Source organism: Amblyomma maculatum, chromosome 2 (genome assembly GCF_055883805.1).
Source record: "Amblyomma maculatum isolate TAMU_Amacu chromosome 2, ASM5588380v1, whole genome shotgun sequence".
Lineage (NCBI taxonomy): Eukaryota > Metazoa > Arthropoda > Arachnida > Ixodida > Ixodidae > Amblyomma > Amblyomma maculatum.
In genome coordinates, this window is record NC_139345.1 from 188,392,384 (window position 1) to 188,459,043 (window position 66,660).

General features: G+C 49.7%; 2 pseudogenes; both read left to right on the forward strand.

The window, feature by feature from the left end:
- The first annotated feature begins 18,722 nt into the window (after positions 1 to 18,722).
- On the forward strand, positions 18,723 to 19,401 carry LOC146200641 (uncharacterized; annotated as a pseudogene).
- A 16,999-nt stretch (positions 19,402 to 36,400) lies between these two features.
- LOC146200642 (uncharacterized) lies at positions 36,401 to 37,153 on the forward strand (annotated as a pseudogene).
- Positions 37,154 to 66,660: the final 29,507 nt, after the last annotated feature.

A 66,660-nucleotide genomic window follows, 5' to 3' on the forward strand; every position in this document is an offset into this window, starting at 1 on the left:
ACTTTTTTTCTTGTCTTTTATATTGCGCCTTGCCTCCATGGCATGATTAAGTACGACAAAGATGGTTTATATCGGTTATCAGGTTTGCAATTAGAGTACCATAAAGAATGACGAATGGACGTGAAAACGGAAGTGTGAACTCATGGCAATTTTTGTCAAAAAGTTTGAATGTATTTCATTAGTTTTGGCGGTTTGAAGCACTGAATATTTAGGATATACGTTGAATTACGTGTTCCCTTTCCCAACGTTCATTTCCGTTTCATACAAACGTCACTTTGAATACTGCGCCTTCTGAGGAGCAGGATAAAGAAGAAAATACAGACAGCAGTGAAGCGCGTGCTAGAGCGTGGTACTAATCTTTGTTGCAGGTTACTTGTCCTCCTAGGTGGATTTCTTGGAGCCATATTCCCAAAGTGGACAGAACGAAGGCCTTTGCCAAGGACATTTGAGGTGGCCCTTGTTGAACCAGGTGCGTTATCGACACTCCTCCCAAGATAACTACTACAATCATCTGCCAAAAGGTGAGACCAACATTTCTGTCGCTGGCATCTCTTTTCAGTCGTTACCCATGAGAGCAAGACTGAAACTTCAGACACGTATGTAGAAAATAGCGCGTAATGTGCAGCAAGAATAACCAGTTAAGCTCGAAATATGTGCCCATCATCTGAAAGCCAGGACTACATTTTTTAAGTGTCAAGCCTGTTCAGGCCGAACCACAAGGCAGCGCTTCTTCGGCGTCGCGTCACCGTCGCGTCTTCGGGCTTCGTCGCTCGGAGCGTGCCGCAGAGGGCACTAAATACACGGCGGCATTCGCAGTGGCGTCTGCCAGCCACCGCATGGACAGATCCTGGAAGGTCGAACAATTATCTCCCGTCCATTGCTGAGCTCATCCTATTCAGTGGTGATGGCAGCCTACTGGAGACGAAGAGGGCAGACAAGGAGAACAAAGGAAAGAGAAGTCACAAGGAAAACAAACGCCCGGGCATAAACGGGGACAGAAGATGAGCTCTTGCCTTCGCGGAAACGTGTAGAGCCTGTGACGTTGGGTACAACGCTGCCCATGCGTGGCTTGCCATTGGGCCCTGCTTGCTAAACATTTCCGGCATCGACCCTGAGATTTAGCATCGCAAGCGTTTTTCAGCGTCCCCTTGCCTAAAGCGCCCGAATTTCACCTCCGGCGTCGCCGGCAGCCGCAACGCTGGCATGGCGCCGAAGAAACACTTGCATGTGGTTCGGCATTAGCATTTTCAAGCTTCTCATCTGGGGTATAAGAGCCCTCACGTGGGTATCCCAAGTGCCCTCCGAACGTAGCGGAATTATCGAGGCCTAAGTTCTGCTGCTGTATGTACTGATTTAGCTCACCTTCCTCTGAAGAGATATTTTCGCTTCATTCTATTTTCAGGGCTCTTAGGTTCTCATTAAAATTATGGATTCCATTGACTCGGATACTGAGTCATCGGCGGAAGCCGCTCTCTCTACATGCGAGGACCGCTCTGGATTTCATGAACTCTCGACGTCGCTCGACAATGCGGCCTCCTTTGCCAGCGGTGACTGTGAACCGGTCAGCGCGCCCACCTGCAACGTCGTGGGCATGGCGGAGTCACTTCACACTTTGGCGACGCCAGATTTTGGCAAAATCACTACCTGTTGTACACCGCCCGGCCGAAGCGACACAAGCCTTAAAGTAGCCGTGGACGCAATGGAGGGCAGCCTGGGCACCATAGTGGGCTTTGATTCAAGCACGCTGGCAGCCGCACAGGAATGCTCGCGCAGTAATTCAAAAGTATCTGAAGAAATAAAGCATGACAAGGTCTCCACCGAAAACATGAAGCGCGCAGTGGAGAATATGCAGCTTCGTCATGAGCGACATAGAGCTTCTAGGCGGACGAAGCGCCTAGACAAGGACATCGTTTTCATGCAGGAATGCTATGTAGGAGAGCTGAAGTTTCTCGAGGAAGAGGCAGAAACTTTGAAAGAACAAAACCGATTGCTGTCAAATGCGGAAGAAGAAAATATTGAACTCGTGGTGAGCGAGCTGTCAAGACGCGGTGGCCCCGCTCTGTTGAAGGCCGTTCGAGAAAACCTGAATTTGAAACTTGAGATCGGCCGACTGAGTGATGAACTGGAATTGAAGAAAGAGGAGGCTGAAGCTCTCCAATCGAGGTTCATCGTCTTCCTCTATACTTCGGAACGGGAATACGGGAGTGCCTTGGATGAACTCATGGCTTTGGAACATATTCGAAAGTCTGCCATAAAGGCCCTGGAAGCAGAGATGGCCACTGTGTCTGAGTGCCCCGAACTCCTGGTGCTGTTGCACAGGCTCAACGCAATTAATCCATTTCCGGACGAGTCTTGATGGTTCAGAGCCACAAAATAAAGAGCCGCAGGTGGACATGGCTGCTGCAGAAACCTTCATTTGGAAATGTTCTTTTTAAGCTACTGTTGCTTTATCTTCTGCAGAACCCACAATTTTTCTTGCATATCTCCCTGTTTTCAATAACTGACGCACAAATGCTTCTAGCCTTCGCAGTAGGTAGTTCAAGCTTTAGGTGAGTAAATGCTTTTTCAGGAACAACCTTTATCCTCAGCCATGCAGCATAAAAAATGAGATGGCTTAGCTCTGCTATGCTTGGACATAAGTAACGGAAAGCAGTGACTACTTCGGGATCAGAAGAATTTAATTTCTCGTCTTCTGCGGTGTTCGCCAGCAGCTAAACTTCCTTGGCTTCCATATCGGGCGCGTCTACGTTCACCGGCGTTCTATAATTCGTTGACGCGAAAGGACAGGCGCAGCATCTGTCACTCGAAATAGGCAACAGGTGCCGCCTGGCGGCGTTGGAACGCACTCGTTCCCGCGTGGTCATCATAGCACATCCTTGATGTCATCCTAATTGAGTGACTTATCTGTTTTAGTCTTCGGTACTTTCAAATTGTATACCAATCGTAGCATCTGTCACTCGTGAAATCCCGCTATCATCGTCACAGTAGACAAGCATAATTATGAAGAGCGTTTCTCGAGAAAAAATATAGGGAAAAGCGCGCGTCGGCAACACCCGTCGTCCACCAGATAATCGGTGGTGGGTGTAATGACAACCTACAACAGGTAAAAATTTGGTGGCAGGCTAGCCCCCTCCGCAAGCGGCGTTGATTTACCATTTCCAGCCCCGTAGGGTCAGGAACAACCACCCTTCACCACCTACCCCGAGCTAAGCCATCTTTCATTTTTTGCATGGAAACGACTGAAGTGTGTACATAGGATGTACGCAGACACACCTGCGTTTCGCATTCCAGCAATACGTTGCAAATCAAAAAGGAGGCAATTCAAATGGATGCATTTTTATGCGGCTTAGTTCTGTATTCGTTCTTGATGCAGCAAATATAACCATCGCTAAATTTGTAGTGATCACTCGTTGCAACAATGCCACAAGTGATCCCAAATAGGTGGTGTGGGTGCAGTGACCTGCCACAGGATGACGTTGCATTCATGCGTTCGTAAAAACTAACGCTGTTGAGACGATGTTGCAGACATAAAACAAAAATATTTATGCTGTTGGGTTGTCTCGCGCCCTCAATAGAGTGGCAGTTCCTGGCCCTACGGGGCTGGGACGGTAAGTCAACGCCGCTTGCGGTTGGAGCTTGCCAGCCACCTAATTTTATCTATTGTAGGCCGTCGTTGTACCCGCCACTGCTTCGGTGGTGGACGACAGCTGTTTTTGCGGCGCGCGTCTTTCTCTTCCTCTTCTTTTTCCTTTCTTCTCTATTTTCTCTTCTGTGCGCACGACGCAGAGGAGGCGGCTCAGCTACAGAGCCAATAGCAGGCCCGTGTATTTTATTTTTCTTCTTCCTGCAGCCCCAAGAACAATAACAGCAGCCGTATTTATCGGTTGTTGTTGTGGCTGTAAGAAGTAGGAAAAGAAAAAAATTAGCAATGGCTTAGCTTGGTTAAGCCTGGTAATTGCGAAAGCAATAGCTATGGTTACGCCTAGGTTCAGCTGGTGGTGTAGCTGGTTGTGGTACTTGTGGTTATGCTTATGGTTATGCAGTGATTCACTCTGGCCACAGCATATGGTTCAACTATTGTTTAGTGCCGGTGGTTATTCTATGTATAACTAGTAGCGAGGCAAGGAGTGCCGTGGCTGCAACGATATACTTGGTTGTGGGTGAGGTTAAGGCAGAATCTACAACTGCCGCTCCGGCACCGGCTGAAACGGCATTCTTTACGCCAGCAGAAATAAAAGCATCCCTGGAGACTGCGTTGGTTCCACCTGCCGCTAGGCCACCTCCTATAGTATTCAACGTTGCACCCCCGGCCATAGAGTTTCTTACTCTTACCTAGAGGGAAAGCTGTGCTGTCGTCTATGAGAGTTTACATGGAGTTTTCAGACTGGCTGACGGCCAGTTCAGCCGCCATGGGCGCTCAAAGCATCATGGGCCGGAGAGCTACCGAGTGCAGAACTACAACTTTTGGCCAAAACTAATGCAAAGATAAACGTTGTTCTACCGTAAATAATGTCCCAAGATTGAATATTCTGACTATAAATTACAAAAAGAGAGAGAAACCGAATGCCAGTGTGATATTTATCCAATATAAGCAATGGCTCTTTCTCCTATTGGCTTAGTTTTGAGCAGCACAAATACCAATCATCATCATCATCATCATCAGCCTGATTATACTCACTGCAGGGCGAAGGCCTCTCCCATATTTCTCCACTTAACCCGGTTCTGTGCAAGCTGCATCCACTTGACCCCCGCGAACTTCTTAATCTCATCCGCCCACCTAACTTTCTGCCAAATACCACTATTTCGCACTTAATAGGCACACCTTGAAATAAAAAAAATGTTATGAAAATATTTATCGTTGTGCAATCACTTAAGGAAGTTTTTAGTGGAATTTAGGCAAACAGAAACCATTTATTGGCGACGTCTGCTTTTGCGCCTTCGCTACTAGGGCTTTCGCAGTCTATGTACGCACCTTCAGATGATGATGACGAAAAAGAAACGTCGCAGTAACGCCACTCCACGTACCCGAGAAAAACCGACTGTCCCGCAATAAGTAGCACACCGGCCCATGATTCTTAGCGCGCCCATGGTGACTGAAGTGGAGCGCCCTCAGCTTTCCCTCTAGGTAGTGTAAGGAACTCTGTGCCCCCGGCGGTAGCTGCGGCTCAGCCCGACCGTAGATCAACGTTGGACTTAACTCTCGGTGTGTAAGGGCGTACCCGAACCGGCGCCCCAAACGTCGTTCTAAACGGTCTCACAACAATCTCTGGGATGACGTCACTCTATCTGCAGCGCTCCCTCACGGAGGGAGCGGGAGTTAGGCCGTCGCTGGTAGCTACCGCCGACCGCGCGAGTTGGGGCCCCTGTATTTGCACATCTGAGCTTGGCGGCGCGCCAAAGGTCACGCTAAAGGTCAATGGTAACTACCGCCTCGCTAAGCGAAGTTCTGAAAAGTGAAAGTAGTATTGCTTTCGCAATAAAATGACAAGGGACTTTAGCGACTAAAGTAGTAAAAGGTGAAAGCCTGAGAAGTGTCATCTTATCTAGAATTCATGTCATCGGAAATCCCACACTCGCACGTGCGCCGAGGTACGCCACGCAACAGGAGCGATGGCGAACCATCCAAACGCATTTGTCGGAGAAAGTGAGACTTACTTTTTCACTAACGACATGGCTAAAACTCGAGTGCAGAAAACAATCATGGTAGTTTTATTGCACCTGCACTATAACGTACCACCCCACAAAATTAAGCAATTATCAATTTAGTATCCATTAGAGGAATATAACGGAAAATCAATTTTGATGAATTGTACTATATTAACTGTCCAAATTTACCACTTAAGTGGTCCAGTAATATATACTAGGTGACCAGAACTGCAGCTAGGAACAAGCCATATTATGCGCAGAAAGTTTGCAATTTATATACCATTAGCTCGACAGCTTACTCTCATGAATGCGTGCACAACGGCAGAAGAGATTTTGGAATAACTAAGACATGGAGCTATTGTAAGAAAGCTGAGAACACATCAGCTGCTGATGTAGCGATGATTTTTTTGCACCGGGCTCGCGTGCGATGAACGTGCACGTGCGTTCGTTAGCCTAGCGCTGCATATGCTGGTGCAAAAATTTACGTTGCGCAGATTTTGAGATGTGTGCCTGAAGACACCACTTGCATAATAAACGCCATTCTTGGCTAGCATAACAGTAAGGGCAGGTGCCGATCGTCTACCGCACAACGCCATGACATCCGCCACGCCGCTCGGCATTTTCGCGTTATATATGTACCGCCTCGGCAGCGCAGAAGTGCGATCTGAGCCAGCAAGTTTTCACAATCACTGGAGGTATTCTCCTACCATGCATGCTTGATGCTTGAAATGAAATAAATTCTCCGCGATCGAGAACACTCCAGCGTAAGCGAGCTAGCTGCTTCAACGCCAGCGCACAAATCGAGGCACACGAACTGCTCTTGCTCGTAGGACTAGCTGCATGAACAGCTCCACATATTTATCATGCGGCCGCGCCTTTGGAGACAAGGAAAACTGCTCATACGGTGACGAACAATTTCTTCACGGCTCTCGCGCAACTAAGGTGGGCTGGGGTTGTTTTGGCTATCTGCTTGCGACAACACACACGTTTTGTTGCGAAAACGGTACCTGTTGCGAAGATATCTTGTAGTCGCGACAAGACCGCCTGCCGCTGGAAAAATTTCTTTTGGACCACTACAAGAGCGTTGACGACAAGATACAACAACGAAAGCATACGACACGCTTTTCGTCACGACAAAGAAAAAACTTGTTGTAACAACAAAAACGTTTGTAGTATGGAAAGAAAAGTTTGTTGCGACAACAAAACACTTTGTAGTATCGAAAGACATGTTTGTTGTGAGGTCGAAAAGTTTGTCGTTACAACAAACCTTTCTTTTGTGTTTTGTCGCTACTACAAAAACTCCTGTTGGGTTTTTCGATCGGGTTTCCTCCAGAAATCTCATCTTGTCTACCGTTCCTGCCATCTGCAATCCCACACTTCAACGAGCACCAACGAACGCCACTCGACAGCCACCGAAAAAGCGGAACACACTTTGTCCACGACAATATGAGCCATTAAAGGTTTTCGTTAAATTATAATTGTTTTACAGGAAAGGGAAGGCGCAGTATCACACTTTTTTCGGCGTGTTTAGACGGTACACCATCGGTCCTGTCGCGTGGTGTTCCTTGGCGCGCGTTCATGTGTGGCATTGCAGATGGCAGGGACGCATCCTGCTGCGGCCAATCAGAACGCCCTAAAAGCGGAACACACTGTCCACGACAGCATGAGCCAATAAATGCTATCGCCTTAAAATGCACGACCCTGCTATTGGCTCTGTAGCTGAGCCATCTGATTGATTTATAGGAAGGGAAAGGAGCGGTAACTGTCTCGCTAGTGTTCTGTGGACACCTCAACCGCACCGTAAAGGAAAGGAGGAAGGTGGGAGTGATAGTGGAAAGGGAGAAAGAGGAGCCGTAGTGGAGGGCTACGGAGTAATTCCGACCATCTGGGGTTCTTTACCGTGCACTGACATCGCACAGCACACGGACGCCTCTTCGTTTCGCCTCCACCGAAACGCAGCCGCCGAGGTCGGATTCGAACCCGGGTACTCCGGCACAGTAGTCGGGCGTCTTACCAGTGCACCGCCCCGGCGGGGCACGAGTCTAGTCCGCTGCCTTGTGTGGACCGAAGAGAAAGTAGAGAAGGAAGAAAAAGAAGATGGAGAGAAAGACGCGCGTCGTACCAGCTGTCGTCCACCACCGAAGCGGTGGCGGGCGCAATGACAGCCTACAACTGATAACATTTGGTGGCGGGCTAGCCCCGCCGCAAACCGCGGTAACCTACCTATCCCAACCTCATCAGGGCCAGGACGACTCACCCACTATTAAAGCGCAGCTTTTTGGCGCCCGTTCCTGGGTTTCGCGTTATCGTCGGCCGCGTCGGCCTCGTAACCAGCTCCGCTTCCCTTTCATCCCTCCAGTTCGAGACAGCTTTTCGGCAACTGGAGCCTCGCAGGAAGAGGGGGGTACACTCAGCGGCCAATGATGGGGGCGCGAGCGCGCGCAGCAACCGGAGAACACGAGATAATTAAGGGGGGGGGGGGGCGAGGAGGGGTCGCCGAAGGCAGCGCTAGCAGCGACTGACTGGACGAGTGCGCTTCAATGCCGCCGGCCGGCGCTTCTTGCCTTCCGCTACACATGCTGCGCCTTTCCTTTCCTGTAAACGAATTATAGAACGCCGGTGAACTTAGAGGCGCTCGTCCTGGAAGCCAAGGAAAGTTTAGCTGCTGGAGAGCACCGCAGAAGCCTGGAGAAAAAATTTGGAGGATGCTAAGCTTCGGCTTCAAGAGTAGAACGCGATAGCGTTATTGCACCTCGTCGAGAAAACTTACTAAACGCAAGGGTATTGGGGCATCCTCGCACCGGTACCCGCGCGGCCCGAAGGGGAGAAGCGGGTGCGCGAAGATAGTGATCTAACGAAAGGATAGACGCTTGATTCTACAACCTGTGAGGGTGCACGGTAAAACGTCAGGGGCGAGTGGCGCGCCACATGTCGGGGCAGCGCCGCACATTGCGAGGAGGGGTTCTTCTGTGTTTGCCGCAAGATGGCTCTGCATGTGCGCAGAGCGCAGAAGAAATGTAGCGGAAACGTACTTCGCTACTCGTGTAACTGCGACTTCTGTAAGTAACATGCTCATAATTACCGATATACAATGCAGTATAACGGTCTACGGCATGTTTCTAAGGCAGCACCGCATTCACTAGAAGCGTTTTTGTACCGCTTTCAAGCATCGAACTTGTGGCTGAGTGGTAGCGTCTCTCTCTCTCACTCCGGAGACCCTAGTCCGATTCCCACCCAGCCCATCTTGGAACTTGCTTTTTATTTACGAAGTGCATGTTTATTTATGAAGTGCATGCCGGGATTTATCGCTCACTGGACGCCGACGACACCGGCTTTTTTGAGACACGAGCTCCTTAACGCTACCGCGTTAAAAGAACTTCTAATTCCGAGGTCTTCAGTGCTTTTCGCTACGTATGAGGTGTCATTTTTCTTTTTATTGCGAAAGCAATGCTACGTCATGTTTCGCCTTTTCGCTTACTGACTGATGCGGCTGCCGCCGCTAGCGAGTCAAGACAACATGACTGCGTAGATTGATTGATTTATAGGAAGGGAAAGGCACGGTAACTGTCTCGTGTGTTTTCTGTGGACACCTCAACCGCGCCGTAAGAGAAGAGAGAGATGTTGGAGTGAAAGTGGAAAGAAAGAAAGGGGAGCTGTAGTGGAAGGCTGCGGAGTAATTTCGACCACCTGGGGATCTTAACTGTGCGCAGACATCGCTCACCACACGGACGCCTCTTCGTTTTGCCTCCACCGAAACGCAGCCGCCGAGGTCGGGTACATGACTGCGTAGAACACCGTCGCCGCCATGCAGAAGAAGGAGGAGGGGGTCCTCCCCTCTTTCTGCGTGGTGCCGAGGGCGCTCTCCGGTTGCCGAGCCCCGCCGGGGTGGTGCAGTGGTAAGACGCCCGACTACTGTGCCGGAGTACCCGGGTTCGAACCCGACCTCGGCGGCTGCGTTTCGATGAAGGCGAAATGAAGAGGCGTCTGTGTGCTGTGCGTTGTCAGCGCACGTTAAAGATCCCCAGGTGGTCGATATTACTCCCTAGCCCTCCACTATGGCTCCTCTTTCTCTCTTTGCACTTTCACTAACACCTTCCTCCCTTCCTTTACGGCGCGGTTCAGGTGTCTACAGAAACCAAAAGAGACAGTTCCCGCGCCTTACCCTTCCTATATATTAATCTTCCTCTTCCTCCGGTTGCCGAGACGCAGGCTCGCTTTCAGCGAATCATGGTGTGCGCATCCCTACTCGCTAGCGGCGTCAGTGGCATGAGTCATTCGCTGCTATTTGTTGTCAACGTGCTTATGGACCCACGCGCTGTTTTCCGCATTTCTCCGACCACAAAGCTTCTTTCATGAGAGCCAAAAACTGTTAAGTGTTTCTTGAAGGAATACGCGTTAAAACTAAAAACGTCTGTAATTGTACATATGTGTCTTGCTCGAAATCCTTGCTTCAATCTATTGAAAAGATGAAACAGCTGATGGGCTGCGCTCAAATTTCGCATTAGGAAGTAACGTAACCGTGCCCAGCGACTCTAAGAACGCTTTGCGCAACTTTGCCAAGAGGCGAGTGTGCGCGCAGGCGGCCGCCATCATCAGTAAGCTTCAAGACCGCGGCAACACTATCCGCATCAAGTGGTTCCCGGCGCACACGGGAGATTGTGCATCCTCACCGAATTACAACGAGACGGCCCATTCGACGGCGCGAGCGCTTACCTTCCGCGCCCCCGAGAGGGACCGTTCCGAATGGTGGTTCGAAACAAAAGACCGAATGACCAGTTACGAGGAAGTGACTAAATTTTGTCGCCTAGCTCGACGGATAATGCCGCCGCCTCACCCGGCAATTAGTCGGGAGGAGGCGGTCACCCTAAGGCAAATGCAAACCGCGTCACTCCTAGCCCCGGTAGTGCTACACGTCCTCCACCCGGACATCTACACGAGTGATATGTGCAGTATATGTCAAGTGGGTCCGGCGGACCAATGGCACATCATGTGGGACTGTGCCAGGTTCCCGACCGAAGCTGCATCCAGGACATACCCGCCGCAACTTCAAAGTGCTGTGCAGAATACAGACAAGGACAATCAACTATGGGCCATCCAGCAGGCCCGGGGGTGCGCTCGAAAGGCACAAGCCTCACAACCCACCACAAGCGGGCCAAATGAGGTAGCGCAGAGTAGGGATTAACCTCGGGTAGACGCCTGGCCAGCGTCACGACGCTTTAACCCGTCGTTTGCCGGCTCCCTAATAAAGTTATACATACATAATCGGGTAATTTCTTTGTGGTTGTCGAACAAGAAATTCTCTTTGCACTCGTCAGCCCCAGTAGGTCCGATGTAGGCAAGTGGGGCTGGGACAACCACCATGAAACCTGCATCGGTCCCCGATGGGGCAACTGTGGGCAAGCCCCATTTGGGCTTGCCCCTGTTTCTCCTGCATGGGTACCATAGCGGCGTTGCTCGGGCTAATGCACAGCACATTCCTGCATCCAGACCACAAGGGTCCTCTGTCGGATATTTAAGGGCAAACCAACCTAAATGTGGGCTCTTTATGGGAACGCCCTCATAGATCCAAAATGAGGCTACCCCCATAAAATGTTTGTGGGACTTAATCGGCCGTAGTGGGGCAAAACAAATGGACATGCCCATATGCTGCCCCAATCGGCCCCTTGTAGGTTACTTGATGGCAGGTGAAATATGAATAAGAGCTCAATTTGGGCAAGCCCTCGTGAAGCCTAAATGAGGCAGCCTTAGCTAAACCGCTTTAGGACTCACATAGGTTGTAATGGGGCAGGAAGGCGGGCGTGCCCGCATGGTACCAAAATTGGTTCTTTGTGGGAAATTTGAAGGCACGTGACCCGCAGGTGGGCTCTAGGTTGGAAAACAACACCCAGCCCAATTGGAGCTGCCCGCACAAAACTGATTTATATCCCACATGGGCAGTAAGGGGGCTGGAAGGCGGGCAGGCCTGCATGATACCAAAATCGGTCCCTTGTGGAGAATTGGAAGGCACATGCAACAGCAAGTGGGCTTTAGGTTCAAAAACAACACCCAGCCTTACCGGGGCTGCCCACACAAAACCGATGTAGGTCCCACATCGGCCGCAATGGGGCTAGAAGGCATGCGTGCAATTGTGTAATGATTCCAACCTTTATTTGTATTAGATGCTGTCCTATATTACTATTATAGATGATTTGTATAGCAGTTGTTTCTGTGTTTAGTCGGGTCCAGTGTTTAGAACGGGTCCAGACGGGTCTTTAAGGCTTTCCAGCCAGCACAAGGAATGATGGTCACTGACAATACGGAAGGGTCGTCCATACAAATATGGTCGAAACTTGCTGATGGCCCAGATTACCGCAAGGCACTCCTTCTTCGTTGTCGAATAGTTCGCCTCCTATCGTGAGAGAGCTCGGCTCGCTTAGGCGATAACCCGTTCTACTCCGCCTTGCCACTGAATGAGTACAGCGCCGAGGCCAACGTTGCTGGCATCAGTATGTACGTCGGTTGCGGCGTCTTCATCGAAATGTTCGAGTATTGGGAGTCTGTGTAGGCGGCTTCTAAGCTCCTGAAAGGCTTGTTCTTGATCGTCTCCCCACAGCAAGGGTATGTCTTCTCTAGTTAGTGCTGTCAGTGGCTCAGCTATCTTAGAAAAACCTTGGACGAAGCGCCGGTAGTATGAACAAAGACCTAGAAATCGTCGAAGTGCCTTTTTATCGGTGGGCCGTGGAAACTTTGACACTGCGGTAGTCTTCTCGGGATCAGGGAGAACGCCCTGTGCACTGACAGCATGGCCGAGAAAGCATAGTTCCTTGAAATCAAAGTGGCATTTCTCAGGCTTGATCGTTAGTTGCGCGCATTTGAGTGCTTGAAGCACGACGCGCAACCGGTCCAAGTGTTGCTCCAAAGTAGGCGATAAAATAACATCATGATGTACACCAAGCACAACTGCCACTTCAGACCTGATAAAACCGTATCCATCATACGTTGGCACGTGGCCGGTGCAGAGCAAAGACCAAACGGAAGCACCTTAAACTCGTATAGGCCGTCAGGCGTCACAAATGCAGTCTTTTCTCGGTCTCTCTGATCCACCTCGATTTGCCAGTATCCGCTTTTGAGGTCTAATGAGGAGAAGTACCTGGCGTCGTGTGGTCGGTCGAGGGCATCATTAATCCTGGGCAGCGGATAGACGTCCTTTTTAGTCACATTATTTACATTCGGTAATCGACACAGTATCTCAAGGTGCCATCTTTCTTTTTGACAAGGATCACTGGCGACGACCATGGGCTCGTCGAAGGCTGGATCACGTCATCCGCAAGCATTTCATTCACTTGCGTTTTAATGGCGTCACGTTCCTTAGGAGAAACCCGGTACGGGCGCTGGCATACCGGTAACGTGGTCTCATCGGTGATGATGCGGTGCTTGGCGACAGGAGTACGACCGACCTTAGAGCCTGTGGCGAAGCAGTCTGCGAAATCGCTCAGAAGAGCCGAGAGAACATTTCTCTGATCGGGCCTCAAGTCGGGGTTAATTTTAACGGTTTGCAGAGCATGACAAGGAGCGGCCTCTTCTTTAGGATTCGCTCCGGCGGTGCATAAATGAGGCAAGGCAATAAATAACATCGTGAAGGACGGCAACAGCCGTGTCCTTGGCGAGATGCCGCATCTCCTTAGCAAAATTTGTCAGGAGGACGGTAGCACAACTGTTCTGGAGTTGTACGAGTGCTCGAGCAACGGCTAATTCCTTCTCGAGTAGTAGCGGAAGGTGCCCATCCGCGATGCCCTCGTAATTGTGGAATAAGTCATGCTTTACAAGAACCAATGTGCCGTGGAACGTCGAACGTGCCGGTACTCTCACGTCATCGTCGACTATACGCAAAACGTTCAGACACGGATCTTCGTTTTCAATGCGCGCCACGGCTCGTTTCTCGTCGAAAAGGAAACGCGTGTTTCTTGCAGGTCAATGACAGCGGCCCATGCGGGACTTATTCGGCTTTTTAGTGGGCAGCCCCAATTAGATTAGCCCAGGCTTTTCCTACACAGAGCACAACTGTTATTTGCATCGGCCCTAAAAGCGGGACCCTTAAGGGCCAGATGTGGGAATATGTAATCAGTTAGCCCTTTCCGCGCCTATATGATGCCCAGATGGAAAAGGCACCGCTTGATACCTAAAGGGGGCCCTCATTGGTGTTATTGTGGTTACCCAAGCCCAACTTGCCCATACGGGCCCCAGGTGGGCCACGTAATGTGTGCTACTTGGGATGTTTAGTGGGTTACAAATTTACATGGCTTTAGTGCTCACGCTCATGCAAATTGCGCTAAAAATACTTAAACAAACTGATTGTTAACTGTTGCACCTTTTGTGGTTGCTGTGGACAGCCTGCAACTCTCGGCACAATATTAATGTTCTGATCACACATCTCCGTAGCCTGAATAAGATGTACATTAAGTCATTTAGGCTAGATGAATGTTATGAACTATTGTAAAATTTATTATTGTGGCTGTTTAGAAAGTGCAGATATTTATAAAATAATTACCTAATTATGTGCACAAAAATTGATTGGCAAATATTGGGCTAGGGCTTTCCATCAATTTCCTGCGTCGGACCCCTATGAGAATAATGTGGGCAAGCCCAAGTGCGGCTTGCGCTATAGAACCCGCACCGGTCCTATGTCATTATCTGAGTGGCTAACCGAAATAAAAAAAAATGTTCATCCAGAGCGGCTGCCCAAATCTGTCCAAAGTAAGACCATCGGGGGGAGTTGGTCGGATGTGCCCTTTTGTCAATGCCGGAAAAATGTGGGCAGCCCCGCAAGGGTTGCCTCATCGGTTACTAGTGGGGCCCATCGGGGCTTTGTCGACAGCCCCCTTCAGGCCTACGTCGGCCCCTCTTGCAGCACCCACATTGAGCCCACCGGGGCTGTCCTGCATTGCCTACATTGGACCCACCGGGGCCCACCCTTCATAGCCCACTTTGTGCTACCTGTTAAGGCATCCGGAGCGCTTGCAGTTCCTCCCGCACGACAGAACGGATGAGATATCGTAGTGCGTCCATGTCGCTGCCGACATTCACAGGGGGTGCGTCGGACCCAATGATGTTCACGTCACGGTTGTACTGACGGGCTCGGTGTTGCAGCGTTGTCTCCATGGTTGCGGCCTCGCTGAGAAACTCCGCCACAGTGCGCGGTGGACTACACACCAGTCCCGCGGAACGTTCTTGTTTAACGCCCCGCATCAGGTGACGTAGCTTCTTGTGGCATTTGTGGATCTGCAGGCTTGAAAAGGCGTGTCATGTCCTCAAAGAACATACGCACGCTCTCGTTCTGGCGCTGACTGCGCGAGTGTAGCGCAGCTTCTGCTCGCTCCCGGCGGTCGGCGCTAGGAAAAGTGGCTTTCAAATCGTGACAGAAGGCTGCCCAGGATGGAAAGGCAGCCTGTGATTTTCAAACCATGTCCGTGCAGACTCTTCAAGAGCGAAGTACACGTTGTGGAGCTTACCCTCATCAGTCCACCAGTTTTAACGAGCGACTCGCTCGTAGTTCTCAAGCCAGTCCTCGGCGTCCTCGAACACGTCTACATGAAAAAAGGGGGTTGTTCGCGGCTGATGACACAGGATGTGGGTGGGAAGCCTGCTCTCAGACGTCAATGCAGCAGGTTCTACGGCCGTCTGAGGGTGCGTCGTCCTGGTAGCGGCCGGAAGCGGTCCGAAATCAGGGGGCTCTCCACCTAGGCGGTGGCCGAGGCGTTGATGCACGGGGGTAAGCTCCGTAGTGACAGGTTCATTATGCAGGACTGGATCGATACCCGAGAATTCCTCCACCAGATTTGTAACGTAACGTTACATAGAAGGCGCTCTGGCACTCTGGCACCGGACAACACCAACAGCCAGTCAGGGCAGCACGAAAACGGAGCACCGTTTCGCTTTGTCTTCTTCTCCGAATCACCCGTTCAAATCTTCGTCGTCTATGAATGGCATGTGTCAATATTACGTGGCTTTAGTTCTCGCGCTCATGCAAATTGCGCTAAAAATACTAAAACATACTGATTGCTAACTGTTGCTCCTAATGTGGTTGCTGTGGATATCCTGAAGCACTCAGCACAAAATTACTGCTCAGAACACACATCTCCATAGCCTGAATAAGATGTACACGAAGTCATTTAGGGTAGAATAAGGTTAAAAATTATTGTAATATTTATTATTGTGGCTGTCTAGAAAGGGCAGAGATGCATAAAATAATTACTTAATTGTGTGCACAAATAATGGTTTGGAAAACTTGGACAAGGGCTTCCTATCAATTTCCTACCCCTATGAGAATAATGTGGGCAAGCCCAAGTGCGGCTTGCGTAATAGAGCCCGCATCGGTCCATTATCTGAGGGGCTAACCTAAATAAAAAAAAATAATGTTCATCCAGTTGCCCGAATCTGTCCAAAGTAGGACCATCGTGGGAAGTTGGGGGAATGTGCCCTTTTGGCAATGCGGAAAAAATGTGAGCAGCCCCGCAAGGGCTGCATGCATCGGTCCCTAGTGGGGCCTATCGGGGCTTTGTCGACAGCCCCCTCCAGGCCTACGTTGGATATTCTTGCAGCACCCACATTGAGCCCACCGGGGCTGTCCTGCATTGTCTACATCGGACCCACCAGGGGCCCCCCTTCATAGCCCACTTTGTGCTACCTGGGGCGTTCAATGTATGCCTACGAAAAACCGCCTTGACAAAGCCACAAACGGTGAATAGAGCAACCTGGAATCATTCGAGGTCCATCTCGGTGCATATTTCTGGAGAGCGAAAATGATAAAGCCGCGTCTCGGCTACATTGATCATAAACACGTAACGCGCACGCCATCTTTTTGTTCGGTACGACAAAGTGATATGGGTGGCAGGCCAAATGCTGCCAGTAACAACAAATGAAGTTTACACACAGGTGGTGAAGGGTGGCTGTTCCTGGTTTTACGGGGCTGAGACTGGTAGGTCAACGCAACGCCGCTTGCGGTGAGGGCTAGCCTGCTACCAAATTTTTATCTTTTGTAGGCCGTTATTTCACCGGCCACCACTTAGGTGGTGGACGACAGCTGTGGCGGCGGGCGTCTATATCCTCCTCCGTTTTTTTCTTTCTTCTCTACTTGACGTTAAACCCCACAAACCAAACTTTCTCTCTTCTGTTATCACGAGGAAGGGGAAGTGGCTCAGCTACAGAGCCAGTACCAGGCCCGTGCATTTTCGTTTTCTTCTTCCTACTTCGACATCAACAACACCACATGTTTATGGCTATATTACTCATTTCATGCCCTTATTAACGGATGCACGCGATACACGTGGTGTGTTGCTGGACCCCAGCATTGCCATAGTCGCGTTTAGCATCGAAGTTCGTGTAGTTATAGGGAGCCCACACTTCTTAAAGGTCACCAAGGTCCTCACATCAGATCTGTAGGACTTGCGCAGTAAATTTGATCTTTCAACGTTCACATTAAACTCACTGGCACGGATGGAAACAAAAAATAGAGAGAGTGTAACCCCGGCAACACCTAAGTAACCAAAGCAAAAGCAGCAATTTGAGCTCCACCCGCCTCTCTTCATCTCTTTGCGGCAGCCTCTCTGCTAGCTGTGTGAACCGGTTGATCAGATTCGGCTTCGTGTATTTTTCACTGCTGAAAAAAAGACAGTTCACGACGAAGTTGGTTCACGAGGCGTCGTGCTTAGATTATCCATCCGTGAGGACAGCTCAAAGTCCATCGTTTTTTCTCAATACCAAACGGCTGCGGAAACTTATTGTCAGCGGCACCAATCGATTAAAGCGACTTTTTGACAATGAAATGTGAAAATCGCCAATGAGTGAAAAACAAAAAATAAATTATTCACTTTCTTATGTCCCGGAGATCCAGGTTTCTTATTTCGTAACTATAGAACGTCCTACACATATTATGCCGTTAATCATAGTACATCTTATATTAAGCAATCTCTTTTGCTCTTCTAAACACGGTGAAACCATCCTTAACTTGGGCAATAGACCTGCTTGCAAAAAGATGGCGATGCCAATTAGGGTCAATACAATACGTCGTTTTACTACGAACAAAACTCATGCAGAAAGCTACGGCATTTTCCCGGTATTAACTCGATGATGAATATGATGGGCGAAGCAAAGGGCTTCTGCAAACCGAACGCCAAATACTGAAGCACTAAAATTAAGATTCCGTAAAGAAAGACCGCAAATATATATTTGTGCACATGAAGGCATAAATGAATAAATACATTGGTTTGCAGGAAAGAAAAGGAAAGGAAAGGCGCAGTGTCTGCCGCATACCTCCCGTAGACAACTGAACCGTGCAGTGAAACAAGGGAGGAAGGTGCGCGTGAAGGCAGAAAGTGTGAAAGAGGTGCAGTATTGGATGGATATGGAGTAATTTAGACCACCCAGAGCCACCTAGACGGTTCTGGACAGATCGGGATCACGGACCCCTCTTCGTTTTAGTTTAAGGTTTTGAAGCGAAAAGCTTCACTACGAGGGTCGGAGCCGATCTTCGCGTTTTCCGTACGCCCTATGCCGCAACCGAGTGACGTCACAGCCAAGGCCAGCTGCGCAGCCCCCCCGCCAAGCTCTGCCGGCATTGCAGATGCCCATAGGAATCTATCATTTAGAGGTCATCGTAACTATCACTAACCATCACGTACTAGTTAAGGGGTGTTTAACGAACACTAATCAGACATTAGAGAGTTTTAGCTGAGCATTTTTACGGCCAGCGGGGCGGAGCCGGCGAGCGGATACAAGAGCGGAGAGGCGCGTGAGAAAAGTTTTAGCCGGGTGGATCGCCCATATTCTCGAGCGGAGTAGAGTCGCTTGCTCTGCTGCTCCACCTCTCGGTAACATTTCGAGTTAGAATGAAAATACCAATTAGGCCTGCTAATAATGCGCTGAAACTGTTTAGTAAAGGTAGATTCTGTGTTTTTAGTTAATTATTTGGTATATTTTGTGTTTTAGATGCACGAAAGAGCAGTCTGTTAAACAGAATATGTTCGCTGGTGCTACCGAAACAAAAATCAGCTGTTTTCTCGCGCATTCGCGAATTGGTGGCTGCTACTTCTGTTTGAATCATGCCGAAGAGCATACTACAGGACCCGCTGCCGCTGTCGCAACTGACTTGGACTGAAATTGGAGATGTGCAGTGCCTGGAAGTATTTGGCGGACGCGACGTGAGCCACTTTCAGTGCTCGGACGTTTGAACGATACGATAGACGATGGTGTCTTTAGGACGTATTTTCGTTTCGAGAAGGAGCATATACGCAGACTTCAGCGGGTCATGTGCATGCCCGATAAGGTCGTAACTGCGCAAAGGGTGGCGGTTCCCGGAGATGAAGTCCTCTGCATTACCCTTCGACGGCTGGCATATCCGAACCGGCTGTGTGGTCTTGAATATCTTTTCGGGCGGCACAGTTCAATAATATAACCACTGACGAACGAAGTTCTGCGCCACATCGACCAGCGGTTTTTCACTTGCTCGACGATGTAAATAACCATTCTTTGCTCAGTCTCGACACGTGGAGAAATTCTCGCAGGTATGTTGCAATTACAGCAAAATCAATGTCAAGGTTGCAAAAAAAAAATTCCCAACCTAAAATTTTACTTACATTTTGAGGCTGTTCAGCCAAAGGTGCCCCACTGACAAACTACTGGGGTTTCATCGACGTTACAGCAAGGGTAATATGCCGACCATCAAGGAATCAGAAACTTTAGTTTAGTGGCCACAAGCGGTTTTATGCCTTGAAGTTGTAACGACAGAGCGTGCCGCGTATCTATAAAGCAAGTGCGCTTTTGGAGAACTGTCATAGTTGTTTGTATGATGCCCAGGTATCGCATTACTTCGGTCTTGATCCATGAGATCTTGAAACCTACCTTACTCCACGGTAGTTTTACCACTCACAAATCTTTCTGAAATGTGTTTTATTTAAGCACAAGAAGTACAAAATTTTTCCAGGACAGTTTTCCGGGTATTCATGTCATGCGCGGTTTGCGCTGAAGAAATAAAAAAATGCTCGAGTCTGTTCTTTAAACATCCTCTGCACGTTCTCTAGCAGCTTCTCATGGTTCTCTGTTATAACGTCTCACTTCAAACGCATGCTTTCTCTCCTCCAACTCCAACCTGCTCTCCTCTAGAGCGAGACGCCGCGCTTCATTTTCAACTTTTTATTTTTCAATTTCTCGCGCTTTTCTGCGTAGCTTATAGTCGTTTTTTTCTCGCATGGTGATCAGCTGAATCCCGATTCTCTGTAACCCCCGGGTGCCTGCAAAAAAAGGCAAACAGCTTTATATCAACCTTAAATTCAGTTGAGCTTCTCCACTGGAGCAAAATTGTCACAAATACATGTTTCTACCAGACGCAGTCAGTTGACATGTGACATTCTCCGGTAATCGGAACTTTGTATACAGAACGAGTACCACAATATGTACACGTTGAACAAAAATAAAATGGACTGTTATGAAGACAGTAAACAGCTTATGACCCTTGTGTTTTTGCTTGTGTGCCATTTTTGTTATGTCTAACAGACTTCCTCTTGATATGTAGCCTGTGTACTAATTGGCAGAATATCAATGAAGACATTCCTTTCGGTGGGTTTTAGGGTCCTATACACGCCAGATTGCAAAGTACAGGCGGAATGAGAAGTTTCTTGGCCGTGTGCGAGACAATAATGATTTTTTTTTCCACCAAGCATGTCAAGACCACAATGAGGCAGGAAAACGTCAATCGCGCGTTTTGTGATCGGTGTTATGTTAGAGTAATGTGACAGATAAACTAGAATCGGTAATATTTCCGTGAAGCCAGTGGAATAGCTTTTTTTAATGAACACGTTTAACTTATCGAGTGTGCAGCTGAACGCAGCGCCTTTCAGTAGAGACTAAAAGAAAAGAAACATCGACCTCGGCTGCATCAACAAGACGACTTCAAACATATGTGGGTATAGGCTCCCAAAGCATCGCTGGGCGGCGCTGCGGCTCCTTATGAGCAGCGCCATCTGTGTCAAAAACACACTGGGACGCCGCTGGCTCGGCTCGCTGCCTTCGCGACGTGCGCCGCGCGCTTTCTCTCGAGTAAGCACGCGCCCTGACGCGCCCCCGCAGGAGCATCGCGACATGCCGCCTGCATTCCGTCTTGATGATTGGACAACTTGCCGCGTATTTCCATATAGGAAACGTAATTATAGGCGAGAAACGTTTTATTCACGTCTGCACTATACAGCAGACGACAGACGGCGATGAGTAAATATTAATTGTGAATGCGTTTCCCACGTTAGTGAAAACGTAGGAAGTTTATCTCGAGGTAAGTCTGATATGTAACTATATTGTCGCATATTGTCACGTAGCCGTTTAGGCCCGTAACCAGAAGGTTGGTTTTTAATAGGGGGTTGATCTAGCAGGCACAGGAGAGCAGGTCCAGAGCACCGAGTGACAGCAGCCGACTCCAGCTTCTCATCGAACGCCACGGGGCCACTTCTTCGAATCCGCGCACGAGACTCTCGATGAGCAGCCGCCTAGCGGCTGCTGTTGCACACGCTACATTATAATATGTTTAAAAACTGCGGAAGTATTATCAGTACTCTGAAATAAAGCTGCTCGCTTGTTGATCATCGTTTTGGCCTGTAGGATGAGATCTATATACGGTTTTGTTTTTATTATTACGACGTTACTAAAGCAAATCTTGCAGTAGAAGAATATCCAAAAGAGATGTTTCTTCAATGGCACGAACGCTAGCAGTCTCAAAAGCACATGCGTGTCCGCGCGCTGCACGTGACATAACCGGCTCGCTGGCTCGGAAGGAAGGTGAAATCCAAGCTTGTACTAGAATCGTGCTTTATTTCGGTTCTTACTAAATGGTTGTGGTTCATTTATATTTGGTTTGCATTTACGAAACCTGTGACGCGAATATGGTGCTCCATGCGAGCAGTGTCAATTGAGTCATAACTACAGTTATGACTGGATTTATTTCTGCAATACAAACGCGATCCTATAGGATCGCTTTTGTATTGCACTTCCAACATATTTTGTTACGAATAATAATAATTTTGGTTCATTTATTGGCCAATTTGCCGAAATCTGTAAAAGCGGCTCAGCCAAGCATGTTTTCCACCCCCCCCCCCACACACACACACACAAAAGGCCTCGTTCATAGATATTGTGAGCATTCCGTGGATGTTCTTTAATTTGTTCATACCATGATCTTCCTCTTTCATTTGTACATACTATCATCATCGTCCCGTGGCGCCGGCTCCGGCACGCGCCTGGGTTTTGTCATGGGATTAAAACGTTAGACAAGGCATCGCTGGCCTTGCCGTCACGACCTTGCCGTCTCAACCTAGCCTTCTTTCACAAGTGGTGGAGGTCAAATTCGATCCCCTTGCTGCCTTGGGCCCTGCGCCTCGCTGGAGCTACGTTCCGGTCGCCGTTTGGCAACTCCACCATAATCATGTCCACCGAGAGCAATCCCGACCCAGCTGGACCCTCTACCTCGGCTGCACCGACACCTCCGACTCTGTCCCCACGTCAACGTGACCCGCCGCTGTTCGCTGGTCGTCGCGACGAAGACGTCGATGACTGGCTCGACACATGAACGCTGCAGTGCCTATAACCGCTGGGACGACGCTTTAAAAATCCTCAACGTTTCGTTCTATCTCATTGAGGTCGCCAGAAACTGGTTCATTAATCGCGAACCCCACACTACTAACTGGACCACTTTCAAACAGCAGTTCCGACAATACTTCGCCGACCCGGCAGTTCGGACTGAGATCGCGAGAAAAAAACTTGCTTCCCGCCTTCAAGGTCCAAATGAATCATATGCGTCTTACATAGAGACTGTTCTTGCACTTTGTCTGCGCATTAGTCCCACCATGATAGAACCTGAACGTGTGCACCACGTCTTAAAAGGAATCAATTCTATGGCTTATCATACCTTAGTTGCCCAGAATCCTTCAAGTGTTGATTTAATTATAACGACCTGTCAACGCCTCGACCAGGTGCAGTCCTCTCGATTACAGCCCGGCTTCGCAACTGGTCCGACCTCTGCTTACCTTGATCTGCGGGCAATAATTCGAGCAATCATCCGCGAGGAGCTCCAAGCCCTCAATCCTTTCTGTCGACATGGGTGCGATCATTCTTCCGCACCTTCTAATGACGCCATTCTCCGCAACATGATTGAAGAAGAGTTATCAACTATCAGCCACCCTATGACATCCGAACCTTCTGCAAACCGTCCAGCGCCGGCCTACGCGCACGTCGCTGCATCCACCCCTTCTTTGGTTCCCCCGCCCCGACCGGCACCAACTTACAATCACGTCAATGCAATGGCGATGGCTCAACTTACACCACCCTATTACGCACCTTGGCGTCCCTCCCCTTGTGAAAGAAGGCTAGGTTGAGACGGCAAGGTTGTGACGGCAAGGCCAGCGATGCCGTGTCTAGCGTTTTAATCCGATGACAAAACCCAGGCGCGTGCCGGAGCCGGCGCCACGGGACGATGATGATGGTATGTGCAAATGAAAGAGGAAGATCATGGCATGAACAAATTAAAGAACACTCACGAAAGGCTCACAATATTTTCCTGGTCTTAGGGCACATTCACACATCATTGTCGATCGCGGACGTCACATGCCGGATATTTGTTGATTTGGTTGCTTTCAGAGCACTCGCAAAGCAGGGAGAGAGCACAGAAAATCGGCAAAGCAAGACACGCGCGGAGCGAAGAGTAGGATAATCCTCCACCCCCTTCACTTCGTATACATGGTGTTAAAGCATTGTACTCTTCTTATGCCTCCCTAAGACGGCTTTGTCAACTGTCGAACATTTCTGAGTTTATGGAGAATGGAACCCTATTGCAAAAACCAGTGCCACTGGGTGCCAGCGCCCCGGCGCCATACCTGATTATGGTCCCAGTATGACGCTAGAAGCTGGGCGCACTGGGACGCGGCATACTGGGACACTCCGCACTGGCGGCACTGTCGCCCGGAGAAAAAAAGGAGTGGGAGAAAAATTAAAAAGTAAAAAATAACGAAACAGGTTAGGTATATAAAAAACAAAAAAAGTAAAAAAAAAGAAAAAATTAGTGCACCAAGAGCGCCTCAAACTCAGCCCCTATGCACATATCAATCACTAGCTCAGCATGCTAACCATTCGGCAACGCTTTTTTTTCTTTATTGCCTGTTACCATACGGGAACGCCGAGAACTGGGTTTCCTTGAAACATTTCAGCATTTTATGTCATGACCCGCATTTATAAGGTTAGGACTTCATGTTTCGCAGTCTACAGGCCATCGCTACCGCTCTAACAATTGCAACTTCTTGATCATTTTAGCTTGCTGTCTGCTCTCACGACTTGCAACTAATGTTCTGGGTGCCTATGCGCGCTATTTTGTGCACTGGAATCATTTTAACATGTGGAGTTTGACATCGATGGCAAATTTACCAACGCCGGCTCTTGGGGGTGCTCTGCTACCATGGGCGCAATTTTCGCTGAACACGGAGCTTTAGTAGAAGCTTTCAAGGAAAAAAGTGCGACCAAGCTTCAATACCGGCAAGCACCGCAGCGATGACCCTAATTGCGTGTAGCTAAGCCTTATTGGTATGTAAACATTGCGGGAAGCGTTGCGATGACCGAGGGCTCGGCTGCTTGATACGCAGAGTAAGAAGGAGCGCAAAAGCTTGAAAAACACGCCATATTATGTATTACAAGCGCTGTATGTTGTTGCTTTTTCTCTCATGGGCCCATCTCTTGGTAAACTACTCTCTTCCTGGTTTTAGTTTTTCTTTCTGCTGTTTATATTGGGCCGTGCTGCAGGCTACGCTCGCCTGCGATTGAGCCCGCATTGAACATTTTGGCAGTAATCATTGTGTTAGAGTGCCCTTAAGATCAGCTGTGAAGTTGGTTATGCATGGTAGCCCACATTATTCAATTCCAGCTTTAGTTGTGCGTTAATCGTCAGTGTGTCATGAGATCGAGGCGCGGCGGTTGTGGTCTCTCTCAAAACGCTCGAAACAACCTATCAAAACATAGAAACTCGACAAAAAAAATACTGCCTTTGTTTTCTTACAAATGCGCAACGACTTCGCAGCAAAAAGCGCCTGCTTGAACCATATTTTTCATATGCCTTCCGATGGTCATTGCGAGCACGCTGTTGCCCTGTTGGCCCCTGAGGGATGCTACTCCGGCTGACGCCGCAGGCCGCACCGGCTATACTGGGGCACTGGGACCAGTGCGGCCCCAGCACGACCCCAGCGCACATACAGCGCTTCTCCCAGTGCATCGCGGATGCCAGCGACACACCCAGCGTTTTTCTCCCATCGCACCAGTGAATATCGCAGACCTGCAGCGTGCCCAGCAGATCCAGTGCGAAACCAGCGCGAAAATCTTGCTGGTTTTGCACTGGAGACGCTGGTTTTTGCAATAGGAAAAATTCGCCCTTTTCGTTTCCACAAAGAACGCGAGACTTCTCAGAATGCTGTCACGCGGTTGGAAAATAGGTCTTGTGGAAACGCTTCCAATCAAATCTGCAAAGTTCCACACGTGAGCCTCGTCTTTTGGAGCTTCGCCTACTATTGTGGTTACCCATGACACAATGCTACTTAGTACCTCCGTTTCGCATTAGCGAAAGCGTTTTTGTATCGCCAAATAACCGCCAGGCGCAACTCGATCGCCGCACGTGCACAGGAAGCTAGCAGATCGTCTGCTCCGGCGACGTCCCACCGTTTCACATTTCGCCACCATGCCAGGAATGCGGCGCTGCCATCGCGCGGCGAAACTTGAGCTTGGGATGCCTATACGAGCCGTGTACACAGTCCTTGTGGTGTAGGCGCTAAAGCGTGTTGAAAAATGATCTTGGAACAGACACGGCGGCCCGACGAGCGCGCCAAGAAAGGTCTCGCCCCATTCAGTGGTTTCTGTGAGGTTTCGAATGTCTCTTCCGAGCGGTGACCGAAACCCGAACAGATGCGCAGCGCCTAATGTTAGGCGGTGGGCTTGCCGATGAAACAGCTCACACGACAGTTGCTTTGTTCTAAAGTAAGCGAAGGCACTTTCCACACCACAGTATACGGCAGCCCGCATTGGCGTTTCACGCTTTGTAACGCGTAAGTGCTGCTTTTCTTTCCTGCTGCTGTATCATCAAGAAATTTTATATATATATATATATATATATATATATATATATATATAGATATATAGATATATTTTATTGTTCATAGAGGCCGGCCGCGCAGTGTCACGCAGTGTCACTGACTGTGATCGACTAGTTTTAAAGACTGCATAATCGTTGTCTCATTTCGCGTCAACTGTATTTCAAACACTGCATTACACGTGTTAGTTGTGCAAAAGTAAAACTTACCTTTTAAGGTTCTTGACGTCTTGCTGTCGCCAGCATTCGATTCGTAAATCCACGCGGTCTTTTGCTCCGTGCAGCGTAAGTTTGCGGCCCATCACATGGTTCACGATGCGCACAACTTCCATCCATTTATCATCATCATCATCATCATCATCATCAGCCTTATTATATCCACTGCAGAGCGAAGGCCTCTCCCATATTTCTCCACTTAACCCGGTTCTGTGCTAGCTGCATCCACTTGACCCCTGCGAACTTCTTAATCTCATCCGCCCACCTAATTTTCCGCCGCCCCCTGCTACGCTTTCCTTCCCTTGGAATCCAGTTTGTTACCCTCAGCGACCATCGGTTATTCTCTCTTCGCACTACACGTCCTGCCCATGTCCATTTCTTCTTCTTAATTTCTGCTAGAATGTCGGTAACTTGAGTAATTTCTCTCACCCACTTTGCACGCTTTCTATCTCTTAATGTTACCCCTACCATTTTTCGTTCCATAGCCCTCTGGGTTGTCCTCAACTTAAGTAGAACTCTCTTGGTTAGCCTCCACGTTTCAGCTTCATAGGTGAGTACAGGCAAGATGCATCCATTTATGGTCATCTCCAACTCCAGACGGCTTCGTTGCTGACACCTCGCGCAAAAGACACAAGTCTTCCTCAGCTGTGAAACAACTCCGGGCTTCCTAACTTGTAAACGGGGCTGCGCTGGGGTCGCCGTCGACAACGCAGCAGCGCCGGTGGCTGTGTTGACGGCTGCCATCTTGATTACCCATACACGCCCGCGCGCTCTTACGCACGCTCGCGCGCTGCCGATTGCTCCGCTGGAAAGGGCTCCCCAGCGGGCGTAAGCTTCGCGTCGTAAAAACGCTGGCCAGCCCAGCGACATGCGCATGCGCAGTGGCATCTCCGCTCGTCCGCTCCTCTCCGCTGGCCGTAAAAACGCTCAGCTAAAACTCTCTATTATCTAGTGCTTAAAATTGCAAGTCATGGTTAACTATCATTAACCAATAGTTGGTTTGTGGTGTTTAACGTCCCAAAGCAACTGAGGCATGAAGACGCCGTAGTGGATGACTCCGGAAATTTCGACCACCTGGGGTTCTTTAACGTGCACTGACATCGCACAGCACACAGGCGCCTTGCTTTTGCCTCCAGCGATAAGCGGCCGCCGAGGCCAGGATGCGGTCCCGCATCCTTCGGAACAGTAGTCGTGCACCGTAACCCTGCGCCACCCCGGTGTAGTAACGTTTAGACGTTTCGAGACGTCCATAGCCGACACATGGTGACGCCATCGGCCGTGATGTCATGACCTCATCCGTTCATGTATAATAGCCGCAAGTAATAATTACTCCACGTTCAGTCGTGCCGTCATGATTTGTGGTGACATCACAAGCAATATAAATTTTAGACAAGCCTGGAAAGTCCTGCTGCGGACAGAGCTTCCTGATTCACAGCAACAAGCCATCCGCCTGGCGGAAGAAGCCGCGAGTAACAAAACCTATTTGCCTGCTTCTGATCGCGGAGGTCCCGACTCCCGTCCCTTAGGCCTGCGTGCCATCATCGGGGGCTGGGGGCCTCCTTATCTGTTGGAATAACAAGTTATCACATCACATCACGCATATACGAAGCTGACCCCGCTGGGCGTTCCATCACTGTGTCCGTGCAGTACCTTTCATTTGGTGCTTTGTCGAATGCCGTACCACAGAGCATATATAGAAATATGCTAAAAAAATAGCTCACTTAGGTTGAAGTAAAGGATGTGACGTCAGCCATCTGCCGTCAGCTATGAGGACCAAGCGGGGACGAGTGCGCTTCAACGCCGCCAGCCGGCGCTTCTTGCCTTCCGCTACAGATGCTGCGCCTTTCCTTTACTGTAAACGAATTATAGAACGCCGGTGAACTTAGAGGCGCTCGACCTGTGCCAAGGAAAGTTTAGCTGCTGGAGAGCACCGCAGAAGCCTGGAGAAAAATAACTTCTAATTCCGAGGTCGTCACTGCTTTTCGCTACGTATGAGGTGTCATTTTTCTTTTTATTGCGAAAGCAATGCTACGCCGGGTTTTGCCTTTTCGCCATACCGGAGCCTATCCTTCACGGTCAATGGTCGGTCATGTGACGACTGACGTCATACAAGAGCTAGAGACAGGGTAGCAAGTCATCTATTCAGCGCGCCGTAGCTACGCTTCACGGTCGAGCGACGGCGGCGGTCGGTGACGTGACTACTGACGTCATAACAGAGTGAAAGACTGGGTAGCCAGTCGGCTTTTAGGCGCGACTACGCTCCACGGTCGAACGGCGGCGGTGGTCGGTCACGTGACTACTGACGTCATGCCAGAGCGAGAGGGTGTGGGGGGGGGACCAAGTCGGCTCGTCAGCATGCCGCAGCTGTTCTCCACGGCCGGTCGACTACCTGCGGTGGTGGTAACAACTTTTATTGCAACAAAATGAAAGGAATTATTTCGGGCTGGGGCGAGTCTAGGGTGGCCTCCAGTCGGGAGCGACCTCTTGAGCTGGCGTGAAGAGGGCCAGTTGAGTAGTTTATCTTGGGCTGGCCGACAGCTTGTCCCATTCCTCCGCTAAGGGAGCTGGCAAGAGTGTCTTTGGAGGGGGATTGCTGGCGCATTCCCACAGTATATGGTCTTGAGTGGGCCTGCGTCCCGTCACCGCAGTGCCGGCATGCAGGGTTGAATTCTCCGTTCGTAATTAGCGATAATCGGTAGGGGATAAGAATGGCCTTTGTTTGTAGGCGTCTGAGTGTCGTGGCTTGCGCCCGGTCGAGGTCGGGGTGAGGGGCGGGGTACGTGCATCTTAGCTCACGGTAAAAGTTTGTTATCTCCCCGTATGTGCGCGGCGCCTCAACTGGCGCGTCCGTTCCCGATAGATCTCCCCTCTCCCGGTTGGTTAAGCCTCGGGTACAGTGGACTAGACGGTCGACCCCTTCTTTCTGGAGTTACCCGCGTGAGCCGGAACCCATACGAGATTGATGTGATTGAGTGATCGGTTGCGCAGAATTCGCGCCGCGAGTGCGCTTACAGAATTTTTGGCGAAATTTTTAACGGCGCTTTTTGAGTCGCTTATAATAGTTTTGGTGCGGGGATCCGCGATGGCCAGTGCGATAGCTACTTCCTCTGCCTCGCATAAGGAGCAAGCATGAAATGTTATGGCGTTAATGAAGGTTGACTTTGGAGTGGCCATACATGCCACGTATGCTCCGTTTTTGATGTGTTGAGCTGCATCCACGTATACTTCTTGTGGATCGTCCTCGTACTGTTTCTCAAGGGTCTGTGCCCTTGTCTTCCTGCGGGCATCATGTCTGCCTGGTAGCATGTTTTTGGCTATTGGTTTAACAACTAGTCTACTAGTAATGTCAGCCGATAAATGGGATGTGGCGCGCACCTCCTCAGTTTGGTGTATGTGGAGCTTGTCGAGAATTACGCGACCCGCAAGGCTGCGTGACAAGCGGGTCACTTGTGCTTTCTTATGGGCTTCAATTAGTTCAGGTAGCGTGTTCCTAACTGCAGTAGTCGATCTGAGTTCGCGTATATTGGCAAGCCAAGGGCCGCTTTGTATGCTGTTCTAATTATTCTATTAAGTGCATCTTCGTCCCTACGACGGAAATGATAGTACGGGCAAGCGTACATGATTCTGCCTATCGTGAAGGCGTGAACTATCCTGCACAGGTCGGCTTCTCTCATACCCCTGCGACATGTGGCAATTCGTCTCAGCAGCCCACCTATCTGATGGGCTGCTGTGTTCTGCGTATTATTCTGAATCAACATTCCGAGAACTCTGATCGTGGCTACCGGGGGTATCGGATGGTTCTCAATGTGTAACTGGATAGGTTCTCGAGAATCTGTTTCAGCCTGTGAAGCTTGTTTGTTCCTTAAAACTAATATTTCTTATTTAGCCGGTGAACAGGCAAGGCCGTTTTCCTACACGTAAGACTGTACCGTGCCGATAGCTCGTAATGACCCTTGTTACGTTTCTCTACTGAGAAGTGGGACAGCTGACGCGGCCACCGCATAGCGACAGGCAGAACCGCGAGCGGATCGGCCATTTCGGCGCCGTTCATCGGCCGTGCAACGCTTCCTCCCGCCGACAAGTCTCAACGTGATCCCGCCACGCACCAAATGTGTGTGCGTGCGTGTGTGTGCAAAAGCTGGCCAAGCCTAGAGCTCGAGGGAGAGTGCGTCGCCCTCTCCTGTCTGCAGGAGGTGGAGGAGATGTGGTCGCGCCACCCGCGATTGAGTCATCGCCTTGTCTCAACTTGAAGGGCTCTCTCCCTTTCCCTATAAAATAAAAAAAAAAACTGGCATGCCTATATAAAGCAGCGGCAGACTCCGCTGAGACAGAGACTACTTTGACGCGCCGTTGAGACGACGCTAGACACCAGCTGTGTGAGAGTGTCTGTATTCTCTCCGGGTCATCTTCTCTGCCCGTATCTTCACGATGTTGTAGTAAATGTTGTTTCGTTAGAAGACGCCTCATCTTTGCTGGCACCTTTGATGCCGTCCGCCGTCCACGGAGCCGCCAGGCCAACGCTACCGAGGGGCCGCGCGCCGCACTTAACAACTGGTGGCAGCGGTACGCTACTCAGGCACTCGCGACCCCAAACATAACAATTGGCGTCAGCGGTGGGATACCCCGGCACTCGCGACAACAAACCTAACAATTGGTGACAGCGGTGCGATACCCAGGCGCACGCGGCCCAATCCTAACAATTGGTGAACAGCGGTGGGACGACGACGACCAAGCCGTAACCGTGGTTGGAGGGACGAGCCAGACGATAACGTCGTCCGACAACTGGTGAACAGCGGAGAAATGAGGACGACCAAGCAGTGACCATGGTCGGTGAAACGAGCAAGGCCTGACCGAGGTGCAACATCTGGTGGGAAGAGCGGAGATGTCCGAGACGTGACTCGTGAATCAAAGCAGCTCAGCGGAAAGGCGGGAGCAGTGCAACGAGCCCTGTGTGATGACTGGTTGCCTGCAGTGGAACGACTGCGTTGGATTCTTGGCTGCGAGGTTTGGTGAGTGCGGGACTTTCTTCTGCTGAGTTTTGCCAGGCTTTTGTTAAGTAGAGAACAGAGCTGGTAATTGTGTTGTCGTTGTTGCTGGGTTAATTGCACCAGGGCAATAGTGGGCAGTAGAGAAGGCAGCACTCGGAAAAGCCATGAATTTGGATTTGAAGTCGTTGCGCAAACCGAAATTGCTGGAGCTTGCGGAGGAGTTGGGTCTGAATTTGTCAGGCAAACTCAAAAAACCAGAAGTGCTAAGGGCTATTCTTGCGTTGGAAGCTGAAGATGACGAGCTTTCGGAATGCCTCGAGATCACTGACGAACGTCACGAGGAAGAGGAACGTGAACGTAGGGAACGTCGCGAGGAGAGAAAAAAGCAGTCTGCCCGCGTAATGAAACTGATACAGCTGGAGGTGTCAGCACATGGAATGAGCGCGGAAAAGATTTGCAATGCCATTAACAATGCCATGCAATGTAACGGTTCAATACCGCGAGATTGTCTACCGCAGTTCCTGATCGCCGAGGATATGGCAGATTATTTGGCAGACTTTGAGAATGTCTGCAGAAGTAAATGCTTCGAGAGAGATAGTTGGGCGCAGAAGTTGGTAGCTCTTCTTTCCGCTGAAGCGCCGGAAGAAATCAAGCCATTGGTTGGCGACCGCTTGAAAAGTTACGATGAACTGAAAGAGTCATTGCTGATACGATATCAGATAACGCCTCAGGATCTTCGGAAGAGATATGAGACGACAAACATTGTGACGAGGCATACTTTGATTTGGGCTATCAGTTGAAAGCCGCTGTAAGCGAATGGCTAGACAGTGCAGAAGTTCCGGAGCAAATCGAACTTGCACCGGAGTGTGAGACACAGCTTGGGGAAGCGGCCGAGCAACGTGACCGCAGTAGCGAGCCGACCGAGCCTCGAACAGAGGAGTATTGTGTTACCTTGGTCGAACCACTAGCTGAGACGGTTAGCTCAGGCTTAATCGGCGAGAAGTCCGAAGTGACGCCGTTAAGCGAGGAGAACTGCATGCCGACCCAAGTAGCTGTAGGAGATACAGTTCCATCAAATGAGTGTGGGGAACTGGTAGTAGCTGAACCGTCTCTCGAGTCGAAAGCAGAAGCTTGTGTAGAGCGCGACGGAGATGAAAATGAGCTAGGAGAGGAGAAAATTTCGGGTTCCGAAATCAGCTTTGTGGTAGAGCAGGGCACGCAGAAAAACGTAATGCCGATCAAGGAAACTGCGCAGCCCGCGAGTTGTAATCAGCCAGGGCAGACCAACGAGGAGTGCACGTCCGCTGTGGAGAGCGAGACTTGCGAAGGCGACAGCGAACGACCAGAGCAGAGTCAGAATCGTTCGTGCTCCTATACCACGCTAGGCTGTATTCGCGAAAGCAACACCGGTGCGAACGCGGACGTGGCACATATGGCCCTCACGCAATCCGAAGCGCCCCAGCTGTCGAAAGAGCTTGATCGTGTGCCGGTTAGCTCTGAGCGAGGCGGCGCATTGAGTGGCGAGCCGCCAGAGCAAATGCATAGAAGGTGGACTGACGCGACTGACGTCAGCCGTTGTTTTCGTTCGGACTTGACTGAAAGTGAGCCCTGCGCTGCCGGCTGCGATGTAGACGCGGCGCCGCACTTTGACCACTTTGACGACACCGGTGTCCTACTAGCTCCGGTTACCGCTAGCTTGCCAGAGCTCGCGCCGAAAGAAAGTAGGACTGGAGTATTCAAGTGCTGCCACCGAAAAACGCGGAAGGGCAGGCACGAGAAAGATTGCTGCCGTCGTAAGGAGAGCAAGCTCAAACGGTTGCAAAAAGAAAGCAGAAAGCCTGTGTTCCAGTGCTGCCGCAGAAAAAAGCGGAAAGGCAGGCGCGAGAAAGAATGGAGCAAGTTGAGGCTATCGCGAAAAAGAAAGCGACTATCCCAAAGGCACACATGCGCCCGTGCCGAGAAAATGCGTGACTGGTGCGCAACCCGTAAGGAGAGGGATATGTTGTTCCGAAAAGTGAGCGACTCAAGCTGATGTGTTTCTTTGCACAGAAATAGGAAGGTACGGTTGTTCCGTGGAACGGACAGCCGAAGCTTTAGCGAAAAAGGTGATCTCAACGGTAACGCCGATGGCTTAAGTAGGAGCCCTTAACGTGAGAAGAAGCCTCAGTTTTCACTTCTTGGTGTTTTTCTTCCTGACATAGGATTTTGAACATATTGCCTTGTAATATCTTTGTTTGAACTGATGTTTTGAAAATGCGATTTTCAAATTTGTGGACTTGTTCCAAGTGCTGCTAAGCTGCCCTTTAATGTAGATGGGGGCATAAGAGGGAAATAGTCTGGCAAAACAGTGAAGTTTGTGCCGTGCTTGCTGGCTGAGCGGTTGAGTTTTTAGCGTGGTTGTGACGTTGTAGGTTGTCAGCAAACCCTCCTGAAGACAAGTTGCAGAGTGCCTTGGAAACCGGACTTGCCAAGGACTTCTTCAGGCTGTTTGAGCTAAAGAGAAGCTGAGTCGGACGACCCCGGCTAGCAGCAACATCCCGATCCCTCCGGACAGCGGATGCAGTCCCCTGACCTTCGGGATCTCCCTCCCCCGGCGGGGCAGTCTGTTACGTTTCTCTACTGAGAAGTGGGACAGCTGACGGGGCCACCGCATAGCAACAGGCAGAACCGCGAGCGGATCGGCCATTTCGGCGCCGTTCATCGGCCGTGCAACGCTTCCTCCCACCGACAAGTCTCAACGTGATCCTGCCACGCGCCAAATGTGTGTGCGTACGTGTGTGTGCAAAAGCTGGCCAAGCCTGGAGCTCGAGGGAGAGTGCGTCGCCCTCTCCTGTCTGCAGGAGGTGGAGATGTGGTCGCGCCACCCGCGATTGAGTAATCGCCTTGTCTGAACTTGAAGGGCTCTCTCCCTTTCACTGTGAACTGGCATGCTTATATAAAGCAGCGGCAGACTCCGCTGAGATAGAGACTACTTTGACACGCCGTTGAGACGACACTAGACACCAGCTGTGTGAGAGTGTCTGTATTCTCTCCGGGTCAGCTTCTCTGCCCGTATCTTCACGATGTTGTAGTAAAGGTTGTTTCGTTAGAAGACGCCTCGTCTTTGCTGACACCTTTGATGCCGTCCGCCGTCCACGGAGCCGCCAGGCCAACGCTACCGAGGGGCCGCGGGCCGCACTTAACAACTGGTGGCAGCGGTACGCTACTCAGGCACTCGCGACCCCAAACATAACAATTGGCGTCAGCGGTGGGATACCCCGGCACTCGCGACAACAAACCTAACACCCTGTATCTCTCCATCGGAGCCAGAATTGGTTCATATGGTGATGTCGGCGGCGTATATGGAATGATGTATGTGTGGAATATCATCTAACAGACGCGAGAGGCCGCTCATAGTGATGTTGAAAAGAAAAGGTGAAAGTACAGCGCCTTGCGGTGTTCCTCTCGTCCCTAGTGTAATTTTGTCGCTAGTTTCGTCAACGAAATGGAGCGTAGCCGTACGCGCATTCAGAAAGGCAGCGATGTAGTCGTATGTCCGTTTGCCTACGTTTAACTCTGAGAGGTGAGTGAGGATGGAAGCGTGTGACACATTGTCGAAGGCCTTACTCACATCGAGTCCCAGGATGGTTCGCGTAGCTCATATGCGATTTGTATCTAGAATGTCTTGTTGAATTTGCCACATGATGTCCTGAGTCGAAAGACCTGCTCTAAACCCAATCATGGACGGGGGAAACGTGCTTTCCGCATCGGTGTGCATAAGGAGCCTGTTTAAGACAGCGTGTTCCGTTACTTTCCCGAGACATGACGTTAGCGAGATTGCGCCGAGGTTCCCCATCTCGAGTATTTTGCCCGGTTTAGGTACGAAAATAATTTTGGCGTGCTTCCATTCCTCAGGGACGTTGCCCTCTGTCCAGTGTCTGTTGAAGAGGTACGTAAGTGCCTCTACTGACTGGTTCTCTAAATTGCGCAAAATCTTATTGGTGATGCAATCTTCCCCTGGTACCGAGGTGGTGTTAATTTGGTTAAGAGCAGCTCTGATCTCAGCTACGGTAAAGACGCTATCCATGCGACGATTATCGAATCCTGAGTATCCATCTGGCGCGGATATATCCTGGGAGGTGTTAATGTATTTATCTTTTAATGTGGTCATCAGCTCTTCGTCGGTGCCTTGGAAAGATTGCGATATCCTATGTAGGTCCTTGTGGGGTTCGGCCTTAGTTCTCGTAGGATTCAGTAAATGTTGAGTAAAAACCACGTGTTCTCGTTGCCCAGTTGCCCATTAAGGCGGTCGCAAGTCTGATGCCACTGTTCTCGGCTAAGTTCCCACGAGTAAGCCTCGATTTCCTTTTCAAGCCGGTGGTGGTGGTAGTTATTTATTGTATATACAAACGGAAAGAAAAGATGTTTCCCAGCCCCTGTATCTGCTATCTGATATCTGAAGCACCTGAACTGGGCGGCGGAAATAAAGGAATGGCGAGGAAAAGGTGGAGGAAATCAGAGGTGAGCGATAGGGAGAAAAAAAAGGGTAAGTAAAAAATAAAAGAAATATATACACTATGGTACAGTATACAGTAGATTGCTTGAGGCCGACCCGCAAATGTCTTAGGTCACTGAGCACTCGGCACATCGGGCGGGCCTGCGTAATAGCTCTGCGTCCAGGCAACTGTTCACCACGCACGCACTTGCACACTGTACAAAACACTGATGGCTGTCGTGGGTGATCGGTCGTTATTGTGCGAAATAGCACACTCGGAGCGTTCAGTCACAGCGCGCACTATCTGGCGAGGTGAAATAGGCGGGTCATCAAGCCCGCCTGTTCGATATACTCACACAGCCTCATGTGTGTTCGCTCGCGGACGCGCGCACTGCCCGGCGGCCTCAGGAACACAGCTACGCTGTCCGGGATTGCCCCCTGCGCTCTGTAAGCCGCCAGCAACTCACGTCGTGGTTCGGCTAGCGCGGCGCAGTGCAGTAGAAGATGTTCGAGTGTTTCTACTGCGCCACAGCCGTCACACACATCCCTGGTGGCAAGTCCGTGGCGCATCCGTCGTTCCCCAGGCCTCACACATCCAATGCGTGCTCGGAGGATCTGTGCTGATAGCGCCTGTGCCGCGTGTCATGTCTCTGCGTTATTGGATACCTGAAAAATTGTCTGTCCGTGATGTCACTGGCCACATGATGCTTGTTATATAAAGATGCTGTTTGCGTGAAATAAAAGGTTGTTGTTATCGTGCCGGGATCGGGGCCACTCTCAGTTCCTTCCTGCCCGCTGCCCGGCCGCGTTCGGCGTCCGGCAAGGGACCAAACGCGACATGGTGTCAGAAGTGGGATCCTCTGGCTTTTGAGGGGCGTTGTCTTAACTTCGTCAACGGGCGCCATGTCAGAGGACAACTCAGTCAAGCCCTCCCACGGCATGTTCGCGGTTCGAGCTCCGCCAAGGTTTGACTTCAACCGGACGTCCGAATGGCCTTCTCGGATCTTTGCTCTTTGATGGCTACCGCGTCGCCTCGGGCCTAAATGAGCGGAATGAAGAAGCGCAGGTCTGGACTCTACGTTATACGATGGGCAGGCAAGGAAGAGACATCTCTACTTTTTCATTACCTGAAGAAAAACAGAAGCAATACGAAGTCGTCAAGATGAAGTTCGACGAGCACTTCGTCGCCACAAGGAACCTTGTTTATGAGAGCGCGTGCTTTCACCGTCGCACTCAAGAACCTGGAGAGTCCGTCGACCAATTCGTTACCGCGTTGCACACGATGGCGTACCGGTGCGACTACAAGGAAAAAGAACGCATGATTCGAGACAGGTTCGTGGTCGGCCTCAAGGATGCTAAGCTCTCTAAGTCGCTTCAAATGGATGCGAATTTGACTCTCGCCAGCACTTTGGCAAAAACGCGTTTAAAGGAGACCGTGTAACGACAGCAGCTGCAACTGCGAGAAACCGGCGACGAACCCTTGCTAACGGCAACCGGCAATCTTGACGCGGTCAGCAAGCAAGGGCAGCCCAGAAAATATTCTTCAGGACAGCACTCGGACAGCTCGTCAAAGAACTGTTCATCTGGAATACAAGGTCCGAGGCCCAGAGTCCAGTCCTACCGACCAGGCACCCCGGGTCATGCCCCAACTGCGGTCAAGGAGCGCACTTCAGAGCCTCGTGCCAGAGATGAGCCTGCATTTGGCGATGGACATATCATCAGGTTGCTAGGCGCTGCTAGTGCGTCAACCCTAGTTGTAAGGGCGTCGAGTGTAGCTAGGACAGTTTCGAAAGTAGTTGGAAACTTTGTCATTGTGCCAGTAACTTTGTTAAGCTGTGGTATTAATTTCTGGATAGTTTCCTCCACCTTGGCGAGTCTTTGGTCTATTTTTGCAAATCTCTCTTCATAATTACTCTCTAAGTCATCTGTATCTGGCCGAGGTACCAAAGGTGCCTTTCGTTTGTTATGGCGGTTTTGCTCTACTCCCTTGTCCTCATTTCGGATGACTTCAACGCGAGCGCAAGCCACAGACGACTTTTCATTTTTTGATTGCTATTTGCAGTTTCTAGCTGTTTGATTTTTGCGTTAGACTGAGCTAACTGTAGTTTCAATTGTCGGACTAACTCTGCCAGCTCCCTTACCTGTGGGTCGTGTGCTCGGCGTTGCTTGTCATCTGCAAGTGGTCAAATGTTTGCCAAATGTTTGGCAGGTCTTCCTTCTTCTCCGGAGTTGGAGTTGGTCCGCGAGCTGCGTCTCTGTGATGACGACCTGCTCCTATCTATGCTCCTACTGCGTCCGCGTAGATGGGGGAAAAGAGTCATCTCTTGGTTCCTGCGGCTGAAGTGGTTGGCTTGTGGCTGGATACATTGGGGGACTGCTGCTTTGCAGTTGCGGGAAGGATTCATCCCTTGGGGATGGTTGTTGGTGGCCGCGTTCTCGGGACGGGACTGGCGGCCGCTTGGCGAACTGCCTGGGTCAGTGGCAGTGTCCGTGGGGGATTGTGAGGATTTGGGCCTGTGGCTAGGCACGAAGCGGTGTTTGCAGCTTCTGCTGCCTGTTGGATGTGAGCTTTTGAGTACAATGCCCATGGCTTGACAGGTAGGTGGTTGGCCGGCTGGTGGGGAGTCTTGGGCGACGCCGCAGCGGCGGCAAGTAGGTATTCGTGGTTGAGGGCACACGTCCGCTCGGTGACCCAGCTTGCGACAGTTGAAGCACGCCTCCGGGCGAGACTTCAAAGGGAAGACTTCGAAAGTAAACCCCAAGTGCCACACGTATCGGGGCAGCTCTGTGTTGGCGAACGTCACGACGAAGTGCTGCGTCTTGCCCATACGACGCGCAGCAACGATGGGGAGATCGGGATTACGAGCGCGGAGCTCAGCCAGGATCTCGGCATCGTTTTCGTAACTTAGGCTCGGTACAAAATCCCCCGTACGGAATTGTCCGGGGCTGGGGCATAGGCGGCAACCGGGACTACAAGGTCCCGGTCTGTTTGTTTTGTCGATGGTAATGGTGCCGATCTTGGCGAAAGACACGGCACGGGCATTGTCGGGCGTGCTCACTGTGATGGTGTTGTTAGTGGGGTGGATACGGACGTGGTCGGCAGTAACCGCCAGGCAGTGGTCGACGTTGGCGGCTGCGTAGACAGCAAGTGCAAGTCGTGCGGGACCTACGGGGTGGAGGTTCAGTGTGCCGTGTGGGCAGAGGACGATCTTGAGGTGTTCCGAGGGCAGGCGGGGAAGAGGACGCTTTTTGGTCATAGGTGGAGGGCGTCCGCGTGGCCCCGGATTCGGTAGAGTCGATTTGGCTGGCGTCTGGGCCTCGGCAGGTTGTTTCTGGGGCGGAGATGGTCTTTGATACCGACGTTGCATATCGAACGCCGTCCACGAGCCATCGGATAACTCCGCGGCAGTAATGTTCGTGCCTTCCACAGAGGATAGTCAAGGCGTTGTTGGGCTTGTGGGGACGCGGCGTCGCCACCGCCGCTGCGCGCGAACGCGCCGATGTCGTAATGCGGCTGATAGGCTTAGCTGTCGCAGCTGTTGCGGCCAAAAAATATTTGGTCGAAAAGTCATAAAACTTTGCTGCCTTGGTCTGGAGATCACCACACCGGGTCCGGAGCTATAGACGAACGTCCAGGGCAAAGTTGGTGAACGCAAGTGGCGAAAAATACGGAATTTTGCTGGGAAATCACAGAGCTCATGTGAGATGCGCCCGCTCGCTCCACCTCCCGCTGTCTCTCGACCACCTGCGAACGGCGGCAAGCGATTGACGTCATACAAGTTGCAAGAGCTTGCAGGCCTTGCTGCGGTGATGGATGTGTGTGTTGCATCGTGTGGTATGACGTGCGTTATCAGGATGTAGAGAGTAAAAGTAGCGCCTACTCGCCGGTTTCTTCAGTATAGCTATATGGAAGACTTCGGAAAAAATATGCCTTTCATTTCGTGAGTGCGCAAGAGCTTAGCAATGTGCACCACCACAAGCTAAACACTTTGCGTAGCCAAGCGGACATTGCTTTCGCAATATACATGCTTAATTAAAGCTAAGCCCCAGGTAATTTTTGTTTAAGGGGCCCTGTAACATAATTTTCGGGCATCGTTCTGAATCTTCGTTGTAACTGTTGAGTCATGGAGACGCTGGCCATAACTCGCCATGTCTTGCGACGCGCATATTTTGGTATTTATTATGCTATTTGCTCATTAAGCAAGATCATGATACGGATGGTGTCGGCACACTGCGGTTATTCTCTGCTATTTGTTCTCACTGGTGAATAAATAGCAAATGCACTGCAAATTGTGTGCATTAGAAAAAAATTGTTTTGTCACGTTGGCGTATTTTTATATTACGTGAATGAAACCAGTATGTCTGCTTTACACCATGGCACTCCAGAGAAAGTGACTCAAAAAGCACCCACAGCAGGGCTGGTCACTACTCTGCATCACATACCTTATTGGGGTTAACTCCTGAGATAATGCGCCACGAGGGGGGAGGGGGGGGGATGACTAGATGGTATACTTTTCTTGAAGCCCCTTGAATATGCAGTTATTTATCCAACAAATCTCACTTTATGCTGACTGAGGAGGGTCCAACATCTTCACCTTTCACTTCCCGTGGAGTCCAACAGGGCGGAGCACTAAGCCCAACCCCTTTCAATCTTACTCTCGTCGGACTTGTTGACTTAATAACACAGTCGGCGCAACTTTCAATATATGCAGACATCTGTATCTGGGCATCAAAAGTTACGCACCCACAGGTTAGAGCGAGGCTTCAAAAGGCGGCAAGTATAGTTGCGGCCTACCTCCACCTGCAAGGTGTACAGATATCAACTGAAAACTGTTCGCTAGTTGAATTTACACGCAAGAACATGGCACCTTACACCGTACGCATTAATGATAAAGCAATACCCTACGAAAGCAACCATCGCTTTCTGGGAGTGATCATCGACCGAAATCTTTCGTGGACTTTCAACATTTCATTCATGAAAAAGAGGCTGACAACAATTGCTCATGTACTTACCTTTATTGGGGGAATGTCATGGGAGCGTCCGTGCGGTCGATGCTCCAACTATACCGTGCATTATTTTGGGATGTCTTCGGCACAGCTTACCTGCACTTGGAAATATCAGGAAAACCAACTTAGGAATTCTACAGAGCGTTCAAGCTCAAGCTCTGCGAACCTGCCTGGGATTGTCAAAATGTGCCTCTACGGCTGCTACCATTTCAATTGCACAGGAGCATCCCATATCTACCTACCTGACAACTGACTCCCTGAGTGCATATTTCCGACACATCTCCAGGGTTCCCTGCCATAATTTGGCCAGTCTTCCTATTACCAGGCCGCGTACACCATTTACGGTGACCGTTGACGCGCATCGCGCTATTTTGCTGTCCCAGTTTACACCCGCATCTAGACCGTCCTCTACACTATGGAGCTTGCATGAACCACACGTGCTTCTTTCAATACCCGGCATCAGGAAGAAGGTCGAGCTATCGCCGACAGAACTAAAACAAATCACTCTTGAATACTTCCATGAGCACCATGCAAAACGTTTACCCATCTACAGAGATGGTTCAGTGCATGCCGTGAGTTCTTCAAGCTCCATGGTCATACCCTCAATTAATACAGAAATAAAAGTTTGGACAATTCACCAGACAGCTTCAACAGCTGCAGATCTAACCACTCTTCATGTCGCAATAAGGCATATCAATCAGCAGAGCCCTCAGTGGTGGCCTATTTTCACAGATTCAAAAGCAGCCCTGCAAGCCTTAAAAGCGGCTCTTCGCTGTGGAGCTCGTGAACAACTCGTTGCGGAAATACGACAAATTCATCACTGTGAAATTAATGGAGGACATGACATCATCATACAATGCCTTCCAGGACACAGTGACATAGCGAGCAATCTGCGGGTGGACGAGGTCGCACGAGTAGCCCATCAAGATGGCGATTGTGTGTTGATTCCCTTTTCCAGGGCAGACGCAGCGGGTAGGCTTCGCGCACTTGCGCGGGAATACAGGCTCTCCTTGTGGAACTGCACAAGAATGCTAAATTGGGCGAGTTGGTGCGTTCTCATTTTAGGAAACATAGCGCAAAGAAGACAAGGACAAAAAAGAAGGAAACACACACGAGCGCTTACTCACAACTGATGTTTTATTAGAAAAGCTAACAGAATATATAGGGTAGAAAAAATTATCAAATACATGTAATAAAGGAGTGAAATTGACAAAAATTAGCAAAAATGTGGAAAAAAAAGGCGTCTGCAAAGATACACAAAAAAACACGTGATAAAACTACTTGACCACTGATTCAAGGTATGTAATCTCTACTTTTGTTAAGTTAATGGAAGCTTCGCTAACACACTTATCCCCTCCTTTCATGATATGATATGCCTCTATAATTTCTCGTGTACGTTGATTGCGCGATATGCCAAAAACAATAGTTTAATAGAAAATGGGGCGGCATTTACACTTCGTGCAATGTTTAGGCAAATTGTCTTGTGATGTAGGGGTTAAAGAATTTCTATGTTCGAAGAGCCGGATATTCAAACAACGGCCAGTCTGCCCTATGTGGTATTTTTCACAAGAAAGAGGAAGTTTGTAAATTACCTGCGTTCTGCACTGTACAAACCTAGATTTATGGTTAACATAGCAGCGATGCTCACTTTTTAACGCGTCTGCCTTTCTTCTTACCTTGTGGAATACTGGCCAGTTTGCGAACTGCCGCTTGAAATCCCTGAACCCTGACCTGAAGCTCTGGCTTCCGCCTGACCTACCCCGACAAGAAGAAATTTTGCTGTGCCGCCTGTGGGTTGGTGTACACTCACAAACTCGCATTCTTTTAAGATAGGCATGGCAAAGAGCCCTGCATGTACAAACTGTGGGTGCGACGAGTCTATAGGCCACATTCTTTGTGAGGGCCCAATATACAGTAAGGAAAGACAGTGTCTGTGCCGTACGCTGGAGCGTCTTAGATTGACGCCCATTGAGTGAAATTGATTTTAGGTCCCTGGCCACGGCGATCGGCTGCGGTGAAGGCCTCCCATGCACTGCTCCGCTTTATAAAACGCACAGGCCTAATCGAAAGACTGAGTTTGCAGCTGTGTGATATGACTGTGACGTGATGTGATGTGGCATGTCTTTGATGTGACTGTACTAACTTTACCCATCCCTCTCTCACAACTTTTATATCCACTCACCCCTTCCCGCAGTGCAGGGTAGCAAACCAGTTTATTTTACGGGTTAACTTCCCTGCCTTTCCTCCTCATCTTCCTCTCCTTATATGCTGAAGTCGCTGTACACCTGTAGCCTCATATTGAATCCTCTTAGCAGCAAATGAAGCGAGAGCAAAAGAGTTGAAAGACGCACAGGAAGGCGAAATGAAAAAGAACTGTATAGCAGTTGGTTTTCATTTGGACTACGTATCAACCTGTTGATATTGTGGGACAGCAGTTGCACAAACGTCTGTTCTTTTCCAGAACCAGCTGGCTCACAGCACGCGACGCTCCGAGCAGCAGTCAGCGATGATGATGATGATGATGATGAATCTATACACATGAAAGAGGTGAAATTTGACGCGCTGCGCTTACACAAAACCCCCCGACAAGAGAGCGGCCACCCTGGTCGCTGATTAGAGGGATGAGGGACTACGGGCATAAGGCTTCATGCGCGAGACGAGGACGATCTCTTCGGAGCGACGACGTCGATCTTCGACGGTGTGCGAGGGAATAACGCGATAGTTCACCGGAGACGCTTGTTGGAGTACTGTATAAGGGCCAATGTAAGGATGGAGGAACTTCTCACACAGGCCAGGATTGCGGATTGATGTCTACAGGAGAACTTCATCACCGGGGTAAAAGGAGGGAGTTCGATGGCGTTGACCATACAGGGCTTTGCGTTCTTGTTGAGCATCTTCAGTGTTCAAACGGGCAAGTTGGAGACACTGGGCCATGCGAGTGGCAAAATCTTCGCCCGGAGTTTCAGACGTAGAGGGAGCAGAGAAGAAAGTAGTGTCGAATACTGTCGATGGTTGACGGCCATAAACTAAAAAAAGGGCTATAACCAGTAGTGCGCTGAACAGCGGAATTGTAGGCGTAGGTGACGAAAGGTGAAACGTTCTCCCAGTTCCGGTGATTAGGAGCGATATGCATGGATATCATATCGGACAAAGTGCGATGAAACCACTCGATGAGCCCGTTGGTCTGAGGGTGGTAGCAAGAAGAAGTCTTATGGACGGTATTGGCTGCGCGCAGTACTTCCTCAAGGACTTGAAAAAGAAATGTCTTTCCACAGTCCCTAATGAGAATACGAGGAGCACCATGACGCAAAACTATCGCACGCAGGAAAAAATTGGCGTCTTCAGAGGCGGCACCGGAGCGAAGAGGTGCGGTTTCAGCGTACCGCGTTAGATGGTCGATTGCAGTGACAACAAGACGGTTGCCGTCTGACGTCAAAGGGAGAGGACCAAACAAGTCAATGGCGACCGTGTCAAAATGCACAGATGGGCAAGGTAGAGGTTGCAGTAGGCCAGCAGGAGGGGATGTTGAACGCTTGCGATGCTGGCAAGACGGACATGATGAAATGTATTTGGCGACGCTGGCAGAAAGCCCAGGCCAGAAGTAGCGGCTCTTGATACGGTCGTAAGTTTTAAAGCGGCCTAAATGTCCAGCAGTGGGGTCGTCGTGGTAAGCCTCCATAATTTTAAAACGAAGGGAGCGAGGTACAACGGGTACCCAGCGTTGACCCGTAGGGTGATAAACGTCGCGGTAAAGTGTTCCATGGTGAAATCGGAACCGACGAAGCTGACGCCGCAAGCGACTGTTTGGGACAACTGATTCTCCACGGAGGCGAGTGATGATTGTACGGCAGTAAGGGTCAGTCAGCTGCAAGGACGAGAAATCAGCATTGTTCTCGAGTGGAGCTATAGCTATGGGTGCAACATTCAGGTGGCCAGCAGAAGGCTGACTTGGATGGCAGGAGGGCGAGGAGACCGTATGTGGGGCCGCGCCAGTAGGTATCAATGGGCAGCGAGAGAGGGCGTCAGCGTCGAGGTGTTTTCGCCAAGATTTATAAGTGATGGTGAAGGTGTATTCTTGAATACCTAGTACCCAGCGACCCAGTCGACCCGATAAGTTCTTCAGCGATGACAGCCAACAGAGTGCGTGATGGTCTGTGAAAATGGTGAAGTAGCGGCCATACAAATAAGGTCGAAAATTTTGAACCGACCAAACAACGGCGAGGCACTCTTGCTCGGTAATAGTATAGTTACGCTCAGCTGCAGTAAGCGTACGAATGGCGTATGCGACGACTTGCTCTTCAGACACTGCGTTGCGTTGCAAGAGAACCGCGCCAATACCATGGCCACTGGCGTCTGTGTGAAGTATGGTGGGCGCATCAGCGTCAAAATCGCGAAGCACAGGAGTGGAAGTGAATGCCTGCTTGAGAGCTTTGAAGGCGTCTTCCCATTCAGTGGACCAGGTGTAAAACACTTTGGAAGACACACGCTTGTGTAACGGGGCCGCAATTGTTGCAAAGTTCTGAATAAAACGGCGGAAGTAGAAGGCTAAGCCAAGGAAGCTGCGAAGATCTTTCTGACGTTGGGGCCGAGGAAAATTAACGACAGCCGCAATTTTTTCGGGATCAGGCTGGATTCCTGCCTTACTGACGACATGGCCGAGTACTTTGATGGTCTTACTGGCAAAGTGGCATTTCTTGGTATTCAGCTGAAGCTCCCCCTTGGCAAGGAACGTGAGGACTTCAGTGAGGCGCTGTAAGTGCTGAGCGAAGTTCGATGAGAAGACAATGATGTCGTCGAGATAGCATAGGCATGTTTTCCATTTCATGCCGCGAAGCACGGTATCAATCATGCGCTAAAAGGTGGTCGGCGCATTGCAGAGTCCGAAAGGCATCACGTTAAATTCGTAGAGACCGTCGGGGGTAGAAAAAGCAGTCTTGGCTTTATCTGCATCGTGCATAGGAATTTGCTAGTATCCCGAGCGGATGTCGAGACTGGAGAAATACTCAGCGCCTTGGAGACAGTCTAACGCGTCATCAATACGAGGCAAAGGGTAAACATCCTCGCGCGTGATCTTGTTAACTGCCCGGTAATCCACGCAGAAGCGGACTGAGCCATCTTTTTTTCGAACGAGAACCACAGGTGAGTACCAAGAGCTCGTGGATGGCAGGATGACATTTCGAGCAAGCATGTCAGCAACGTGCTCCTCAATGACTTTGCGTTCTGCTGCTGAAACGCGATACGGCCGTCGTCGAACAATAGCAGAGCCGTCCGTCTCTATGCGATGAGAGGTGACGGAGGTCTTTCCAACGCTGAGGCGCACACATCAAAAGACTCTCGGTGTCGCAGGAGGACGTCTAGCAGAGCTGTGGACTGCTCGGATGTAAGGTCAGGGCTGATGGCGGCTGCGAGCGCAGATGATGTCGGAAATGGAGGCTTGGCAGCAGGCGGGGGTGCGCTGGAAAGTATGTTGAGGGGAACGGGATCACAATAAAAAATAAACTCAACTGTGGCTCTTCTGGGCAGTAAGTACGGCTGGAGAGTTGTATTGAGGGCCGCAACCACAGCGCAACCACGAGTAAAGGATGTGAGGCACGAGGCAAGAGCTAGGCCGTTGTAGGTCCACCGAGGAGCGGGCATAACGAAGGCCTCGCCATCGAGAGGGTAGTCCAATGCCACGATGATCAGCTGCTCGAGTCCTGGGGGCAAAACTAAATCAACTGCTGCGAATACGTGTGGTGGTGAACAATCAGAAGTCGGTAATATATCGGGGCCCGCAAGATGAATACGTCGTTCACGGCAAGAGATGAAGGCGGACGCCGACGATAAGAAATCCCACCTCAAGATCATGAGATGAACGCACGTGGGGAGCACAATAAATTCAATATGATGCCGCTGGTTATCGATGAGGACACGTGCTGTGCATTGGCCGGTGGGTTTCATAAGAGTTCCATTAGCTCCACGAAGTGGCGGACCGATGTATGGCGTTAGAACTTTGCGCAGATGAGAACACAGAGAGAAATGCATGACGGAATATGCGGCGCCGGTGTCGATGAGGGCCTCAACGTATAATCCTTCAACGATCACTACTAACATATTCGACGGTCGCCCAGGAGGAATTGTAGATTTCGAACTCGAAACAGCTTTCCCTCCAAAAACTGCTTCGGTTAGTTTTCCGTTAGAGGTTGGAAGGGTTGCGAGACAGGACGAAGCGGTGACGTGCGGCGAAAAGGCGAAGGGGATCGGCGTAGGGAATGGCGCGAGGGCCGTGAAACATAGGTGGGATTCGGAGGAGAGGAAGAACGCCGGTAAAAGTCTGAGTAGGGCAATGTAGAATCATCAGGCTGGCGAACGCGGGCACGTTCAAAGGGAGCATAACCCCGTTGCTCGTCTTGCTGGCGGCGGCGACAGACACGGGCAATGTGGCCACGTATCCCACAATAGTAGCACACAGGGCGGGAGGGCCGCCATCTGCAACAGGACGGTGCACTGTAGAATATGGTGCCATGGCAGCGACGTGACCGCACACGGGTGCCGAACAAGTCGGGGAAGGCGGGGTGGGTTGACGTGAAGTAATCTCGGCGTAGGTTGGCAAGGGATGTTGGGAGGCGATGGGAGGCGGCGAGGGAGGTTGGGAGGGAATGGGAGGTGGGGAAGGTGCCACAGCGCAGTTGAAATTCGTCAGTTTGTCTTTGATGATGCTGCGCAAATTCACCGTTGCTGGCGGAAGAGTTGGAGGTACAGCAGAAGGGTTGTTGAGGCCATAGAGCTCCTCTCGGATCATGGTGCGTATTAAGGACCGCAAATTTCCATCTATGAGGGAGCCGCCATCACTGGGGTCTTGCATGAAGCGGCACGACTGCAGCTGGTCCAGATGTTGACATGTGATGTGATGTCAGACACGGACGACGGATTTTTAACCACGAAGGCATTGAGAGCAGCAGTGTTGATGCCCTTAATTAAGTGGCGAACACACTCAGACTTAGGCATAGCAGCATCGACACGGCGACAAAGGGCCAGAACGTCCTCGATATACGACGTGTAGGGCTCGCCGGGCTGGTGGAGACGAGCTTCAAGTTTTTTCTTTGCCTGCTCTGAGCGACCAGCCGGAGTGCCGAAAATTTTATTTAGCTGGTCCGTGAATGTAGGCCAGTCAGCGATGTCATCCTCGTGATTAAGGAACCAGGTTTTGGCGACGTCAGCCAAGTAGAAAACGACGTTGAGCAGTTTATGAGCGTCATCCCAGCGGTTAAATGTACTGCCCTGTTGTAGTTGTCGAGCCAGTCGTCGACATCTTCACCGCGAGGGCCAGCAAAGATTTGGGGATCGCGCTGGCGGCTGGTGACTGTCCAGGAAGGGGAAGCCGCAGTAGGAGCAGGAGACGTCGGGGGTCAGCGAGCACCGTTTCCCTCATCCATAGCACAGGGCCGTTGATGCAAGCGAAGGCCTAAACAGAGCTCCAGGGAGAACGGTAGGTGGGTCTAAAGCGAGAGATGGGGAATACGAATCGCACCTCCGCCACTTGTGGGACAGCACTTGCACAAACGTCTGTTCTTTTCGAGAACCAGCTGGCTCACAGCGCGCGACGATCCGAGCAGCAGTCAGCGATGATGATGATGATGATGAATCTATACAGATGAAAGAAGTGAAAGTTCACGCGCGGCGCTCACAATATTACCGACCCCCTTTGAATTTCGTATTTAAGCTGTTGTACATGTTAACATATTGATAGTGATTTTCTTGTTCACAAGTGTCTGGTTTTTTTATAATCTCGCCGTGTCTCGTTTGCAGACGCTACGCTCAGGTTATTGTGTTATCACTGTGCTTACACGGATCATGCCAGACGAATGAAAGGTGGTCGCCTTCCTACAGTTTATTACTTGCACTGTCGTTCACATCTATGTATGTAATAATGAGTTAATAAATCCTGGCTTTCGATATAATAGAGTTGGGCTCAATCATGCGTTTAGTGAAATCAAAGCCATGAAATTCATATTTAGGGGTTTACAGAATTCACTTGAAGGCTGCAATTACTCCTTCTACCATGCCGGTTCAGCGGTGTTTTCGTTCTGCGTAGGTTGGTTTGAATTTATAAGTGCCTGTATACAACGTGACTATGGTTTGTAATGAATCAGACGCTATTGGCTGCGGTAAAGCTGGCATCGTGAAAAGCTTCTCGGATGGTGTTGCGTAAGAGATTCTCCACGTCACAGCAAGTGACGGAATTCGCTCTTAGAACGGCGTCTGAATGTGATCACTACCAAACTTTGAGCGAAATCGTGAGCGAGCGAGCTCTTATTGCTTTCAGGCACGTGTGGCATTCTGCAAAGCTTTCTGTCTGCTACCTTTGCTGTGCGTTTCGGTACCATGTCTCAGCTGCATGGATTCATTTCTGGAGTTGGTAGATACGAGTGGGCGCGTGAATGATTACATGATTCATGCGGTTACACGAAAGTAAGTTTTCCAAAAAGTATTGCAGATAAATGACGCTCGCGAGGCGGCAATTAAGTATCCCGGCTCGGCGAATCCAGCAACATGCTCTCAAGTGCTACTTGGCCTTCGTCACTTTTTGTTTCTCAACACTTTTCAATATATTTTTCTCTAATGCACTTGCCCGTCTCGTACATTATAGCGCGTATTATAGTGCTCGAATAGAACTTTGAATGCAGCACATGAGGTATGAGTGAATTCGTTATATCGAACAGCAACAGAGCTGTTCATTTGTATTTCTGAAAACATTCACATTCCTTTATTGAGCTTACTCATGAGCATACAGAAGTGATTATTACCGACTTGGTAGATGTGTATTATCTGAGATATTCTGGTAGCAGCAAAGGCAGGCCTGAAATTTTTATATTTAAACAAACACGGTAGCCGTGATTGCTCATTTACTATTACTGATTCACGTTTTGGTCAGGTGATATATCCTAGATGCGTGAAATCTCTATTCACATCGCACTTCAGATGTTATGTTGTTTGGCGTGCATTTCTCTCAATTGTTTCTATTGCTTTTTTGAGCGAGCTGCCATTCTTCCACCAGGAACATATTCAGCCTCTGAAGAAAGTGCAGTATTAACAGCTGCTTTGAGAACGCAACCAGAAACCTCGCCAAATGATAGCGGCCGAAATAGTAAATGATATAAACCCCATGTGTCACAATCCGTTTTTGTATTTACTAAAGGTGGGGTCGGGATTAAACTTGATAAACGCTGAGTTGCCTGTGGAGCAGCTTCAGCAAAGCATTTGCTCTGAGGCTTATTGCCCGAAAGGCTATAGATATTTTAAAGGGATACTCATGCTCACATCTGTCAGGTGACTACTGTTCTAGATGAAGCTTGTTTGCTTGAAAAAAGATTTTTTCCTGAAATATTTAAGCTATTATGCACATAAATTTTGATAAGATGCACACTCAGAATGTTGTGACTACAACAAATCAATCTTTAGGTGTGAGGGTCTTTGTTATTCTGTTTCAGGCAAGTTAAAACACTTTTCAAAACTTTAAGTTGGTTTAGCTACGGTTAAACCTAGTCTGTACGCGATACCTTAATCGCGTCCCTCTCCTCGGACTCCATGCTGCAACAATGACGCAGATACTGTCACAAACGAGGTACCCTACCACGGGATCTACCTTGCATTGCTGCCGTTAGCTCGGCAGCAAAGTGACTTTATGCTCTCCGCTCGCTCCGTGAAGTCATGCAAGTTGCCCGTCCGCTTTTTGTCTACGCTAGCGGCCGCCAGATCCCGCCAGCAGTACTCAGCGCAATATTTTACTATCTGGAGTACAGTTGCTGTAGCAATAAGCCAATAAGCATTACGACCTAAGAACGGCGACTAAAGAACGTCCATGATAATTTAAAATTCGTTTTCTTTCCTTGCACTATCGATACAATTTGTATTGCACCTAACTTGTCTGTTCTTAATAGTTCAAAAGTAATAATTGGTTCACATGAAAGTAAGGAGCAGTATCTGGCACACTTGTTCTGTGTAAACCTTGCCCGCGCAATTAGGAAGAGAGGAGTGAAAGCGGAATGAGAAAGGGGTGCCGTAGTAGAAGACGTCGGAGAAATTTCGACCACCTGAGGAGCTTGAACGTGCACTGACATCGCACAAGGCATGGACGCCAGTTCTTTTCGCCTCCATCGAAACGCTGCCGAAACAAAGTTTCATGTTAAACCTAAGAGAAAGCATTACGCTTATTTGTATACTCATCTGCAGTCAATTTTAGTTAGCTCATATCGCAATAAAGCATTATTACCTATGCAGCATAGGAGTAAAATGCATGAGGTTCAGATGCTTATAATGTGTTTTTTTTTTTTTTTGCAGAAGCAACACTACGCTAGTCGCTCAGCCATTTCGTGGTGCCGATGAGCCAAGCTGCGCATGCGCGAGGAGCGAGTGGCGTCATACAGAGCGAAGCTGGAGAGCCACGTCGGAACATGGTCGGAACCGCCGCCAACTCCTCCGCTGCGCGGCTGACTGCGAGGTGTCGCCACCGCCACGCCAGCTGGGCATGCGCAAGGAGGGAGTAACGCCCCACTGTGCACCACTGGAGCGCCGCGGCCGCCGCCGACTCCTCCGCGGCAGGGTGACTCAGAGGTGCCGCCCCCATCGCGTTCGCCTCAGATGTTGCTTCCGTAATTCTACTCGGCATGGCCATTGGTCAAACCACAGCCAATTTTTTTCCTGCTTTTTGAAAAGCTGTAAGTTTTTTGTCAACACCGAAAGCGGATGTCTTGGTACACATGAAAATACTCAAAACATAATGTAGCCGTACGAAAGTAACTTTATGAATGCTTTATGAACATTGTATCGCTCTCGGTTCTTTGATTTAAAATATTTCAATTCTTTCATTTTTTAAGAATCCTGTTCGTTAGCAGTGATTGTCCAAAACTTGGTATCACGAGCATTGATTAGATTGCATTGCGGCTCTTCAAACGAAGTTAGCGAAATTTTCCGTTTTTCTTGCTCGTTCGCCTTTGTATAGAATCCTTGATGGCTTCCATGATGGTGTCAAGGTATAGATGAAAGATACGACGGACAATTCGAGAACTTTGAAGCCTATCTTTGAAGCTGAATACAATCGTGCTTGAGCTCTACAGTTCTTTCCATTTGTTTATTATTATTTGAGAGGTTTTTAACTATAGTTAATACCAAATGGAGCTTTATTACCTTCGAGGATGCTAAGTATACCATCCAGTTTTCTCAGAACAATTATTCAACAATTAAAATTATATTTTGTGTTTGAATTATGGTACATATGCAGAGGCTATCAAACGGAGTTAAATTTCAATTACTGTGAAACTTCACTTGAACGAACGCAAGGGACGTTAGGAAACGTTCGCTGAACTAATATACATGCACGGAAGCTTGTTTCTATTAGGTTCAAGAAACATTGGGTTTTCATATCATTTTAAACCATTTTTTAGAGCGCAGCTCTTTGGCGTCCGTTCCTGGGTTTCGCGTCGGCGTCGGCGTCGGCCTCGTAACCAGCTCCGCCCCCCTTTCATCCCCCCAGCGCTAGCAGCGACCGACTGATACCGCTGGATGCCGCTGACGCCGCTAGAGAGTCAAGATAACGTGACTGCATAGAACACCGTCGCCGCCATGCAGAAAGAGGAGGGGAGGGTCCCCCACCCGCCCCTGTTCCTGTGTGGCGGATAGGGTGCTCTTCAGTTGCCGACGCGCCGGTTATTTCACGTAGGCCCCGGCACGTCGACGAATACGTGACCACCTTGCCATGGCTAGACCTGGTTCTTGGCGCTGCGGAAGCGAGGGTATCATATTGTTTGCGTCGGCATCGGCGGCGTTGTCCCTGAAACCAACTCCGCAGCTGGCGTTGACTCACTATCGGCGTCAGCAGCATCAGTCAGTCGCTGCATCGTTTGCCGCTGGGTGTACACGCCGCCCCCCTCCCCCCTCTTGCTGCGAGTCTCTGGTTGTCAAAGCGCCGGCTCGAACTTAATTCCTTTCTTCGCTCCTCCTCCTATGCAACCCCTGTGCGGTGGCAATCAGAGAGCCAGATCGGTGGCGGCGGATCTGTATATGTGCCCCACCCGAGCCGAAATTGCCGCTGCCATTCGCCACTGCGAAATTATCTGCCAGTTCTTTCAGAGCCATGAGCGAGACGACCGGTGGAAGTCCTCCGGCTGCTGCTGCTGCTGCTGCCGCCGCCGCCGCCGCCGCCGCCGCCGCTGCTGCTGCTGCTGCTGCTGCTGCTGCTGCTGCTGCTGCTGCTGCCGCTGCCGCTGCCGCTGCCGCTGCCGCTGCCGCTGCCGCTGCCGCCGCCGCCGCCGCCGCCGCCGCTGCTGCCGCTGCCGCCGCCGCCGCCGCCGCCGCCGCCGCCGCCGCCGCCGCCGCCGCCGCCGCCGCTGCCGCCGCCAGCGGCCGCCGCCGCCGCCGCCGCCGCCAAACGAGCTGCCAGAGCAGAGGCCCAGCGCCGTCGCCGCCAGAATCCAGAGCAGTAAGCGAGGCTGAAGCAGAAGCTCATCGCCGCCGTCGAGAAGCGGAGGCTCATCGCCACCGTCGAGAGCAACCAGGTGTAAGCGAGGCTGAAGCAGAAGCTCATCGCCGCCGCCGAGAAGGAAGTCTTTGTTAAAGGATTACGTGTGAAAAATTAAAAAAAAGAATTCTGTGATAGCGCATACATGTGCTGCTAGATTTCTTTGCCTCAATCTATCGAAAAGGTGAAACAGCTTATTTGCTGCACTCAAATTTCGCATTAGGAAGTAACGTAATCGTCGGTAATTTTTTTTTCTTCAGTCGCCTTCCGCCGATGGCTTTTAGAGCTTTTAGTGAGCACCGTTGGTGGCCGCTGCTTTTTAACGTGTTTTTTGTTACTACACGTTTGAATTCGAAGTGTGCCATAACGTTTCGCAGCAATTTTGAACCTAGTACTGCAGTGTTCTGAGCTCACTCGCTGTGTGCAAGTTGCCGTACGCCTTTCCGGCACACCGGGTGCCTGCGCAGCAAACGCTATCGTTTTGACATGCAGATGATTGCTTCGGCAGACATGGTTAACCAGCAAGCATACGTAGCCTTCCTTGAAGCTAAAGAACCTGGAAGTACGATTGAAGCTTTGGCTTTGGCTAGCTCCCTCGCTCGCGGCAAGCTTGCTCAAATGCTTTGCTTAGTTTAAGGCTAAATAACGGCCACTATTTGTTAAGAGCTATATAAACGTGGTTCTCAACGTAAAGATATGCCACAAAACGTGCGGGCTGTGCGGCCTGTGCTGGTTGAAGTGGTCAGTATGACATAAAAGACACAGGATGACGCCGAAGAAAATGTGTGCAGAACTAACTGAATATTGGTAAAATTAAGGCTGTTCGCATAGCGTTTAGTGGTGTTTTCGCGGGGGGATTAAATAAAGTTCGTATAACTGAATATTTATTCAGATAACATTTATTCAAGTGGTATTCTACTGTAATCAGCTCGAAACGTATACAGTTGGCGTAAACTCCTGCGAGGAACTGCTCTGATCCTAGAATTTCTGTGAGCTACATATTCTTGGCAATACCAAACACGTAACGTTTGGGTAAGCATCGTAATGGCCGCGGCATCCAGGAACAGGGAATCGGACAATTTTGCGGCGTTTTCAAAGTAAGTGTCCTTTTCATCACCACCACATGATGAATTCGACGCGTGTAAGCCAAGAGAGTTTCCAAGTGCTAGAAAAACTGGCCACCCTGTATACGCAGTGCCTGGTGTCATCGACGGTACTGGACCCATGGAAGAATGCAAACATCCTCGTTCATAAGAAAAGGGACTCTAGGGACCATAATACCAATCAGCTTACTGTCTGTTACGTACAAGGTATCTACTAAGGTCATCGCTAATAGAATCAGGACAACCTTAGACTGCAATCAAGCAAAGGATCAAGCAGGTTTTCGGAAACGGTACTCCACTATCAATCATATCCATACTATCAATCAGGTGATAGAAAAATACTCGGAATATAGCCAGCCCTTATACATAGCAATAATTGATTACGAAAAAGCATTTGACTCAGTTGAGAGCTCGGCGGTGATGCAGGCATTGCGAAATCAGGGGTAGACGAGCCATACGTGAAAGTGTTGGAAGATATATATAGCGGCTGCACAGCAACCATAGTTCTGCACAAAGTAACAAAATTCTCATAAAGAAAGGCGTTAGGCAAAAAGACACAATCTCGCCAGTACTATTCACAATTTGCTTAGAGGAAGTATTCAGAAACTTGGAATGGGAGCAGTTAGGGTTAAGGGTAGATGGAGAATACCTCAGTAATCTGCGATTTGCTGATGACATTGCCTTGCTAAGTAACTCGGGGGATGAACTGCAAATAATGATTGATGACCTAGACAGAAAAAGTAGAAAGGTAGGCTTAAAATCAATATGCAGAAGACTAAGGTAATGTTCAACAGCCTCGGGAAGGAACTGCAGTTTACGTTAGGTAGCGAAGCACTGGAAGTAGTAGGCGAATATGTATACTTAGGACAGGTAGTAACCGCAGATCCGGACCACGAAAAGGAATTAACAAGAAGAATAAGATTGGGACGGAGCGCATTTGACAAGCACTCGAGGATTATGACTAGCAGCTTACCGGTATCGCTCAAGAGGAAAGCATACAACAGTTGCATCTTACCTGTACTCACCTATGGGGCTGAAAAGTGGAGGCTAACCAAGTGGGTTCTACTTAAGTTGAGGACAACTCAGAGGGCTATGGAACGAAAAATGGTAGGGGTAACATTAAGAGATAGGAATCGTGCAGAGTGGGTCGGAGAAATAACTTAAGTTACTGACATTCTAGTGGAAATTAAGAGGAAGAAATGGGCATGGGCAGTACATGTAGTGCAAAGAGGGGATAACTGATGGTCGCTTAGGGTAACAAACTGGATTTCAAGGAAAGAAAAGCGTAGCAGGGGGCGGCAGAAAGTCAGGTGGGCGGATGAGGTTAAGAAGTTCGCAGGGGTCAAGTGGATATAGCTAGCACAGAACCGGGTTAATTGGAGAAATATGGGAGAGGTCTTCGCCTTGCAGTTGGTATAGTCAGGCTGATGATGATGATGATGATGATGACGATTATGATGAAGCCAAGAGAAAGAAGGTTTACGTCTTGTAGCTAGAAAAACCGAGACGCCGCAAAAGAAATATCCCAGCGCATTCGCTGTCTAGCCTAACCATAGGCAGAGAGAAATAAGACCAGCCGGCGTTGCCTCCCAGGTGGGATGCACCTAGCGGCATGTATTGCATCCACATTCGCAGCGTAGCTAGAAATGCTATCATTTGCTGTCGGGCAACTAATGTGACGCAGGTCCTGTGGAGAGGAGGAGAGAGCAGGTCTTTTCAAGTCCAGGTAGCGTTGCTTTACAAACGTCGGCGAGTCAATTGTCGGGAGCGGTTGCAATGCGATGGCACCGGCGTAAAGAAGGCGGTCCCGTAGGAGCTGTTGCCGAGTGACGTCACAGCTGTCAAGTGAATGACAAAGGCGAACAGCACCGGTGCGGCTGCGGCGGCGTTTGCAGCGGGGCACTACACGGCCCCGGTCGCTAACCCCTGTGGAGCAGATGCCCAGCGACGTCGAGGCTCTCCTGTCTTTAGGCAGAGGCTAGAGCGCGCCTCCGTCGGCGGCATGGCCTCGGCGTAGCTGCGGCTGAGTGACGTCATGGTTGTAACATGGGTTTTCCTCTGCTTATTACTAAATTTACTCGGTATACGAAGAAGGGACGTAATGGCGTAGTAAAGCTGTCTGTTTGATTATTACGGTGAAGCTCAAGCTTCGCCTTGTGAGTAGACGCGAAGCGCCTTAACACCGCTTTTTGATTCCGCGAATATTTTTTCAGTTGAGCTTTTGGCGAACAAACGTGCTGTTTCTCACATACCAGAGGCTACTTACATTTGCCTGAGATGCTTATGTCGTCGGTTTGAATCAAGGTTGCAAATTTACCTCCAACCCATATACAAGTTGGATAATAAATGGTTTATTCCCATAGTCCTCACATGAAGCCGTTAACCCCCCCCCCCCCCCCCTAGATTTATTTGGTGGCGGCATTGGCAAACGTCAGAATAGACCCTCCCTTTTCCGAACACTTCATACTAATTTGTACCTATTTTAATTCCCCAGTGCCCCATGTTTTTTATCACTTCATTCCTGCTACTTTCGTTTGTTATGTATTTTAATGCAGCATTACAGTCTCTGCGCTGTAATGTTTCCACGCCGCAAGATACTTATGTATCTCCAGTGTTACTTCTTATATCTAATGGTCTCCGCCCTTCCTGTAAATCAAATCGCGACTGCCAAATTTTCGTTCCTAAACCTCGCGCGTTGTCATTCACAATCTATATCACAGATGTCCATTAACCACTGCAAAATTTCTCTGTTGTCAGCTCCTAGTACCATATCATTCGGAGCACATCAAACTTAGACTGACTGTTTAATTCGGACGTCTTACCTGAAAAACTAAGTGCGAAGAGCTGACGTCTACAATTTGGTCGCTAATGATTGTAGGTATTACATTAACAAAAGTGGCAGTGAACACCCTGCTTAAGCTGCCTTTCACCTTCACTGGCAATTTTTTTATTGTATAGGCAAATGTTTACCTTTCGAAATATATTTAGGAACTTGGTAAATCGATCTTGCAAGCCCAAAACTTATAAACTATCCCAAAAATTCTGTTAGGGCAGGCATTCAAAGGCTTCCTTCAAGTCCAAACATTCTGTCCACAGCTGGGTGACTTCTTCCTTTGCTTTTTCGATGCTCTGCGTCAAACAGAACAAACTTTTATTCGACATCACTCGTTTCAAGAGCACATTCTGTAGCTCTACTGATTTCTCCTTCTCTACCCGTACTCTCATTATCAGAAGAAAGGAAGTCATTGCTTTTAAACGGCTGCACAAATCATTTGCTGTGTCTAGGCCACGTGTTCTGATAACTAATGACACCATCACGAAGTTCTACATGCGGTGCGCGCACTACGGCCGGTACGCAGCAAGAGCGTTGCTACCACCGGAAAAGAGACAAGCAGCATCTCAGTTTCGCAGCCTTGTCACACTCCTGGTCTTTTAGCAGGAAATACCAGTTAACATCACTGCCCAATCCGCTCATCCGCGAAATTTAGACCCATCAATTTTTTAGGGCGAAAGATTTAATCTCTCATCGTTGTCGATTATCAGCAGAGGTGTCTGGCTTTAGACAGTCAGAGTTAAAAATTAAATAATAAACTTTCTCTCCACCGGGAATTGAACCTCCATCCCTTGGATCCCCAGCCCAGCGCTTGACCAACTGCGCCACGCCCGAGTTCATGAAACGCACTTCATAATTCCCCTGGTGTACCGTGAGGATGATCGAGGGATTCCGGGATTGACAGATATTGTGCTGTTCCTTTGCCGTAAACGAATTATAGAACTCCAGGGAGCTTTGATGCGTTCAATAGAAAATAATAATAAATATTATTATTTCATTCAACGCATCAAAGTTCACCGGCGTTCTATAATTCCTTTACGGGAGAGGAAATATTGGTTGTATTCGACAAAAGGCGTGCGATATACCATCGTCACGTCAAAACATTATTTTCACCGAAATAAAACTTTTTTGGACCCGCCGGCACGCAGGCCTAAGGGAGCCCTACTCAGGAGCCTCGCAAACTAAGGTCCAGTGAAGATACACTGTCGCTTCACGGCCTCAGCCGCCAGGCGGATGGCTTGTTGCTGTTGAGCGGGGTTCTCCCTCCGCAGCAAAGTCTCCCAGGCTTCTCTATATTTTTTTAGCCTGGCGTATGGGCTGCTAGCATATTCCCAAATTACGTGGTAGAGTGTGCCCCTCTCCCCGCACGTTAGGCAATATTGGTCGTTCGCATCTTTAGGGATTGTCAAGTACACCCAGAAGGGGCTTATATGATTTCCCCCTTGTAATCTCCACGCAACTGCCTCCTCGTTTCCGAGGGAACAGTCGGGAGGTGGATAGACGCTCCTGCTCAGCTTATAATGTTCTGTGATCTCAGTGTATGATATCTTTCATATCGATGCGAGAGGACTGCTCTACGGCCGCACGGTGATAGAGAGCTCGAGGAAGCTCGTTTACAGCCTCATTTCCTGCAATAGACTCATGCGCTGGAATCCATATAAGCTCAATATGTTGCGTTCTATCGGCCTTGCCTCGACCACGCGCTTGGCCACTTCCGAGTTTTTCCTTTCCCAAAGTTCCTCACTGCATTTTGGCTGTAACTTAATATCGTCGTGGCCTTGGCACCGACGCAAGCGAGCGCTATCGCCAACTTTTCCGCTGCGCTGGCATCTCTCTTGCGGATCGAAGCAGCTACCATTCATGCTCCTGCCCCGCCGACCACCGCGGATACAGCCGCCCCGTGCTGTCCGCACGCCGCGTCAACATAAGCCACCTGGCCTGCCTGTCACTTGCTCATCTCTCTCGTAGTCCTTAGCCTTTTGTTCTCGCCTTTCTTTTTTTATACTCGGGTGCATGTTTCGCGGCATAGGTTGGGCGCGTATCTTGTCCCTGTATCCTGCAGGGATGTTTACAATCTTTTGCGTGCTACTTTCTGGCCGGATTCCTACCAATTCGAGTATTGTCCTGCCCGTTTCAGACTAGCCGAGCGTCTCAATATGAATATTCTAATCCCCTCTGCAAGCTCAACCCATCTGTTGTGAACTCCCCTTTTCTCAAGCCGCTTTTCAAGATATTCCTTTTTTTAGTCATCTCCTCTTTAATGCTCCCCACCTGAATTTGCCTGCTACGTGGCCTGCATATGTGGCTAATTTCTTCGTGATGTTGGTGTTGATGCCGTTCTTGTTGATAAACATGCCAAGGATCCTCATTTCCTTGACCCTGGGCACTTCCAGGCCTTCCACCACCAATTTAATGTCTACTTCTTTCTTGTTCCTGTCATCGCTATTAAACACAAAACGTTATGACTTTTGCGGTGGACATGCCAGGCCTCTTTCGGCCTCATACTTCACCACTACGTCTGCAGCCCTTTGCCGACTACACTAAATTTCCACGCCGCTTCCGCTATTCGAAATATTTATGTCGTCTTTGTACATGCTGAATTTTAGATCAGCAAACTGTTCGGCGTCTGACGGGAGCGCGTGATCATCAGTGCAGCACGAAAGCATTGCATGCAACATCGTCTGAACGTCGCGTCCACAGAGCAGGCGAAATGGCGGAAAACGCGTCGTCTCTTGAATGGCCGTGTTGCAGACTTGCGGGAGAATCTCGTCCCAGGTTTACTGCTGCGAGTCTGTGTAAATTGCGATCGTGTCGGCTATCGTTTACAGAGTGTCTTTGGTAAGGCCATTTTTCTGTGGGCGATAGGCAGTGGTCTAGCGATTGCCCGTGTGACTGAACTCAAATACGTTGTGCATAAGGTGTGCCGTAAACGCCGTGGCTTGATCGGTGATGACTTGGGACAATGTGTTATGGCGCAACACGATTTTCTGCAAAAAACACTGGGCCACGTACCTCAGGTGACGTGCCACGCTGCACCGTCTTGGTTGCCGCATACCGTGTGAGATAGTCGGCTGCGACTATAATTTATTTGTTACCAGCCGATGTCAGCGGAAATGGGCCCAAAAAGTCGATGCCGATTTGGTCAAACGGCCTCCGAGGCAGCGCAATAAGTTGAAGCAAACCAGCGGGCTTGAGAGGCGGCGCCTTTCGATGTTGGTCCTGTTGACAGCCTCTGGCGTAGCGATGCACGGCGTCAGCAAGTTTAGGCCAATAATAGGCTTGACAAAATCGGCCGAGTGTGCGTGCAAAGCCCAAGTGGCCAGAGTTGGGCTCATCATGGCAAGCAAAAAAACATTAGCTGGGGCTTAGCTTTAGTGCAGCCCGGTAGGTTGCGAAAGCAATAATAGCATGGCTACGCTATAGTCCAGGTCGTAGCGTAGCCGTCGTTGCGTTCTTCTTCTGTTTCCTGAACGCATCGTTGCCGCCTAATTCCATTCATACATTCCTGACGGCTTAGTGAACCCGTCGACAAAGAGTCTTCACTGTTCAAAGCTTCCATTAAATTCCATTCGGAGTTGTCACGGGTTGAGGACGATTCAAGAGAAGCGCGACGCGCTCGTCTAGCTGCATCTTGAGCGCGCGTCGAGCGAGACGATGTTCCCGTTCATCTGTCTCTGTAGCCCGCTGTGGTTTCTTGGCTTCATCGAGACGGCGTGACTTTTCTTTGTATATCAGGATATATAGCGAGCGCCTCAGCTCAGCAAGCGCTAACATTTATATACCCATCATTTTCCTCCTCCTCTCAACTGCAAGAGAAGAGGTGACATCCGCGCCTCCACGCCGGAGCAGCGCGGCTCCAGCTGCAGCGCGCCGTGCCTAACGACCACCGCTACCCGACGACTCGACTTGGTAGCCCATCTCTCGCAGCTAGTACGACGTCACAGCCATCTAAGGTCATTCATTATATTTCAAACGCGGCGCCTACCGACCATGGATACGGGAAGGGCTGAAAATAGGAGTAGTATTGCTTTCGAAATAAAAGAATATCGATGCGGAGGTCGGCCGGATCTGCGAGGAGGTGCGCTCGCTCAACAGTGCTGGAGTTTTTCTTCAATAAAACGCCCTTCCGTAGACAGAAAGCAGACAAGTTCCGAGCAAACTAGCGAGGAATGTCAGCACCGCGACCCTCCAGGTGGTCAGTAACAAATCGAAGATCTGGGTCAGCTCGCTGTCGGAAACTGCAGCTCGTATCGGGCACTGCGGTTTTCGGACACCAGTGCACGAAAACCGCTCTCGTCATCCGTGCTTTCATCGACTAATCCGACGGGTACACGCGACAGCGCTTCAGCATCGTCGTGCTTCTGGCCAGATTTGAACGTGATGGTGTAATCAAATTCTTGGAGGCGAAGACCGCATCGTGCTAGGGGCCCGATGGGTCGGGCAGAATGGCGAGCCAGCACAAATAATGATGATCCTTTACTACTTTAAACTGACGGCAATAGAGATAAGGCCTAAAATTTCATGGTTGCCCCACAACCGCAACATTGCTTTTCTGTAGTGGAATAGTTCCGTGCCAGCTAGGTGTTGAAAGAGTACAGCGCCGAGGCCGATATTGCAGGCGTCGGTGTGGACTTCTATGTCAGCGTCCTCTTGAAAGTGTGCAAGAATAGGGGTCATTTCCAGTCGTCTGCGCAGCTCCGCAAAAGTATCTTGTTGCTCGATGGCCCACACATAATATATTACCGCGCGTGAGGCGGGTCAGGGGGGCGGCAACCATTGACCAGTGACCCAGGAAGAGTTTAAAACTTTTCTTAATGGCAGAAACGGGAAATCTGGCGATCGCAGCAGCCTTGTCGGGGTCTGGCTTTACGCCAGCGGCGCTCACAAGATGACCGAAAAACTTCAACGCTTTGTAGACAAAGTGGCATTTTCCTGGATTGAGCTTTACGCCGGCTCACGGCAGGGCGTCGCATACTGTGCGCAGGCTCTCAAAGTGTTAAAAAAACAAATTTGCCATATAATGCCTGCAAGAACAGTGTCCATCATGCGCTGAAAAGTAGCCGGTGCTGAACATAGGCAGAAAGGTAGCAATATGAACTCATACAGTCAGTTTGGAGTGACAACAACCCTTTTTGGGCGTCCCGCTCATCGACCTTAATCTGCCAACACCAGCTCTTCAAGTCAATTGATGAAACGCACTGGGCGCGAAGCAGTCTGACGAGCGACTCGTCGATACGGGGCAGTGTGTAGACGTCTATTTAGTGATGTCGTTCAGTTAGTATTTATAATCAACATAGAAGAGACGGGTTCCTTCCTTTTTCTTTACCAATACGACAGGGGAGGACCACGGGCTGTTGGAGGGTTGGATAACGCCACACAAAGCCTGCCCTGAACCTGTTTTGAATCGCTTGAAGTTCCGTCGTTGCGATGCCGTACGGTTGCTGGCGTACTGGGCGGGCATCGTCGGGCATAATGATGGGGTGCTTCACAAAAGGCGTTTGCCGAGTTTTCAATGAGGACGCGATACAAGTGCTGTATTCCAATAGAGGGCACGTAGTTCCCGCTGCCCCACTCGGGAAGACTGGGAGGCTATCCTGCTCGGCTGCTATGACCTGCAGGCCCAAAAGGCCTTGGTAGAGCGTGGCCAGGCAACGGCCGACGCCACTGAGGTCCCATACTAGGGACCCAACCCAGTATTTGTAAGGGCCCAATCTTCAAAGATCCGGCTTTATGCATAAATCCACCCCTTTTGAGTCATTAAACGTTTTTCACCACCACCACCTGCTGTGTTTGTGAGATCTGTAAAAATGTCAAGCCCGTCAATGGACGGGCGCACATTTTCAACAGCTCCGAACATAAAACATTCAGAAACGTCCGCTAAAATGTCGGCGTATGCGATAGCAGTAGCACGAAAACGATGACGGAGTTCGTTCGTGAAATTAGTCACCAGGAACTCAGATCGGCCGTCACGGAGGTGGATGAGCCTCTGCGCCGAGATTATGCCGTGGGTGAGCAAAAGAGACTCGCTGCCCTCAGTGACCGCAGTCACGTCGCGTAGTTGATCGCAGTTAACAGTCACAAAAACACCGGTGCCTGGCGGAATAGAAACGCTCTCGGCGGAAATTCGCAGGCCGGGGCGGCTTTGGCGGTCCTCGGTGTTAGGATACTCGGCTTTCTCGGCAGAAAATGTACGCTTTCGTATATCGATATTAGCTGCATACTCCCGGGAAAAAACCAAAATCAAGGATATAATCGCAGGAGCAGTCAAGTATAACGAGGCTGCTTGAAATAAACGTGAAGTTGCGAATTTGGACTCTACCGCGCACTGGCCATTCGGAGTTCCGTGTCCGCCAACGGTACGAATCATCGTGCCAGACTATGGCATCATTACTTATTTTAAAATAGCTGCTAGCTTCCCGCTTAAAATCTAAAAATCAGCGCCAGTGTATGCCAATGCGCTAACTTGATAGCCGCCGAGAACGACAGGCATATCCAGCGAGAAACGATCTCCACGTCTAGGAACTGTCGTCGAGGTCGTTAAGTTGCGGTCACCACAGGTGCCGTTGTCGGAGCGTCTTCGTCACGTCGATTGGAAGCGGTCTCGCTCCCGAAGGTCGCTGCCTTTAGTTTCCGGGTAAAGGCTTCGCGACCGTCGCTGACCATTCCAAGAGGAGCTGAACTGCGGCGATGGTCGGCGTGGGGAAGCTGAGCGTGATTGCTGCTGAAAAGCTGGCTCCATGCGCTGCTGGGTTAAGTAGTTCTCAGTCTCCCGGTCTAATGGAGAGCAAGGCATGTTGATGAGAAATCCCGGAAGTGCCAGGTGTTAATATGGCACTGTCGATACAAATGACCTGGTTCGCCATGGTGCAAGCACAAAAGCCGCCGATTTGGGGCAGCAGTCGCTCTTTAACGCACCTTTTTCTTTTCAGGCATGGCCGGGTAACATCGTCGGAAGAGCATGCATGGTCATGTCCTCCACGTTCATGGTTACAGTCTCGTTTGGCATCTGCATACGATACTGTAAAGCCCTCTCTGCTTGTTTTTGGTGATCCGCGCTGGTGTAGGTTTCCAAGATGCATCGGCAGAACTTACTCCACTATGCTAGGGTGTCTTCTCGATTCTCGTACCAATTACCAAAGCCATCTTCCACACTGAAGGAGACATTTCTAACCTTCGCGACGTCGTCCCACTGACAAAGCGAGGCGACCCGTTCAAACTGGATGAACCAGTCTTCGACGTCTTCAATTTGAGTGCTGTGGAAAGGCTTACGCAGTAGTGGGTTCTGTAGAGTGTAATAATCTGGAACCGGCATGGTAGGTCAAAGGGCAGCTGCGGTGGTGAATTCCAACGGCCCATGCTCAAGAGGCAGGCCTACGTTCCTCCGGCTAGCACGGTGCACAGGAGTGTCGAATCGCACAGGACTTAAGTCCTGGAAGTGCGAATGAGTGCGGGATATATATAGCGTGATCGATACCCGGCGCCGACACCGAAATGTCACGGACAACAAGGCTAGACGTACCTAAAAGACACGGCGAAGCTTTAAGAGCAAGCAAAGTTCCGCACACAGCACGAGAGGCCACTTCAGCGTCCTTTTCATTAAGGTGCCACCTGAGAACACGAGGAACACCGTGTAGAAAAATGAATCGCATATTTAAATTTTAACAGTTGCTAACCTGATGCACCTTCACAGGTTTTTACAAACGTTTTAAGTTGAAAACACGCTAAAAATAGTTACATATATTTTGAGTTCAACGAAATCGTACGCAAATAAAGCACGTTTTGATTGCGCGAATTTTCTCTTGTAAGACTCATGTTCCAAGCGTGAGCACAGCACTTATATCAATTTTGGGTGGATGGATGGATGGAATATAGGAGCGTCCCCTTTGAAACGGGGTGGTAGCAGTAGCTATCATGCTCATTTTTCTCCTTATATCTTAATTGATTTAGAATGGTTAACTAAACCATCATTCTATTTATTAAATTTTGCTCCTACATTACTAACATTATGTCACTTCTCTGCTTTTAAGCCACCAATCTTCCATCCGTTTTTTGCTAGTTTCCATCGCCGGTTTATTCACCCGGCCACTGTTATCTCTAAACCTCAGAGCTTCAGGAACAGTGATTGCGCCTGCATCAACTTCCGGATGGATACCATTGCATTCGAGTATAATATCGTCAATTGTTTCACTGGAGTTTCCACATACCGCACATTCGTCACCTCCATTGTTAAACTTCTTTTTGTAGCTGCGTGTTCTAAGGCACCCTGATCTAGCTTCAAAAAGTAGGGCACTGCCTCTTGAGTTATCAAAGAAATCTTCCTTCCTGATCTGCATTTTCCACTTTCGGTATAATTGCACACTGTTTCTTTTTCCATCGAATTTATCCAATTTTTACCTTCTGTGTTTTTCACCTGTTGCTTAATGCTCTTTATTTCTCCGTCCTTGTTACTAGCATACTTACTAGTTAGTTTCCTAGTTCTTTTCCTCCATTTTGAGTCAACGCTTTTTAGGTACAGGTATTTAAATACCTTAGCTGCCCATCTGTTACTGTCCAATTTCCTCAGGCGTTCCTCATATAATATTTTACTCTGAGCTTCCCGTACTTCAAAAGATGCCCAGCCCATATCTCCCTGTACCGCCTCATTTGTAGTTTTGCCGTGGGCACCTAGTGCTAATCGTCCAACGGATTTCTGATTTGTTTCTAATGTCGACTGTACCTCTGATTTTAGGCACAAAACCGCATTTCCGAAAGTAAGTCCGGGCACCATAATTCCTTTCCAAATACCCCTCAATACCTCATACCTATTGTATCCCCACAATGCCTTATGCTTCATTATCCCGGCATTCCTTCGCCCTTTGGCCTTAAGTGATTGCTCATGATTTCCAATGTATGCCAATCCTTCGTTTACCCATACCCCCAAATATTTATATTCTGCTACTCTAGGTATTTCATGGCCTTGTATTTTAAGACCCTGATCAGTTGAGCCGTTGAAAATCATCAGACCCGACTTAACTGCGCTGAAACTGAAGCCTAGAGCATCCCCTTCGTCTCCGCAATACTTAACTAGAGTTTGCAATTGTTCCAGACTCTCAGCTAGCAGCACAATATCGTCTGCATACATCAAACCGGGGAGGCGCTGCTCTACCGCCTTTCCACCTAATCTATATGACAGGTTAAAACCTAGATTACTGTCTTGTATCCTCCGTTCCAGGTTTATCATATAAAGCATGAACAGCACCGGTGATAGAGGACAGCCTTGTCTTAATCCTTTGTATACTTTGACATCCTCCGTACTTCTTATCCCTTCCCACGTTATTTCTACTTTGTTATCCCGGTATACTTTGTTATCCCAGCAGAGGTCATTCTGACCTCTGCTGCCCTAGCACCGTAAAATAATCGCACCATCCTCGCCGTATCTTCGAGGAAAAGTGAGGACCAAAGACCTCTTTCTCAAATACATTCGGACCAGCAAATAATGAAATCACTTCCGAATTCCGATAGCTGTTCTAGTTACTCCTGCTTCGCCCTATTTTACATAGGATGCTACGCCGGAGGTTAGGGTTGACAAATCCGCAAATAATCGCGACGGGCGTACAGATGTTGATCATCCGCAGTGAAAGAACAGTACTTTGTAACACGTGCTTGAAGTATTTTATTCAAGTTTAAGTGCAAAGCAATTCTGCACGTGGCCCACAGTTATGGTGTCTTGTTGCATTCGAAAGCAGATTGGAATTCCGAGTAATTACTTAGTGCAAAGTTG